This window comes from Pinus tabuliformis, chromosome 8, assembly GCF_031772625.1.
Source record: "Pinus tabuliformis cultivar Carrire ecotype Pingquan chromosome 8, CPIR1, whole genome shotgun sequence".
Lineage (NCBI taxonomy): Eukaryota > Viridiplantae > Streptophyta > Pinopsida > Pinales > Pinaceae > Pinus > Pinus tabuliformis.
This window is the reverse complement of record NC_142294.1, coordinates 388,250,135-388,322,223: the sequence shown is the minus strand read 5'-3', so window position 1 is coordinate 388,322,223 and position 72,089 is coordinate 388,250,135. Positions and strand designations below refer to the sequence as shown.

The 72,089-nt window shown below is 37.6% G+C and overlaps 1 protein-coding gene across 1 annotated transcript; it reads right to left on the bottom strand.

Annotated features, from left to right (window-relative positions):
* Nucleotides 1–42,092: 42,092 nt before the first annotated feature.
* LOC149235719 (uncharacterized) lies at nucleotides 42,093–42,515 on the bottom strand. The gene has a single exon (XM_089368637.1). It carries the CDS (start codon nucleotides 42,513–42,515, stop codon nucleotides 42,093–42,095), a length of 423 nt encoding a protein of 140 aa, XP_089224763.1.
* Nucleotides 42,516–72,089: the final 29,574 nt, after the last annotated feature.

The following is a 72,089-nucleotide window of genomic DNA, read 5'->3' as shown; positions in this document are numbered from 1 at the left end:
GTTACCAGTGAGTTAAGTTATGTAGGGGTAACTTTTGATGATGAAGTTAGGGCTCTGTTATTTCTATGCTCATTGTCAGAAAGTTGGAATGGTTTAGTTATGGCCATCAGTAACCCTGTCTCTAGATCTAGTACTTTAAAGTTTGATGATGTTGTCGGTGCAATCCTTAGTGAGGAAATGCGACAGAAAAGCTCCAGTGAGACATCAGGTAATCATTTGACTGCAGAGACTAGGGGAAGAAAAATGTAAAGAGGAAAGAGCCCAAGATATCGCAGTAAGTCAAGGAATGGCATATCCAAGTCCAGATCAGGGATAATGTGCTGGAAATGTGGGAAGAGAGGATACCTAAGAAAATACTACAAGTCTTGGAAGGAAAAAGAAGGAGATGCACAACAAGAAAACAATCATGAAGCGAATGTCATAGGTGATGTGTTGCAAGATGCTTTGATTCTTTCATTAGAAAAAATTATTGATGCCTGGGTGGTAGATTCAGGGACCTTGTGGTGAAGTAAAATTATAATTGCAGACATGAACGAATTCCTCTAGCCGGATAATGGGTCTAGCCACAACAGATACATTCTATGGAAGATTTCCTTAGGTTAGAATCAATCAAGAGGGCATACCTCTTGGTCGCTTATCCTACTTGATGATGTCCTCGCTTTCGCTAGCAATCTCTCGCTTCCTTCTTCAAGCTCCTGTAACAAGTAAACAACAACAGTATACAAACATAATAATAGAAAAATTGCAATTCAACCTACTTAACAAGTCAAGAAACATTAAGACATGGATATGTAATATTACAAAACATCTAGGAATCAATCAATAATTGCATATATTAATATCAAAGAGAGATTAGAACCATTCATCTTGTCATCATAGCCTTCCTCTAACAAGACCAGGTTCCCACACACTTCTGCTAGCATTCCACAATGGTTTCAAACAACAATAGTTTTAAAGCTCTTCGCTTTAGGCTTCACTCCAAACCAAAACACACTTCTCCCTCACACAACTAGAGTGGATACAACTAGTAATAGCTTGCTTGTCTACTCCAAAATAACATAAACACTTTGCAACTATAACACTCACACTCAGCCAAAAATATCAACTATGACTAGTTTGTGCTTGGGAAGAAGGGAGGTTTATATAGGAAATATGGATGGGAGATGGATCCTCTTCTCATGGGAGAAGGACTTATCCCTTGAGGTATTTCCATCATTATAGGGGAAAAGAGCCCAAACTGTCATCCTCGACCCCATCTGGCCAAACCATTTACTAGACTTTCGTTACGAAGCTTCTAGAGCCGGAAGCTTCGGCTCTAATTTAAAAAACTTTCCATAACAGGACTGACGGACTAGAACACAGCTCAGTTGCTCTAGTCGGCGTGAGGAGTAGTGCTAATCTCTGCACATCGGTGCGGGGGAGATAAAGCCATTAGTGTCGGTCTTGTAAACTGGGAAAAACAGAAGTTTCGGGGGAAATGGTGCAAAAGGGAATTGATTTGCTCATAAAGAGGGACACAATGGGAGTTTCTTCATGAAGGAAAAGCATGCAGGGTTCACTGTAGAGGTCCTCCAGGATCAAGGAACAGGGAATATAGGGATAGTGACAAAATGTTGTGTAACAGGCCTCTTTCCATGCCACACCTAATACGAAACATTTTCATGATTATGTTCAAGGATATTTTGGACAAGTTCGATTGGGTGATGATAAACCCTGTAAAATCATTGGAATGGGTATAGTTTTCATAAAACATTAGAATGGAAATCAATGGATATTGAAGGAGGTAAGGCATGTTCCAGATCTGAAGAAAAATCTGATTTCAATAGGGCAGTTGGGAGGTGAAGGTTTTGTAACGACTTTTACATATAAAACCTGGAAGGTCACTAAAGGAGCCCTGGTAATAGAAAAAGGAGAAAATGTTGGTACGTTGTATTTATGCAATGATATTTCTAATCCTCTTAATTCTTTAACCTCTACAGGAGAATATATGTCATTGTGGAATCATAGGCTCGGGCACATGAGTGAGAAGGGGATGCAGATTCTTGACTCAAGAAATTTGTTGCCAGGTTTAAAGCATGTTGATTTAAAATTATAGCACATGAGTGAGAAGGGGATGCAGATTCTTGCCTCAAGAAATTTGTCGCCAGGTTTGAAGCATGTTGATTTAAAATTATGTAAGAATTGTGTTAATGGAAAACAGAAGAGAGTCATATTCCTAAGAGTTGGGAAAGAAAAGAAGAGCAAAATATTAGAGCTTGTGCATACAGATGTGTGAGGACCTGCTCAGGTATCATCTCTCGATGGCTCTCGTTATTATGTTACTTTATTAATGAGGCAACCAGAAAAAGCTAGATTTATTGTATTCGAAATAAATCTGATGTATTTGATACTTTCAAGAAATGGAAATATTTAGTTGAAAATGAGACAGGAAAAAGATTGAAGTGTCTTAGATCAGACAAAGGAGGTGAATATTTTTGCAAAGAGATTTATAAGTACTGTTTAGAGAATGGAATTTGCAAAGAGAAGACAGTTCCAGGAACACCTCAAGAAAATGGTGTGCCAAAAAAGATGAACAGGACAATCATGGAGCGTGCAAGATGCATGAGATTGCAGCAGGATTGCCTTTACAATTTTGGGCAGATGTTGTAGATACTGATGCTTATCTAATAAACAGAGGGCATTCTAGTTCCTTTGATGGTGGTATTCCAGAGGAGGCATGGATAGGTAAAAAGGTAAACTACTCATTTTTAAAGGCTTTTGGTTGTAAAGCCTTTGTCCACATTAATAAAGAAAATAGAACAAAGCTTGAGGAAAAATCAAATAAATGTACCTTTATTAGATATGGTGTTAATGATTTTGGTTATCACTTTTATGATTTTGAAAAACACAAAATAATTAGAAGTAGAGATGTCATATTCAATGAAAAGGTTTTGTACAAGGATCAGATGCAGGAAAAGAAATAAAAAAGAAAACAGAGAATACATAGTGCTTAATGAGATCACAGAAAAAGTGAAGGTGCCTAGAAATCATAATGATCAACATCTAGAACAACAACAACAACCACAACAGCGACAAGCACCTCAAACACCTGAAAGTGGTGTTAGAAGATCTACCAGGATAAGTAGACCCCTTGAATGATACTCTCCTTAATTATATTATGTATTGTTGACTGATTCTAGTGAACTAGAATGTTATGAAGAAGCAGTGCAGGTAGAAACCAGGAAGAAGTGGGAGCAAGCCATGAAAGAAGAGATGGAATCCTTAGCACATAACCAGACTTGGGACTTAGTCAGGTTTCCTGCATGTAAAACAACATTGCAGAATAAATGGGATTACAGATTGAAGGAAGAAGATGGAGGTAGAAAAAGGTATAAAGCTAGACTTGTGGTGAAGGGGTTTGCACAGAAAAACGGTATAGACTTTTATGAGATATTTTCTCCTCTTGTTAAAATGATTTCAATTAGAACTATTTTAAGTCTAGTAGCAACGGAAGATTTGCATCTTGAGCAGTTAGATGTAAATACAGCCTTTCTCCATGGGGATTTGGAGGAAGAGATATATATGCAACAACCACAAGGATATGAGGTAAAAGGGAAGGAGAAACTACTGTGCAGGTTGAAGAAGAGCTTGTATTGCTTAAAACAGGCTCCAAGGCAGTGGTATCTAAAATTTGACAGGTCTATGTATGAACAAGGTTATACTAGATGTCATTATGATCATTGTGTTTATCTCAAAAGGAAAAATGATGGTAGTTGTTAGTGTCAGTCTCCACCAGTGATCAAATATGCTCTTACAAAGTGATTTTAAGGTGTCAAAGTCAAATTTTGTCATTTCAGTAAGTCTTCAAGTAAAATTTGGTCACTAGGTATTAGGTCTAGGGTTTGTTTTCACTCCTTCCAAAGTTTTCCAAATGTTGGCCCATGTCAACATTCAGCTGAGTGTACCATCATTCAGAGATTATTCATCATCATTTCAAGTTCCAATGGGTCATTTAACACCTTGTTCGTGTTTCAGTTGTGCTTGGGTGAGACTCATTTCCCTCTCCTAGGGTTTTGAAGGTAATTTCTCTTGTATGGTCAAATCATCAACTAAGCTTGCATCCTGATGCTCATACACCTTCCCCTATCCTTAATGTACCTTTTTAAACACTTCCCATCACTGATATCCCTCAAATTCCTCACTTTCCCACAAACCTTAGTTTCTTGCTATAAGTTGACAATTTCTGGGCTAAGCCTGTGTTTTTCCCTTTTGGATCCCCTTTCCCTCACTCAATATTTGAAATTCCACTTTCCCCTGTCTCCTATTATCTCTCCCTACTTCCCAAAATTTTGTCAAAAATTTAGAAGCCCTTTATCCCCTTCATTTCCCTTCATTTCTACAAATCCCATGTTCCACACATCCGGGTAGGTTTTACTCAAACGATGTTTCTGGGAAAGAAAAAATGAATTTGGAAAACATGAGAGAGGTTTTTGTCCACAATATGCCAAGGAAGAAAAACCTCCTTCACTTTTTACACAGGTGTCATGGTTGTAGAGAAATGTCAAAAATAAAGTTGCCTCGAGAGGGTTGCTGCACCTCTAGCGTGGCCTTGGGAAAATCAATATTTCTCCTAGATTGGTTGGCCAAATGACTTTCTTGATGAGTGAAATGATATCTAGACAGAGAGAGCTTTCCAATGAGCTATCATGACATCAATTTGGAGTTGAGGAAGACCTTCAAAAGTTGACTGCAACAACACTTTGCATTTAGGCAGCCTCATTTTGCACATTTTGACCAGTCTTGGGAGATTTGACTTTTTGCAAGGCAAATGACCTCCAAATTGGAAAATTAAAAGTGTTATGGAAAGTAGACTTGATAAGATTTCCAACTCGCTATCACATGCCCAATTTTGACATAGGAAAGGCCTCCAAAAGTGGTCTTCAAAAAGGTGTTACGCACCTGGCAGCCGGCGCTGCGCATAGAAAAGGCACTACGCACCTATGAGAGGTCACTACGCACCTGGATAGTGACCTCCAAACTGATCCAAATCATTTTAATTTGTCTCAAATTGCTAAATTGGTCTCTTGTCAAGTAAGTAAAGCCCTCCATCTGATTAAAAAAGGGTTTTTTCATCAGTTTTTGTGATTTGCATCTCTAAACAAAACTAAACCCTAGTTTTCCTCAATACTGTCTCATAGATTTTGAAAGTTCACTTATTTATTTTTGTTTTATTTCCTTCATTCACTCCTCCCTAAAACCTCACTCCCTTCATCAATTTTCCCAATTCTCAAACCCTACATACATATATCCCTAACCCTATACCCTCAATTCTTAAAACCCTAGTCATCCCCTTCATACACTAATCCCTCAAACCCTACATTACATCAAATCTCACTCATATCCCTGTCTCATCCCACTCATTCCCTTTCTTTTGAAAATATCTTCATACTCATCATTCACCCACACTACCTTTCTTTCCTCACTAGCATTTACAGTCAATCAAGCCAATGGACAGTGATTATGAAGCTTTTGTCCTTGTGGTCCATGAGGTGGCACAAGAGGTGAGTGTCATGGACTTAGATGCTCAAAATCCAAGGAGTATCAAAGATTTGATCATCAAGGAAAAATATTTGTAATGCAAGGACAAAGAGGCTAAAGGCCAAGCTAAGACGAGTTTTGAGGAACAAGAAAGAGCAAGACAAACTCAAGATCTTGGTTGAAGCATCATTGACCCAGAAAAGCACCTAACATGGATCACTCATGCCCAATTTCAAGAAATTTGGAGCAACTTTTGTCATTTTTGAAATTTTTAATGCAAAAAACAGGTTTTTTCAGCAGGTGCACAGCACCATCGGCGCTGCGCTTTTGTTGGGGGCATCCATTTGCAAAAAAGTTTACATTTTTGGAATCAAAATGGAAAAATATGCATGCTCAAAAATGGCTGAGAATTTTGGATAAGTTCTAGGTCTCCAAAAGGGAAAAAAACACCCAAAAAGTGCCCTCTCTGCCACTTTCTTGCCACACAGGAATCAGTCTTGGGAGAATCAATTTTTGGAGGGGCAAATGGACTCCAAATTCAGAAATTCAAGTTGTTCCAAAAATTAGACTCACCAAGCTTTCCAACGAGCTATCCTTAAACTGATTTGGACTCTGGGAAACCTTCCAAAATTGGCCTATAAAAAGCGTTGTGCATAGAATCAATGGCATTGCGCATAGGATGAATTTTGCCAGTTTTGCCTGATTTTCCATATTTCGCCTAGTTTTCTCTACAGTTGACTTTTTCTTGCTCTCTTGGTGAAATTAGCATGGTTAATGATGTAACATGATGTAATTATGGATGTAAAACACTTAATAGGGTAGATACATCAATTCAAAGGTGGTTTTGAACTGAATGAATTGGTTTTCTTGGTTTTAGAGGCAAGCTATTCCACTGCCTATATTCCTATTATTAGTTTAGATATGGTTGAAACCACCCCTCTTCTCATGGATTAGACCCTGATAGCTAGCATGAGTGGTTTCCTTGCCTATATTATGTAATTTCTTAGTCATTTGTAAAGGTTGGACTTTGGCAGAAGTGTTGGACTCACTGAACATTTTGTATCAGCAGTTGGCAAGGAATAAAACTAGGTTTCACAGCTATTTTTGTGGGATTCTTGTGACAGTGAGTTTTGTGTATTATTTCTTCTTTGTAATGAGTTTTTTCTAATGTTTATATGTATTCACATCTATCTCTTTCTTCTAAACTAAGTGAATCAAGGTGAATAGACAGAATACACTAGATTTACAGTGCTTTGTCTTGGGATTTCATTTAGTTTTCAATGTTTTCACTATTTGAAAAGGATTCATAGCTTCTTATGCCCTGCTCAACTCCTCAGCAGTATTACTCTACCATCTCAATCCTTTGCTAGTACATAAATCCTTGTCTACCTTGCCCCACAGGACATGATTGTATCCCTAAGTTGATTTCCCAGACCCAATCTGCCTTCTCCAATTAATCCAGCAACCAAAACATAAAATCAAACAAACTTCTTTGATCCACTATACCTAGCCTAAAATTAGCATTCATTTTAGTCATCTCAAGCCCTAGTTGCTAATATCCTAATTGAGATTGACAAGGAGAGAGCCCTCTCCCGACCTGGTAGGGCTAGCTACCAGGTTAAGCGTGGTTTGATGTTACCCTAGACCTGCCTTCCTTCAACCTGAGGTAGATTTAAGCACTAACAGCAGCTATATTATATTGTTATTGTATGTATATGACATTCTTGTTTCAAGTTCTAACATGTAGGAAATAAATGTTCTCAAAAGAAAATTAGAAAACTCATTTGTAATGAAGGATTTGGGTGTTGCAAAACAAATCCTTGGTATGAGAATAACTAGAGACAGGAAGAATTGAAAATTAACATTGTCTCGGAGTGAGTACATAGAAAAGGAGTTGAAAAGATTCAATATGCAGAATGAAAAACCAGTTAGTATGCCTTTGGCTAGCCATTTCAAACTAAGTAAGGAGGTGTGTCCCAAGACTCAGGAAGAAATGGCTTATATGTCTAAAGTTCCATATGCATCAGCAGTTGGAAGCTTAATGTATGCAATGGTCTGCGCAAGGCCTGATATTGCACATGTAGTGGGAGTTGTAAGCAGGTACATGAGAAATCCAAGAAAAGAACATTGGATGGTTGTGAAGTGGATTCTTAGGTATTTGAGAGGTACCACAAATCAAGCATTATGCTTTAGTGGTTCAAACATTTCTCTTCATGGTATGTTGATGTAGATATGGTGGGTGATAGAGATAACAAGAGCAGCACAACAGGGTATGTTTTTACTGTAGGTGGAACAACTTTCAGTTGGGTTTCAAAATTGCAAAGTGTTGTTGCACTCTCAACGACGGAAGCAGAGTATGTTGCTACTACAAAGGCTAGTAAAGAAATGCTTCAGTTACAAAGGTTTCTGGATGAATTGGGTAAGAAGGAGGAGTTAGGCAGGTTATGCAGTGACAGCCAGAGTGCCATACATCTTGCAAAGAAATTTTCATTTCATTCCAAGACTAAACATATACAGCTCAAGTACTATTTCATACGACCAGTGTTGGACGATGGACAGTTGAAGCTGGAAAAGATACACACTAGCCAGAATCTTGTAGATATGTCAACAAAAGTTGTAAGCAGGGAAAAACTGAGATTCTGCTCAGTTTCAATTGGTCTTCAAGTATGATGAAGAATATGAGAAATATTCAGGTCCAAAGTGGAGTCATTGTCCAGCAAATGAAGCAATAGTGGAGTTGCTATAATCAGTCTCCAAGTCAGAGATTGTTGGGTGTGGAGCCTGATTATCTTTTGTGTTCAGAGGTATCGCCGCATTGGACCCCAGTTCATAATGGGGCGGCAATATCGCCCATAAATGTGTGCCGCCAGGGGGGGCGACGACGATTATTTGGAGCCCCCCTAGCGATGGATCGGGGGCAACACCCCTGAAGCTAAAAATAGATGTAAATTTTCCTTCTAAAATGTTGTAATTTCGCAGTCAATCTGGGTCGTTCATTAGGTAGAAATCTGACGGTAAAAGTTATGTTTAATTTAGGGATTTTTTTCCCTAGAAGGAAACCCCTCGCTATATATGAGGGTATTGCATCTATGTAGATCTGTATTTTGAGCGAGAAAGAGAGAGGATATTGTGTGAGTGTGAAGAGGAAATTACAGCAGATCTGTTGTAGGTTGTATCTCTTCATTTTACTGGATAATATAAAAGTAAGGACTAGTTGTTTCTCCATGGACGTAGCCCAAATTGGCTGAACCACGTATATATGTGTCTCTCTTGTTTTATGTGTTTTCCGTGTTTATAATTCTGCAATATTTTATGTGTTCCATTGCTCTATAATATATAATTTTCTAGCATGGTGATGTTATTTTTAACATTTCTTGTTGTTATTTTCAACGCTCCCTCTCAACAAGAAAGGAATTCAACTCTATCCCGATATGGTACCTTTGGAATGTTTTTCATGCAACACTTGTCATTATTGTTGTTGTTCTACTGCAACATCTGTAACCCAAAAAAGCATCCAAACTAAATCAATTGTGTCTGCAACTGTCTACTGGGAAAATGGTGCTACTACTGACTCTGCTACTGAGCCTCCTGCTCTGTTGTCAACACTTCTCTGCACTCCTCATTATTTGACTGACATTGATCCTCTTGCTACTAAATACTATGGGTCCCCGTAGCAGGTAATGATCCATGAGACAAAAAACACCACAATGGATCTTGCCCAATTTTTGAAACTCTTGGACTAAGGTTTCATATCGCCCCACCTCACACATGGAGGTATGGCTGCGTGTTTTCCCTCTTCCCACTTGGCTCGAAATTTCCCACTACTGGAGGTATCTACTTGAGTGGATGTCTCCACTCGGTATCCTCTCTACTTCTCCAATTATGGCTGCTCCACAAATTGTTGAGGTTGTTTCTGAGGTTTCAAATTGAGAGGTAATTCATGCTCCCTCTCAACCACCAAGTCTCTAACCTTTGCCTTGTTCCTCAATTCTTTGCATGCATGAGCTAAATCTAATCTACTCATACCATTGTTGCTATTGCTCTGACGTTGTAGCTTCCGCATTGCTGCTACAACCACTAGAATAATGAATATGATCTCCCCAAATCCTAAAATAATAGCTTCCACAGGGATGCTCCCTCTGAAACTAGACTCCCACTAAGTCTCGATCTCCCTGTGGGAAATCTCTCTGCTCCTCATTATACCAATATAAATTATCACACCCCCTTTTTGTGTCACTAAACATTGGCTCATTGATTTGCCCACTAGCAGTCTTCTAGCTCCATTAAGAACTCTGCACATAGGGTCTTCTTGATTTGCCCTGAACCAAAGCTCCATCAATATACAAGAACAACTTTGAATTCTTCTCTTTTAGTGTGATTTCAACTCCGATACCAAGTAGAAATTTCTACAAATCTAGCTTTGATACCATGTAGAAATTCTTGTAGCTTCAAACTGCAGATTGTAATATGCTAAAATAATTGACTTGAATCTACTATACTCATCAGCGGAAACAATAAACAATCGATGTAATCACGAAGCATATAAGAGAAAGAATTCAATCACACATAACACAATAATTTTCTAGGGAAAACCACTGCTAAAAACCCCTGCTATGTATGTATTGCATTAGTCAAATAATTTGGTTGAATACAATATGCTCAAATCAACTTTGAGCTCAACCTGCACAAGTATTTTCTATCCTCTATCTGACTAACTTCCTTTGGCCAATACTTAGCCAAATTTCCAACCCTCCAAGCTCCTTATTCCTTGCTCTCACAAGCTCCACACACAAACTTGTGCTTCCTATTGCTTGGTCTCACCAACTCATGCTCACCAAAATAATATTTAAACTTGTGCCTTCATTCCTCCTTTTAAAGGCAATTTGAATGGTTAAAATTAGTGAGTTTTATAATTAAGAAATTATTTATTTTAGGCCTTCCTCTTACTTCATGCACCATATTTTTAATTTAGATGATTTTACAACTGATAGTAACTTGTCCCTAAACTCTAATCTCAACTGGGTCTTTCTCTTATCTGACATGCATGAGTTAATTATGAGTGAATCTTCAGTTTACTAGTTGAACAGTGATGGTTACACCCCACTATTGCAGGTTACACCCCACTGCTGGATCTCCCACTAAACTTAGTTAAACTGAATTAAATATTTACAACTCAAAAGAACTCAACCCGAGCCCCTAAAGTTTAGAAACCACTCGACATGACTCTAGAGACACTCCCAACTAGAATTAATTGAGCCAACTAAGTCAAATTAACTTAGTTAACTATTACAATTTGTTGTGAGAATTAGAATTATAATTTAATTCCCAATTTAATTCAAGGACAAATTAAATTAGCATTTTGTTTTGCTTGATGTTATTTTTAACATTTCTTGTTGCTATTTTCAACGCATCATGACAAATCTGATAAAGTTACGCTTAAACTATGAAATCTACACTATGAGGGCTTATTTCTCCTTAGATTTTTGGATTTGTAGATTACTTTTTTGTGTATGCATGAAAATTTTAATTATGTAGAAAATAGAGAATAGTGAAATAAAACTCAGAAAACACAAAATAACATAAGAAATAACCTAGGAAACTCTTTTAGGAGAAAAAATCGCTGGAAGGTAAGGTTGTTCTTCTCTCTTTCTCTAAATGGAAAATGGATGCAAGTATTAAAAGTGAGGCCTATGGCCCATGGGCTGTTATACTTTGAAAATTATCTCTATTTCTCTCTCTCTCTATCCACTCTTAGCTACTATTCTCATCTATGGAACAACATGCACTCCAATATAATAGAACCCCTTTTCCTTCTAGTAGCTCAATTATAACACAAGTCGATAGCCTAATAGTGGTTAAGTTTGACTCCTTCAACTCTTAGTTAGAGTTCATATATGGACTCTTTTAGAGTATTATTTATCATGATCACGTGGCTAGCCCATTTTCCATAATGGGGGCTAATGTGGCATATCTCAAATTATGGTGGTCAAAATAGGAAGGCCAACTTTTGAGTGGAATAGATTTTGCATATGGACTCCTATTGAGGCAATTATTACACCATTGGAAAGGTGTTTGTGTGTAGAATATATGGAAGAGATATCATGCATAAGCATGAAATTTTTACTCCCAAAAAATACCATTTAATGCCTCAAATTGCTCTTGAAAAAACCCCAATTTTCCAAATTGGGTCCTGTCAGAAAAATGGTCATGTGAGCTAATTCCTCCACTTTTTCCTCTCTAAATGCATCAAGATGGACAAAAAAATAATATAATAACCCAATCCAGATTATTTTTTGGAGTAATAATCCTATACAATGCATGACAAGATACCATTGGTGTAGTCCCTTCTAGCTCTAGGCCTTGTGATGGTTCCAACTCTTGATCTTTTCCCTCTTCACAATATATGTAAAATAATTTCTCCTCATAGCATTTATTCCCCCATAATATACTTCCTATAACAATAGAAACATAATTTCTTTTATCTTCTTTCATCTTATTAATAAGGTATTAACTTTGTTGGTTGAGTGAGCTTAGGAAAGGGAGCATGATGTTCTTTATATTTGTTAGTCACCACTCTTATATTATCCATATTTTTTACTTTGGACATTCCTTTCTAGGCTAAAAGCATACTCTATATATTTAGATTCAAATAAACACACTTCATATTGGATGTTTTCTTTCAAATTTACCATAAATAGATCTAATAGTTTATCCTCTACAATGTCCTTTACCCTAAGACTTAGTTTTTGGAATTGTTGAATGTACTCTACAATTGGAGCTCTTTGTAAAATATTTATCAACTTACTAAATAATGTATTACTCTTAATATTCCACAATGTGATATCAATTCATCCACAAAAATGGACCAAGATACAATTTGATCACTTTTTCATTTATGAATCCATTGACACCATGCAAATTGATCATTTTCTAGATACAAGGATGCAATGTTTACTTTTTGAAAGGTTGGCACTGGATTTGAATAGAAGAAGTGCTCCATCTAGAATATATTCATGTTATAGGATCTTTACCATCAAACTTCCCCATATCAATATTTTGAATGAAATATCTCCTTGGTGCCATATTGAAGCCCTGTTGATGTGGATCTTCAAACAATGGATAATCGTGATTCTAGGATTCAATCTTTTTTTCCTCTACATTTTCATGATTTCCTTTCATCTTGATATCTCCTTTGGGGAGTCTCTCATCTACGGTATGTAATAAATTTTGCAATCCTTCCAATTTCTTGTCCATATGTTCCCGATTTTCATCCATATTCTTTTCCATGTATCTTATATTTTCAATCCATATTATTTTCCATGTTTTCACTTATCTTCCTTTCCACCTCTTCAATCTAGTGAAAAAATTATTCTATTTCTTTTGAGTCATGGTTTAGCTCTTTGGAGGTGTAGTTGGTGAAGTATATTTTGAAGCATCCTTTAGATCCATGTGAAGAAATAGTAATTATCCTCTTTTTTCTCTTTATTACAAATTTTTAATCACCAAAAATAGATCTTCCAATCAAAAGTTACACCAATTGTAAGTTACATGCTTTTCAAACCCTAATGACTATTTAGATGGTTGACCTTTGTCCTGATATATATCTAAAATTTTAATCCTTATAAGTTTGAAATTTTGGCCTATATTACTATGATACAACTTCTTAAACACCTCAATATTTCATAGCATAAAACTTCACTAAAAAAATTATATTAAAAATGCCAAAGTAACTTGTTTAAGACTAATTTTAGGACTAGTCAAAAACACTAAATTCCACAAGCTATCTATAAACTATAAAGAGTCAAAATATAAAAATATTTTCACTTGTAATTCACTATGCCTTCTTGGGATTTTGAAATTTTTAGAGTCTAAAACTTCACTAAAAATGTCATAGAAAAAAATCCAATATGACTCGTTTAAAATTTATTTCAAGATTAGTCACAAAACCTATCTTTGAAATTATAGAGAACCAAAGCTGAAATTTTTACTACTTGTATCATGATATTTATCCTTAGTATCAACCAAATTTAACTATCTGAGACTTCCCAAAAAAATATTTATGGTGAAAATTCCAAGATGGATCGTTTAAAATTGATGTAGGGATCAGCCACAAACCTTGTTTTCCATAGGCTATATCTCCAAAAGTATAATGAAAAATAACTTGACTTTTTTACATGTCCATTATTATTTCACCTCAATCTCCTCAATATTTTGAGAATTGAAATGTCGCATAAAAATGGTTATATAAAAAATCCTAAGATGTCTTATTTGGAGGAAAAAAATTGTAGGATCATAATCGTTGATACCAAATGTTTTGAAGCAATCACCTTGAAAATGATAAAAATTCAATTGATAACTATCGACTTCAATGGGGAAACACCCTTTTACAATGAATCAATGTGCAAGACAATATCATGAGATAATTCTAAAGCTATGTCTCATTAGTATGTATATCAAAGATAAAGGGCACCACTACGATTAAAGGTTCTAGCCAACCACACTAATACAACAATAAAAATATAACTCACTACATATGTATTTAAATGGGACTTTATCTAGGGCTTAATAATATATAAGAAAATAGAAAAAAAAAAATTAATAAAAGATGTCATTCCATAAAATAATATCAAAGTGACAAGAAAAAGTCATCAAGGATTATGGTAAAAATGTAAGGATAAGTGCTAGTTTGATGAGAAATTTGAGGAAACTTTTACTATTCTCCTTTAGTGGAATATTACAAGGACCAAAATCCTACTAAAATGGGGAGTTATGATCTTATATGGATCACAATGTAATTTTTCATTCTTTTTGGTACTTTTTGGGTGAATAATTAGAGATGCGAACTTGTAGGGGTTGATTTTTATATTAATCTTGAAATCCACATAGTAGGAAAAATGATATCAAAAAATTGTTTGAGGACCAAAATGCACATTTTAGGGGAAAAAATACTTGCATTAGCATAGAAGATGGCTCAAATAGATAGTACATGTTGATAACTTGTAAATGAGTTATTAGAGATTGAACACATTTTGTATGAGAAATAGTGGCCTTTGAAAGTTGACTTGCTACTCTGATGATCACAAAACAAAGTGGATCCTGCAACAATGCCTATTTCTCACATATGTAGATCTTGTCACATGTATGCTTTCATGAAGATTATGGAAGGTCAAAAACCCTAGCCCCAATAGTTGTGAAATGCAAAATTCCTAACCCTAATCCTCACAACTATCATGACATGTTAAAAATTGAGTTACAAGGAAAGAAGAAGGTTTCATTCCTCTTGTAATGGTTTTGCGTTCCATAACTTATTGTTGAACACAAAGAACCATGTATTGGAGTATCATAGAGTTTAAAGAAAACATAACAATGATAGAATTACAAATAATGTAAAAGAGCAATATGACCTTCAATGAGATCGAATCAAAAAGGATCCAAGCATGCTAGAAAGCCATCCAAGGAATTTTTTAGGGACAAAATTTCACCAATTGGCTATTTTTTGGACATTTTTTGAAAAAATTATTCACCCATTTGGTTAAAAATTCACCTTTTTTTACATATAAAGGATTAAATGGGTAAATATTCGCCAAAAAATAACCATGTTTTAATAGTAAATTACTTGTTTTTTTTTAATATTCACCTACTTTCTATATGTATGATTTTTCAAAGCGAAATAGTCACATATAATACTATACATAGGCATAATATTTAAATCCAAAAAAAATACCCTGAAAACATCTGATATATAATAACATCATCAACAAAGTATAATTGAGGTGGGCGGAGAATGACATACCCTCTTATACATAAGATTTTTCAAACCCTTGCACGTTGTTATCTTTTGTATTGTTTAAAGAGATTGGCATGTTCTCTTTACATAATATTAGTGAATGTTCGTATACACAAATAACAAGTTAACCTATAATTTATGTATACAAGTCACCCTTCATATAAACCATAAGGATGACACCATGCTATAGTAATGGCCCTCCTTTAAGAGTAAAAGGCCTTAGTTCAATGTGATCTAGCATTTTTATAATCATTAAATGCATGTGGAAATTAAGAAGAAAAACTGGATGTCCCATAATGTGACCTTATACATGCAACCTATTATGAGAAATCATTAGCAATCAAATTAAGTGAACAAAAGGATTAAATCCCTCTCATGCTTTGAGCACAAGGTTCTTTACCATCTCTAATTGAATTCAAACACATAAAAAAAGGTAAGATAGCACACAATTGAAAACTATTGTTATAGGGTTTAAAACTCTTCACCAATAATTTTATTCTTTAAAGGAAAAATCCATGAGATCTCTCTCTCTCTCTCTCTCTCTTTTTCTAAATGTTTAGATGAAGGTTAGTTCCATCGCTATCAAAAATAAATATAGGTAACATAGTTGGCCTCAATGAGACTCAAAGATCAACTAAACTAGGACTATAGACCTTAAGACAAACACTATATTGAAATAGTGCAACACAATTGGTTGAGCTAACCCATTAAGCTTTCATAAACAATTCATTTTTCTCCAAGTAAAACTCATAATATTCACATGAGATCATCATATATATAGTGTATAACTCCAATAACCACCTCAAATATCCCTTATAACTAATCTTAAGTAACTTGGGATAATTAAGATGTCCTAAGATATGAATGAGGAGGTCATAGGACTTAATTATTAGATATAAATTTCTAACAACCCACCCCCCGGGGCCAATCATAAGTCTATACAGGTGTATCAACTAAGAAATAGATACTTGTGAAAAAGTTTATAGCATATCCAATTATTCATTCTAATACTCATGGTCTGAAACTCGTGATTATTAATGAATATTTTTCTATAAAACTGCCAAAAGGTGGATGCCAAGAAACCAAATTTAGAAAACTCACTATGCTACAAATGAGCTAGAAAGCCTTTAATTGTTCATTAATGTGAACCCAAATTTGATGAAAGAAAACCTTGATTAGAAGTGAATTTGCCACAAATATATCACATTCCAAATCCTCAAAATGTTTGACAATCCAATATCCCAAGCAAAAGTGTAGAAGAATCATCTATCCTCTACAAGATCAAAAGACCATCCCTATAAAATTTGAAGACTATCAAGTGAACAAATGTGTTCATAAAATTGATCTTAAATATCGACACATAAGGAAACTACCAATAATCTAGGTAACCAAAAAGTATTGATTTTTAAACTACTATGGACATTCCACTAAAATTATTCAGCAAAGCAAATTTGATAAAATTCTAAAATATTTATTGTGAATGTTAATTCCCTTTAGACCATAGATTCTTTATTTACTATTTTTATGATTAAATGAATTAATTATTTTAAATATAGGAAAAGTGAATAAAAAGAAACACAAACACACACACACACACACAATTTACAATTGACACAAGTTTTTTCCTAAGAAATCCTTACAAGAGAAAACTCAGCTAAAAGGTGAGGGTGTTATGTTAAGTTTTTCTCTAGTATGGAAACATGCAAGTGCAAAGAAAGAGGTACTCTCTATGGAGTTACTTGAGACCTGTCACCTATAAGGATGTTGTAGAACTTCAACATCCTTTGTTATGCTCTCTAATTTCACACTCTCAATTACTTTACTCAAATGTGGAACAAAATTCAATAGCATAAAATGAAACCCCTACTCCAACTAGTAGCATGGTATTTAACATATCTCGATAGCCAACTAAGGATAAGATTTGACTACCTCAACCCTCAACTATAGTTATTGGTTTGGACCTTCTAGAGTCTTCTTGAAATTCCACACGTGGCTATCCCTGTAATGGGGATTGATGTGACATTCTATTGTACCATGGTGGTCAACATGGTAGGTGAAATTGAGGGAGGCATAACTTTTTCATACAAACTTTAATTGACTCAATTATTTCACTTTCGGAAAAGTCTCTAAGTGTAGAAAAACTCTATATGTTTTGAAACAAGTAAGATTTTTTTCACCCCCAAAAAAACATTTAATGCCTCAAAATGGATCCATGAGGTCTTAGACCCTAATTATCCAACTAGGATCCACCATTAAAATGACCTTGCAAGTTGATTCCTCCAAATTTTTCCACTCTAAAAGCATAAAGATAGATGAAAAATATATAATGATCTGATCTACATCATACCTCCTCATTTAGAGAGGATTTTGGTCCCTAAAATCTTTACTAAAAGAGGTGAGAAAAATCTCCTCTACCTTCTACTTGGAGATCCACTTTGCTTTGCCTAGAGGTTGTCCTTTCAATCCAATCTTCCAAAGGACATGCTACCCCTATCTTGTAGTTTTGGACCTACTTTTCAAAATTGTTTCCTCTTTCAACTTTACCTAAACATCTAGCGCTAAGCCCTCTGTGGAAGGCAAAATATGCTCCTCCTCCTAATCCAACATTGAAGGCTCATAGAGTTTGAGATTATTTGCATATAATGCTGCGTAAATGTTCATCTATGGGGGTATATTGAGTCTATAGATAGTATTCTCCACCTTTTCCAATATCTTAAAGAAACCATGCCTCAAAGCCTCAATCTTCTTACCAAGACTCGATATTCTTTCCTTGTTCTATTATAATTGTTTGGCCTTATATTTTTCTTGTGAATTATTTAATGTCTCCTGTACTTGAAAATGGATCTACCTAATATTTTCAATATTTTGTGTGCTCTTAATGCATCTACTTTGAGGTCCTCCCTCACTCCTCCTTATTTCCCATATATGGGTGAAGGTGGAAAATATCCAAACCAAGTTTCAAAAGGGGATTTACTAGTAGAAGTGTGGACTTCTATGTCATGATAGTGTTGTATATATATTAAGTTTTCGTCCCATTTCTTTGGATGATTCTACTTGTAATTGATAAAAGGTTGTACCAAACTCCTCCAATTTATTACTTGTATATGCCCATATGTTTGTGGATGGAGTGTTGTAGGCCTATTCAACTTCATGCATGTATTCTCCCACAATGTATTCCAAAATGAACTGACAAATTCAGTGTCCCTGTATGAAATTATTTTCCTTGGTATCCCTAAGTGCACCCAAACATATTCAAAGAATAAGTTTGATGCGTCTTTCCCTTTAATCATCATTTTATAGGGAATGAGATGAACATATCTTTGAACCTATCAACTACCACAAACAAAGTAACCATGTGCCTTCTTGGTTGTCATAAACCTCCCATAAAATCCATGGAAATTATTTCCCTAAGATGAGTGGGTATAGGTAAGGGATTGTATAGACCTTACTTCATGTTACTAGGCTTGTTGATACAACAAAGTCTACATACTCGAATGTATCACAGTACATATTCTTACATTATGGGTCAATACGCATACCACTATAAGTCGGAACCTATCTTCCAAACAATAAAATTTCCTGCAATCTTGGAGGTGTGAGCTTCTCTAGTAAGTTGTAGTCACTCACCTTTAGGAACAAAAATCTTGTCCATCTTATAGAGTAACCTATTCTGGAGATGATACTCAACTTTGTTGTCACCATATTCTGCATGTCTCTAGCCTTATGGTTGTTGAAACGCCTCCTTGGAGTCCTCATCTTCTATGTATGCCTCTCTGCATGAACCATGGGTGAAAGGATCCTTATGCATCAAAGTTCCCAAAGCTATAATTTTTTGTCTGGGTGGCCTTAAAAGCATGTCTACCAACCTATTCTTGTTTCTATTCTTTTTCTTGATGGATACATGAAACTATTGTAATAACCCCATCCATTTGTAGTGTCTAGTGTTTTGTAGAATACTATAGGCCTATAAACATTGTAGCCATTGTTTATCTATGTAGATAATGGTCTCCTTTCTCATCAGATATATTTCCACTTTTTGATAGCTTGTACAAAGGCATAGAGCTCCTTTCATAGGTAGGGTATTTGATAAATTCCCCATAAAATACTTCAAAATGATAGAGTACAAGCCTTTCTCCTTACATCCAGATTGCTCCCATGGCATACCCACTTGCATATGTCTCCACTTCATAGAGATTCTACAAGTTTGGTAACTTGAGAACCAATACTTGACGATTTTTCTTTTTAACTCGTTGTAATCCTTATGTTGACTCTCCCCCCGTTGGAAACCCTTGCCACTCACTATTATGGCATGGAGTTGTGAAACTACTACTAAAAACGAAACTATGGACTTCCATAGGTATTGTGTTTCCCCAACAAAACTCCTAACTTCAGATTCATTTTATCTGATTTGGACACTTCATCATGGCCTCCATCTTTGTAGGATCTATCTTAAGCTCTCCTCCATTAATCACATAACCCAAATATACCAAAGGCTACTGGGAAAAATCACATTTCTTAAGTTTTGCTAATATTTGGTGCTTCTTCAAAGTCTCTAGCAACAACATCGAGTGTGAGATGCGCTCTTCCCAAGTATCATTATAAACTAGTATACAATCCAAATAATATACAATGAATGAATCTAGATATGGGTGTCATACATCATTCATTAGTCTCATAAACATGGTGCATTGCATAAACCAAATTGCATGACCAACCAGTCACACAAACCTTGTTTGGTTTTGATGGTGGTCTTCTAGGTGTCTTCTTATTTGACTCAAATAAGGTGGTTCCTTGATTTTAAATCCATCTTGGTGAAGTATTTTGCATGTTACAATTGATCTAACAAATCATTGATCATGGGTAAAGGAATTGATTCTTGAGAATAATCTTGTTATATACTCTTAAATTAATGCACATTTGTTATCAGCTTATTTTACCCCCTAGGGTTTGTGTTCCTTGGTCCTCATGGTTGTTTGACATTTTCCAAGCCTTAGACCTCCTTTTTTCCAGTCTTACCCCCAGACGCATGGATGCAGGCCTATGAGAGCGACTAGAGCCTCCCATTCACTCCCATCCCTTCCTTATGCGTGTGACTATGGCCTTTTTCACTCTTTTCTATGCATGCATCTCGAGATGTCTTCTAGAGTGCCATCGACCCAAATTTCCACTACAGGGACCTCAGTCCCACTTGTGGGAGATAACCCTAGTTAGTATTAGAGTTTTGGTGCAGACTTGTTTAAAAGCTCATCTCTTATGGGTGTTTTTCCTCAATTACCACCACTCAACATTCCTTCATCCTCTTCTAAAGCTCCTATGAATATGATCACTTTTGGAACCTGTGACCCCATAGACCTCTTGATCCTTGGGTGGTGTCACATGTTATTATGGAAGTTGATCTAGCCAGTGAGCACCCTTTTCCACCTATTGTGGAAGATATTTCCTCTCTGGTAGTCCCGTTAGTACCTCCTGACATTGGTCAAAAACTCCATCCCAATTTGGAATATTACCAAGTTCCTTTACCCACATGGGTCACCCCTCCGCTTCTTCCACATGACTCCCTTGATGATGAGCCTCCCCGGTTAGTGAACTTGTAGGTCATGGATCTATCCATTGATAATCATAGGGAGGTTATGCCTCTTCCTGCTTCTAGTCTCCCTGATTTGGAACACGTGGAGCTCGACAAATTAAATCTTGAATCAACCTAGGGGGCATCTCCTCGACCTTCCTTGGAAGTTCCACCCCTGGACCAAGTCAAGTCTTGGGAATCTACTACCGAACTTGCCCATGAATTTTCCAATTCCTTTCCACCCGTTGACGAACATCTTGTACCCCCTTTATGTCTTAACCCTCCATTATGTACTCAGGTTAATTCGAGAGCACAACTATGTTAGAATGTCCCTTGCATGGTCAACCTTTCTGGATTAGGCAGTTTGATTTCTGGCTAGCCCCAAATTGGTGATCCATATGCTCCCCTTATGCTCCATGAGTCAGTTTATAGAAACCCTTGGCTTGTGCCCAACTGTGGGCACACATTAGCATGACCTACTGGATTGTGTTGTGCTTGTATATACTATACATAGTAGTGTGATGATTTATCTCTTTTTTGATTTGGTGTGCAATGTGAATATTTGTCATACCATATTTATGCCAAAAATCCAAAAAAATTATAAAACTCAAGAAATCAAAAAAAATATATGGTCAAGTTTTTACCTCATCCATGTTTATGTGATTTAACCATGGGCCTAGTCTTTCTATATGGTTTTTACAGGATAAGGTGGTGTTTTTATTTTGACATCCATTAGACCTTAGCTATGTTTCTCTTTAACTTGTAATATAGGGGTAGGTCATCTATCATTATCCTCAATGCATTATTGATCGTTAGTGGCATATTTTTTCCTTAGGTCCAACCTTGTCAATTTGTGACTTTAGCCACTTTCCATTATGCATGTCATTGCTTGGCGGTAGATATTACCTGCTCATGGATACCCTAGTTAGCACCTCTTTGTCATCTTGGTATCCATGCATTCATTTTTAATCCCTTTCAGAATCCTTCCTTCAGACCCACCATGACCTAGAATTTGAGTCTCATGTCCTCTTCTTCATCATATTGTTTGCCATACCTCAGAAGGATTCCATACTTTATCCCTCGTGATTTCCACTTTTGTCAGCCTATTTTTGTATATTGAGCCTTGGTTTCTCTCTTCCATAGTCCTCATTTGCTTGGCCTACCATCTGCTTTCACTTGATGTTTTACCCTTTCTTGGAGGAACCATTGCAATGAGTGGTACTATTAGCCATCCTCTTGTCCTTTTTATGTCATGAGCAGCTCCATCACTACCGGAATCAATTTCTATCCTTTATACCACTCGTTCCTCTAGGAGGAGTTTCCTTTAAGCTCTTTCCAGACTCCTTAATTTAGAAAAGATAATTGATTCAACTTGTCTCCTTCACACTCATTAAAGTACCTGAAAATTCGTCTACCCGGTATAAGTTTACCCTTTTCCAGACTAGGATAGACTAGTTACAAAAAAGGAATACCCTAGTCTACTTGGCTGGGAGGTTCTCCCTTGTATACTTTTATCTCTTTTTCGGGCCTGGGGGAAAACTTTACGAAAAAGGAACTTATAAAAAAGAGAAGGGAGGGAAAATTTATTTCCAATAGTGATCAAATGGTAGCATTCTTTATATAGCCCTTAAACATGACCTGTATATTTCATTATCTCACAGTTGGGTTTTAGCTTGCTTAGGAGTCATACCATCCATATGAGTCTCTTTACTCCTTCGGCTGGTTACTCTTCCAGTCATATGGAGTTTGCTTCGATGCATCCCGCATCGTTGCATGATATCACATGGTGCTCATTAGTCATGCTGCCAAGTCACTTTCGTGTCATGCCACTATGTGTTCAAGGGAAGTCTCAGCATGTGTCGACCATCTACAGTAGCCTGTTGACCTTTTTGGGTCAGCCATACCTGTGTCAGTTGTTCTTAATCACTTCAAGACTTCATCCATACATCACATCATCCTAGTCTATTCCATGTCGATTGATGGGGGATACATCAACGCCCTCCTTTGATGGATTTTCTCTTGTCAACTTCAGCTCATTATCCAAGAGTTTGATCTAGGAACGAGTATTACCTTGGATCTTATAGACCTCAGTGGCAGGCTTCCTCATGGTCGACAGTGGGTTTACATCATTGGCTCCTGATTGGTTGACTTCACTGGTGTTCAACGTCAATTCATCTATTCACACTTAGTGGACTATACTAGGTACTTTGGGGTAAATTTTCCTTAATGGTGGATCCCTCGCATTTGTTACTGGTTTACCTCATTAGCTGGTAATAATTTGGTTTCTACCATGCTCGATATTAGCTCACATATTCACATGATGTAGATTTGTAACATCGGGATTATGTCGGAGACCCTGGGTTAGGTACATCTCACTCTTTTATGGCATCCTTCCTAGGATGCATTGGAGTTGTGTATCTGTCGGCCGATAAATTGTTCTTGCGGACAAGACCGATCTCCCTAGTATCTAAAGATATCTAGCGACAAGAAAAACAAGCAAATTCTACCTTTCTCTAAATATTGTGATTTATAAATAAAAGCCAAGAGGTGTTTTAGACCCTACCTTAAGTCCAATGCTAGTTTGTGGTAGCCACGCTTCGACTATCCAAATGAGTTTCCTTTTGAGAACCTGTAAAAACAAACAAGCACACATAAATAACACCTGCATAGCCAATATAATAAATCATATTCATCATGGTGATCAAGGAATCCATGAAATAAACCATAAGAGACAGCTTATTGAGAAAAATAAACTTGATTGTATTAACTTTAAACAAAGAAGAACTTTACAACCTTGGTGCCTTGATGTTGTACAAGCTCCTCCCAGGGTCCAAGCAAGAATCTCCTCTACTTTGACAAGCTTCACACTCTTCCCAATGAGGTCAAAAGGTATGTAATCTCTCCTTTAAAGCTCAATTAGGAAGTCTAAATTCCAACAGCATTTACCTTCAAAAATATTCAGCTTTCAACCTCTCTAGTAACTAGCCCAATGCCTCATTTTATAGTGCAGAGGAAGGAAGTTACCAGGTCCACCTATGAAGGGATAGAGTCCTCCTTCAAAGGGATAAGCTCCTCACATCAAGGGGTTAGCTCCTTTAATTATGGGATGCATGAACAACCAAGGAGCGAACTTGCCACCTAAAGATTCCCTCTAGAAGCTTCCAGAAATAACCCAAAGTGAGTTTTTAAGAATGTACTTGCACCTTTTTGACTTTTACAGGGGTTCGCACCCATTACACAGAAACAGAGCGGGCAGGTCCGCAGGGAACATGACCAGGGGGTGCGGGACTGCAGGTAATGCTAAGAGAAAGTGCGAAACCAGAGTTTTAGAGATTTTCAAGGACTTTCTCTCATTTTTCAAGGCTTGACATGAAGAGCTGAGGTTTAAGACTTGCATAGGAGGAAAGTATGAGTGGTGATAGACTCACATGATTGCAGAATGTCATGGTGACAATATTTTATGCAACAATATCATTTATGTACTTTGAGGATTATCCTAGGACACTTATCTTCTTTTCATGTGTCCATGGTCCTACTGATGCATACTGTGACATAGATCCACGATTGTATTTGTTAGTGGCTATGCTCATTCTCTTTAGTCATATGCATCCACTATATATTTTGTCTATATATTTTGTCTCATGGCCATGTTGTAGCACTTTATGTTATGGATCCGTAGTGTATGTTTTGGTGGCCATGTTCAATATTTTCTTATGACCGAGCATGGGTATGCCCGCCTCGGGGATGTTATCAACACAAATGAGACTTCAGCTCCAAAGTCTTTTGATCCACATTCTTTGCTTTGTCTCCTCACTCCTGTTTTGAACTTTGAGCTTTATCATAATGTATTTCGGCCATATCCTTCTCTTTTGACCTCATACATTAGAAGGCATATGTTATCAACTTATTTTACCCCTTAGGTTCAGTGTTCCTTGGTCCTCATGGATGTTTGAATTTTCCAGGCCTTAGACCTCGTTTTTTCTAGTCTTATCCCCCAGTTGCATGGATGCGAACCTATGAGAGCGACTGGAACCTCCCAGTTGATCCCAAACCCTTCCTTATGTATGCGACTATGGATTCTTTCACTCTTTTCTATACCTGCAATTGGGGATGTCTTCTAAAGTGCCTTGGTCCCTAGGAGATCAGTTTGAGTTATCACCTATTCGATTTGGCCATGACTTATCATTTATAGATTTCTATGACTTCTTGTCATCCTGAGCGTCTACATACATCCACTTGGGACCTCTCTTCTACATATTTATATTGGACCATTTGAGAGGGTCAAGGTATTTTGGAGAGCCAAAGTTTTGGAGAGCTAGAGATCTTGAGTCTATGTTGTTATCTTGCGTCTAGAGAGAGAGCTTGTGAGGTCCTTGTTACTTGAGTGTTTCTCTTCATGCTCATTTCCTTCTTATAGAGGGGAGACTTTGCCGGATCATGGAGAGGAAGCTTTGAGGTGAAGGTATATGCTTGTAATCTGATTTTTCTTGATTAATAGAAACGTATGTTCCTTCCCCATTTCAATTTGTATTCAGCATGCTTTATGGTGATTTCTATGATATTTTGATCTAACGGTCTTCTGAGGAAGGTCCCTTGTTGTCTCTATTTGTTTTTGGTTGTGTGCAGGGATTGAGATCAAGTGTAGATGAGCTATATCACTCGAGTGGAGTGCGGGAATCTGCATCGGACCCAAAATCCTTCCCCAACCTACGAGGAGGCTAGGTGCACACATATTTCCTTGTAGTACATAGAATTGACTGCCTGATGCATGTTTGATCATTTGGGTTGGGACGTTATTGTATTTCTATTAGTCTTTCCTTTTTCTATCTGGTGATATGATTTGGGCACAAGATCACGGAGAAATATCTCCTTGCAAATTTAGATGCAACAACATTCACTAAGTGTCATCTTTCTTTGGTATAATTATTATGGGTGACCTGCAAGATGAGATGCTTGGTCAAACCACACCCTGCTCCAACAACTCCTAGAATTACTTCTTCACTTCATTTGTTTCTAGAAAATATTCTCTATACATCCTAATATTAGACAATGGAGAATTTGACAATAATTGAGTTTCTTGATCCACTTCCCTCTTGGGTGGTATCTGTAGAAATTTCACCGTAGATTAAAACTGATTATGCAATGTACTAAAGCAAAATACTTAATCTACTTCTACCATCAAACTTGCAGAAGCTTAATCGATTTTGAACAAGATCAAATAGAACACATATAATAGAGAAGAAGATTCAGTCACACATGAAACACAGAAGAATACTCTGGCAAAATCCTCAACTAAAAACCTCACTATCTGTATTATCATACAAGTGGAAATATCTCAGGATTACATAAAGCTTTAGCTCACAAGCTATCCAGCTCTCAGTACAATCCCTCACTGCTGCGCATAGATAGAATAGACAACACATATGTCTTCCTTCAGTCCTCCAAGCCTCCTCTTTTCTTGTGCAGTTTCTCCTAGGTCCTCTAGCTACAACCTGTGTGATTCTCACCTCACACACAACACTGACCTCTGAAATAACTGCACAATCCTGAAGGAGATCATTCCTTCTGCATGGATGAGTTTCCTTTATAGGAAAATTCCTCCAACTGATAGTACACTATCCCTTCCTTTAATCTCAACTGGGTCTTTCTCTGAACTGACATGCATGAGTTATTTATGAGAGAATATTCAGTTATCTGGAGAACACTAGTTGCATGCATGCATGCATTAACTGACTGAACTCACAATTAGTTCCACAAACTGTTTGGAACTAATTGAATTGGAATTAACTCAGTTAACTGGGCTAACTAATTACAACTCATCCTTATCTCCTTAATTAAGGGATAACTTCCTCAATCAAAGGGATAACTGTTGCATGTCTTCACAAAGACTTCATGTTTGATTTTCTCCAACTAATTAACTCAAGATGAATTAATTAATTATTTTTCAAACAGCTGTTGAGACTAAATTCGAATTTTAATTTAGGGACTAATTAAAATTGGAATATATCCTGAAATGCTATTTATAGCAATGCTATTTTTAGCATTTCTATTTTTTGAAATTTCCAACAGAGTTGGAGAATATCTTGAAATGCTATTTTTAGCATTTCTATTTTTAGCATTTCTTGTTGCCATTTTCAACAATATCCCTTTGGCTCCTGAAACACTCCTCCATATGCTTGTAGCAACCCTTCTAACTAATGTTTATTTTTTGTATTACACCCCTCCAAGGATTCCTTTTCTCTTATTAACTCATCATCATTTAAATTTTCTGTTAATAAAAGTAAAACATATTTCTTATTGGAACTAATTAGCTTCTTGGCATGGTTGGCACTTACCAGTGAAATATCTGACTTGATTTTGTGCTTGTTGATGATGAAGGATTTTCCATCCTTGATGAGGCAATACTAATTGGCTCACCACATGAATATTGAATCTATCATATACATTTAAGGACCCCTAAACATGAATCTTCATACATCAAGTGGTACTATGTCTAATTCCACTTCATCAACATAATCAACACTCACAATTTTTTTTATCTTACATTATTTTATCACTTTAATCTATGTGTCTACGTAAACACATCCCAATGGATATGGGCTAGGATGATCACAAACCTCCAATCCATTTTTTAACGCATCCACTTCTATGAGATTAGTGTATTAACCTAAGTCGAACAAAACATCAATCTTCATTTTCTTGACCTAGATCATAGTGTGGAAGAGTTTAGTTATCTCCTTATATTCCTAGTGATGAAGGCCACTTAGATTCACCTCCTTCTACACCAATGTGCAACCAATATTTTTATCCACATCAAAGCTACTTTTGACTTGATTGCGTAAATATTTGGCTGGAATATTCTTTTTCTTTGCATCCTTCTTGCAATTCTTTTGGTTCATTTCTGGATGTAGTTTTCAGCATTTTTTCACAGTGTGACCATCAATCTTCAAATGGTTACAAGGATCCAGAATTATGCAGGAACCAAACAGAATACAGATATAAACATAAACACAGAGATGCAACAGAAATAAATCTTCATTTCATTAATATCAAAGAACTGAAAGATGCTTACATACATAATGGAAATAGACTAGCTTAGGCAATGGTAGCTTATCTCTGAGAAGAGATGTGGCAGCTACATGCTTCTAAATTGTGTTACAATGAGGCTTGAAGGACTATTTATTATTGAGAAACAATGGAAAACCCTAAACATCCAAAAATCTAACCCTAGGAGATGAAGCACCAAAACTATGGGCCTCGTTGGGTAAATTGGTAGATCAACTTCCTGGGGTCGTAACTTGGGTATATGATCTATGTTTGACGCGCATGATACCTCATTAGAAAGATTTATATTAGTAATACAACTTTCGGATGCAAACATTGTTTGCTCATTTTCCAAAAAAATGTCGCTTAGGACCTCAAAACAGATCCAAAAGTTCAGGACCCAAAAAACTGCCAAATATAATAAATTGTGCTACAATTATGGAAACTGAAAGAAATAATAGTACAATGATGGGGGTCCAAGTGGAATAGGAGGGTGGCCACCAATAACCACCTAGATATGTCTTCCCCCCTTAGGAAGCAATGGACCCCATTGTGTTGAGTGCCTCCATGAGATGGGGAAACTTTTGTTGAACTTGGTCCTTGGTGATCCACTTGCCTTGGTGCAGGAGCTAGCCAGCTTTGACAACTCGATATAGTTGTATCTTCTTTTGGCGAGTGTTCATGATCTATGTGTCCATGAATCGATCAATTATGGCTTATTCCATGCAATCTGGGTTTAGCTCTATTGGTGTGAGTTGTTATGCAATGTCTGATGTGTCAAGTAATGGTGGAAATTATGGTCGAAGACGATCCGCATTGAACACTGGGTGCAGGCCAAGGAATGGAGGAATGTTGAGCTCAAAAGTATTGTCTCCCATAGCCTTGGAAATGGTGTAATTCCCATATCAGAGTGGTCTGAGCTTCCAATGGGATCTGGTAAGGCATTCTTTCTGCAAATTCAACCAACTTTGTCGCCCACCTGAAACTTGTGTGGCACCCTGATGTCGTGAACCTGCTAGTGGATGTGCTGGATGCATTCAATAAATTTGGTTACTTTATTAGCCTCAAACTATACATGTGTGGATTTTGTCTTTGTATTTGCATGAGGCATGGTAACATTAATCGGACACAATGGTTGAAATCCTAGACCCACTTGAAAGGGACTGCGACTAGTCGAGCTATGGAGAGCTTTGTTATAATTGTGCTACACATGGGGAATCTCTCATCTCAGGTTCGTGGATGCTTGGAGTTGTACATGTAGAGTATTTTCACTATCATCATGTTGACAACCTCTATCTGGCCATCAGTCTAGGGATGGAATGCAATTGACTTGGTGAGCTTGGTGTCCAATAGTGTCCGGAGGCTTGACCAGAATGTGCTCAGGAACCTACTATCCTCATCTGATATAATGCTCTACGGGATCCCAAAATGTACCCACACTTGTTCAAAGAAGAGTTTGGTAGTGTCCTCTACTGTGAAACTCTTCTTGCAGATTGCCAATATATCCATCTTAGAAAATTTGTCCACGTGCACAAATACACAGACATTACCATGCTTGGTAGAAGGGAAGCCAGACAGATATTCCATGGAGATGGATTCCCAAGGCTGGTTAGCAGTAGGAAGAGGAGTGTACAAGCCTTTCTTCTTGATAGTTGGATTAGCGATGGCACAGGCCATGTAGGATCTGATATATTTTCCAACATCCTATCAGATTTTTTGCCAATAAAATTACTTTTGTAGTATGACCATGTCAATTTTCTCCACACCAAAGTATCATGTGACCCGACTGTAGTGTGCCTCCCAAATCAACTTAGCACACTTGCTTGAAGGAACACAAAGGTGGCCTAGGTAGCATAATAATGTGTCCTAGAGGTGGAAATCAGGAACTTTCTTTCCATCCACTAGCATATGGTATGTGGAGGCGAAGTCTGGATCATTTTGGTATATTTGCGGCCATCCAAAGGTTTTGTGGCCATAAGATTTGACAACAGTAGTAAGTGCTGCAACTGGGGGTCAGTTGAGGCAATATGAAACATGATTGGTGTTTCCCTTTATGTATTTAATGTTCAAGTGGAATTTTTGCAGATATGTAGACCACTTCTGATGGCGATTGTTCTTCAACTTCCCTTATGTTTGTATAAACTAAAGAGGTCGATGATCAGTGTGGATGACCATCTCCCTCCCCAGAATGTAATGCTTCCATTGCCAGCAAGCATGCCTGATGGAATACATATCTTTATCATAGGTGGGGTACTTCTGAATTGTATCAGAAAGTGTCTCACTATGATAGGCCATTGGATACCCATGCTAGGTGAGGTTTTCACCAATAGCATAGTTGAAGGCGCCTGACTCAATTTCAAATGGTTGATGTAGGTCTGGCAATGTGAGTACTAGTGCAGAGTAAAGGTGGTGTTTCAACTCAACGAATGCCTTCTGTTGGGACTTAGACTAGGAAAATTTTGCTTTTGCTCCACCCTTAGTAATCTGACTCAAAGGCCAAGTGATATGGGAGAATCCCAACACGAACCTTCGATAAAAATTTGCAAGGCCCAAAAATATGTGAAGCTCTGTTAGAGTGGTCGGGGCTAGCCAATCTCGAATGACTTGGATCTTATATGGATCAATATGCATGCCTCACTCATTTATGATGTAACCTAGATATTGGACCTGGCTCATACCAAAGGTGCATTTCTCCATGTTGGCACACAGTTTTTGTTGTCGCAGGGTTTGAATGACCGATCGAATGTGTTGCAAGTGTTCGTTCCAAATCTTGCTGAAGATGAGGATGTCGTCTAGATAAACAACCATGAATTATTTGGTAAAGGGCCACAAGATTTCATCCATTAGCCTCATAAAAGTATGAGGTGAATTTGTCAACCTGAAGGGCATAACCAACCATTCAAAAAGTCCTTCCTTTGATTTGAAGGTGGTCTTCCATACATCTATGGGCTCTATTGTAATTTGGTGATAGATGGACTTCAAATAGATCTTGCTAAAATACTTGGCCCCCATGAGTTGGTCTAGAAGGTCATCAATTCGTGGGATTGGATACCTGTTCCTGGCAATGATTTTGTTTAGTGCTCAATAATCAATGCAGAGCCTCCAGGTCCCATCCTTCTTCTGTACAAGTACAATCAGGCTCCCACAAGGCTAGGAACTTGGTTGGATGTGCCCTTTTTTCAACAACTCCTGAATTTGTCGCTTGATCTCTTCATTTTCTAGAATGGAGTGATGATATATTGGCTCATTGGGTATAGGTGCATCGGGATTCAGATCAATCGAATGCTTGAACTCACAGTGCAAGGGTACCCCTGTGGGTGAGGAAAATATGTCTAGGTATTCTTCTACAACCTTATACACTTGCTTCTGCTGTGTGGAGGAGCCCTTCCCGGGGGCCATGGATGTGGCCGCGATTTTCCCCTTAATTTGAGAGTGAATTAGAACAAAAAAAAAATTACCGGTCTGGGTGATGATCTTACTGCATTGCTTAGTAGAGATCAATGAGATGGTAGTAGGTGGAGCTACCTCTACTATCCTGTATAACTTATTTCCCAAAGAAATAATAACAGTGTGAGGCCTGGACTCATACACAACATGAAGCTTCCACAAGTATGGTTGGCCTAATAATACATCACAAACTTCAAGAGGCACAACATCACACAATACCTCATCCATGAAGGGCTTGATGTTGTATGGAAGGCGACATTTTTGGTTGACATGGAGATCTCATCTTCAATGAAGCCACCTGATGGTGTACGACTATAGGTGTGGTGTGGTAAGTAGGCCCAACCACTTCACGACCTCTGCTGAAATGAGATTCTTTTGGCTCCAGCTGTCAATAATGAATTTTCGTGGCAAACCCTTCACCCACATTTGTGAGTGGAAGAGACGCTCCCCCTCCTCTAGATCTTTTGGCTCAATCTTTTGGATCTTGGTGGTGGCAATAGTGGTGTTGGGCTCCACATCAATAATCAACTTCCCTTTTTCATTCCCCTTATTCGGTTCTAACTCAAAGTCAGAACATGCATATGACTCTAAAGCCTCCAGCGCTACCACTAGTGACTGCTTGGTTCGACACTCACTTATGTTGTGAGTGGGGCTCTTATGAAACTCACACCACTTTCTTATGTCCTTCTTTGTATTTGTGTTGTTGTTCTTTACCTGCGGCTTCAACAGGTTGTCGTCAATCACCCCACTTTGGATTTGTCCTTTGTTCTGCAATTTGGGGGCATATTTCCCTTGTTTTAGATTCGCAGATCCAAAGTCTCGCTTATTTTGTTTAAACTTCTACTCGACCTTGACAACATATCCATAGGCAACACCAAGCGAGGAGTAGATTAAAACAATGCAATGAAATGTATCCAACACAATGATAGTGTTGGCATTATTCAAGTGCATCATCTAAATTAGGAACACCGAGTGCATTGTCCTTATCATCATCAACTACATCAACATCATCCTTATCCTCCTCTTCCTTATCATCACCTACATCATTAGCATCAACGTCCTCATCATGATCCACATCATAAAAATCAATTTCCTTCTTACCATCATCCATTTTATCTAGTTAAAAATCATCATAAATGAACCCTACACTCAAAAATGTCACTGGTATGGAATAATTAAAAATTTGAAAGAAGTTAGACTCATTATTTTCGTGTCTTAAACAAGATGTCTTCCTCTTGAATTGTAACTTTCCCAATGTCTATTAAATTTATTGTGATTATCAAGTTTATCCTTATCCATATTTTTATTTATATCCAATTCTTCATCTACCTTCATAGTGTCATCATCAAATTTCATTGCTTAATTCATAGTCGGAGGGTGCTCAATTTCCTTGTGGTCACTTTCAACAACAATTGATCCAAATAATGGATTAAGTTGAAGAAGTATGTGTTATGAATATTGATGGTGAAGAAGGTGCATTTCATCATTTAACAACTTATTATGAGTTTGGAGTAGGCCAATCTTTTGTGCATGATGTGCATACATGTAGCCACATGACTTAGCATTAATTAAAGTGTGTAAAAGATTGAACAAGTATTGAATACTTGTCATCTCAATTCAAAGAAGTTATTCAAGTGCCAAAAACATTGTGTCAAAAACACTGCCAAGTGTGGCAACAATGTTGCAATCAAAGACCAATAATAAAATGACCTTTACCATCATGCTTGATCCCCCTATTTAATTTTAGGCTAGACTAAAATAATTCACACTTGTTTTCAAAGTTTTGACATGCATGAAAAAATTATTAGACCTTAATACTACATAAAGGGTTTCTTCCAACTCCACCATTTTGCTTCTAAATCATCTTAGATTAGGAACAATTCTCATACAAATTGAAATGAACTCAATTATTTCAAGTCAAACTATAAAATAAACTTTAAACTCAAAATATTAGACAAAAGAGCTATTCCAAATTATTGTCCATATTATGTAAAATATTGCAAAGTTTTGGTCCAAATTGTCATCAATTGCTTCAACACTTTGCTTGTGCCAAATTTTCATCAATTTCTTTATTCCTTTGATTACCTCTATAAGTTTATATCATTTCATCCATTGTATTCATGTGTTTGCCTTTTTTATATTATTTCCATGCTATTATGTCAATGTTTTTTCTAAAACAATAAGCATAATTTACCAACACTACAAAGCAAAAATTTCCGAATAGAAATCATGGAGCACATACACAAATCTAGACCCCCTTATTTAATTTCAAGTGAGTCTAGGTGACAATTCAAAATTTTAATTTTATTAATTTTCTAAATCCTCCTAGATCATCAACTCCATATAACTTCAAAACACCTTATAACACCATTTTACAAACTCCTAATAGCCTAAATATAAATTCTATATGAAATATGAACCTTAAAAGGTATTCATGGACACTTTTACGCGGTTCCTTAAAAGCTATAAATAACATGCCATGGCATCGATATTTACTTCAAAAGTGACCATCAATATTGCCTTTGGAAAAACCCAAAACATAACAAAGTGACCATCAATATTTCCTTGGAAAAACCCAAAACATAACAAAGTGGCCATTGATATTTCCTTTGAAAATTTGTAGTAATAACAATCATTAAAAAACCTCAATATAACTCCTTGATAGAAAACCATGCACTTGATCACCCTATACAATTTTTCACTAAACTTTCAATTACAATGCCTAAAATTCCTTTAACACAACTAAACAAAAATTCATCAAGGGTTGGCAAGAACTACGAGAATCCTTATTGATCTTGAAGGAACAATGGAATTTTCCTATGCTTCAGGTTTATGAACACTTTCTAACAATCAAGGAAAAACCTATTTGTTATTCTTGGGAATAAGGTTAGCAAAAAAAAGAACACCCGTAATCTAATTATTGTGGGAGACTCCACCATAATTGTCAAGTATATGATTAAGAAATGCCTAGTAGACCACAAAGTAGACTCAATCTTATTTAGAGAATGACATGAATCCTCAAAGTTCTAGTGAAGCATATATTTTCATGACCTCTAGAGCTATAACAAACAAGTAGATTCTATGGAAAATATGGAAACAAGGTTTAGAATGGGGTTACTATGGGTAAATAAGATCCAAAATACCCAAGCTATTCCTTAGTAACAAGTTTAATGAAAATTACTATTCTCATAATTCAATAAGTGTCCCTCATGCTCAAGCTCACTTGCCAAGATAGAACAATAAACATGAAGAGATACATCATCCACTTGTAGATGTCTTAGGCTATGAAGAGGAGAAATATTGAAGCCATGGATTTATTTCTACTTGAGGCAAATGGGATAATGAGTAACATAATTCAACCAAGAAAGAGGATGTCAAGCTCTTATGCTTGCTTCTCTTCAAGTTATCCCTTAGACTATTTTTTTCCTTATTGTTTTTTATGCAGAGGATTCTCTTTAGAGATTGTTTTGTGAATGCTAGTAGCTTATCTTATGTGGATTTAATGGATCCAAGCTTCACCTTTAATATTTAATTTAAAAAAAATAAATAAATTGAGATTACGTCATTGGCTCTAGGATCCTAGTTTTGGAATCATAACTTCATTTGGTCTAGTTTCGATCTTAGCGTTGGTATTCAAACAATTGTCTTATTTCAACACTACTCATTGTATAACCCACAAATGTTTTGAGCATTTTCTTTTATTATTTAGTATTTTATTTTGGGACAAAGTTATTCTTCCTAATAAATAAGCTAGAGCACTCTATTTATATACAGTAGGTCTTGTTTCAAATCCAGACTACTTGTTGGTTGAGTTTTGTCTATCTAGTGCTTGGACAATCTTCTTGTTTTTACTTCAATGTCATGATTGAAGGTATATCATCTTTCATTCGCATTCCGTTTAGTTTTCTTACAAAATATACAACCTCGTGACTTACTTGAGTGATCTATAAATTTTCATGGATATTCCACTCGACAATTCATCACAATAGAACAAATAAAAATATACCAAAATTCGAAATCTATATTTTGAGGGTTAATTTTCCTTAGATTTTTTTCATTTATTAAATTTTTTTTTTTTTCTTATGAATGCAATATATAAAAATCATAAGTTAGAGAATAGATAAAACAATCACTCACAACCACATTAACACCAAGATATGACTTGGAAAACCCTTTCAAGAGAAAAACTAGTTAGAAGGTGAGGATACTCCACTCTCTCTTTATTTCAATGGAAATGATGCAAACACAAAGGAGTGTGACCTATGAGTAGTGGCCTACCACATAACATAAACCCTTTCTTTTCTACCCTCTCTTCATCCATTCTCGCCTACTTTCCTCTACTATGGAATAAAATGCACTACAATAGAATTGAACCCCCTTTTCCTCCTAGTGGCCTAGTTATAACACAACCAGATAGCCAACTTGGAGTTAAAGTTGACCCATTCAACCCTCAATATGAGTTACAAATCAACATTTCTAGATTCTTCTTCATAGTGCCCATGTGGCTAGCCCCTTTTCCATGCGTCTTGGGGGCTGACATGGCATCATCTCGAATTATGATGGTTAAACATGATAAGTCAACTTCAAAGAGGCATAACTTTTGTGTCTAAACTCCAATTGGCATGATTCTTGCACCATTAGAAAGGCCTTCAAGTGTAAAATAATGCCAATGGGTGTGGTGCTTAAGTGGCAAATTTTTACCCCAAAAAATGTTGTTTAAGGCCTTAAACTGGCTCGGAAGGTTTTTTGACCCCAATTCTCCAAACTAGGTCCTACCACTAGAACTACTCAAGTAAATTGTTTCTTTGATTTTTTCACACTGAAAGCATCGAGATGGATAACAAAAAATTTAATGATCCAATCTAAATCATTGAGTAAAGGATAATTTTAAAGTCCCATGAGGATATGAGAAAAACAAATAGATCCTCCATCCTTTCTCTAAGTACCATATTCAACAAATATAAGCAATAATGTATGGTACTAATGGTAGAAATCATGAACACCCTTTTGCAGGTTAAACAACAATTAGTCATCCTTGATACAATGTGTAATTTCCTCAAATATTTGGTAGAAATCATGAACAAATATGCACACTCAATGGTTTCTAATTAATCTATCTTGAAGTAAGGGGAAATAAAGATGAGAATGTGATCATTGAAATGATATAAGCCACAGGCATTGCAAAACAAATATCAACATGCAACATTGCAAATTGAACGAAAGAACAAGTCACCTACCATTTTTTAGAATATATTTATTATATATCTATTATAAGATTTATAACACTAAATACATCTAAAACTTTTGTCACAAAACATTTTTTTTTACCATGGTGAATCGGTAACTTGTTGTAGTAATATGGGCCAGACCCAAGATCAAACCTAACAATTGCCACTATAACACCAAGATTATATCTAATAGCTCGTAAGCCGGATATACTAGGAATTCATGACTTAGAAAGAGCCACCAAAAGTATATCCAACAATCCATAAGCTAGATATACTGAGAATTTATGACTTCGCAAAAGCCGAGACTCCACAAGGGTGGGGGAGCCTTCTCCTTGAGCCTTATTACAATGGGTCAACTATAATCCTTGAATGTTATAAAAATGGGCCAAAGATGTCCTCCAATGGACTTTGAAACCGAATGGAAGGAATAACTTGTCAAAATAACTTTAATTATAAGGATTTAAACTCAGGAAAAAAAATTAAATTAACATTCCTTTCTTCATTTTTTTCCCCAAAAAAAAAATCGTAATTTCCATTATCAAATTGAAAATTACATGTTGTATCAGCTGCTTAAAGGTTATGCATATATCATAGATGGACCAAGCCATCTATCTAAAGTCAGATCATAGTTCATACATAAAAAGTCCATAAATATAGACATAAAAAACTAGATAATGAAAACATGTAAAGCATAATATCAGTCATATGTATCTATAAAAAAAACTGCCGAAAGATCATGGTAGATCATTCGGCACATCTCCTCCTGCATGCTCGATAAATGGCCTGTGGTAGAACTGGTATAATTCTTGATCCTGTTGTTCTTGTATTATCCACTGACCCCTGGGTTGTTGCATGACTTCCTTGGAAAGGCAATCATAAATCTTGTTCCTTTCCCTGTATATGTGCGAGCAGACAATAAAATCAAAATGTGATTTTAGAGTAGTAACCTCATCTAGTAATCCCCTGAGTGTGTGCACGTGACAATGAGATGCAGAGTTGAACCAATTGATGACAATTTTTGAGTCCCCAAAGATCTAAATCCTGTTGCAATTTTTCTCAAGTGCAAAAATGAGTAGGTGTCTGAGACTGTTTAATTCTGAAAAGTTGTTTGTGCCCTACCCTAATCCCATTTTGAGCTTGTAATAATGTTTGTCTGAGATGTATACGATTGCTCTACCTCCACAACCAGTTTCTTGGGCCGATCCATCAAAATAAGCCCATGGGTATGTTCTATCAATAGCTTCTAGTGTTATAGTATGGGTTTGTTTCGATGGTTGTTCCTTAGGGATTAATTGATATAGTGCTTCAATGTTGTTGCAAATGGATGTCCATTGAATGAGGGAATCCTGGAATATGATCTGATTTCGAGCCAGCCAGATACCCCAGCAGACAAGAAGGGGGAGGTTATGGATTTTTTGTGATGATGTTGAGGTCCACCATGTCTGCCAAGCTGAGGTGAGTTGTACCCCATGCCATCTAATATTGATGTCAAGGGAGATATAAATCTGATTCCACACCTGTTTGGTTGTTGGGAAATGTAGGAGGAGATGGTCTATGTCTTCAACATGTTCCTTGCATAGGAAGCATCGAGATGGGTCGTGTATAGCTCGGTGATTAAGGTTATCATCAATAGGTACTTTATTTGATAATAAGCACCACATGAACATCTGGTATTTAGGAGGTGCCTTGAGTTTCCATAGGGTTCGCCACTACCATACAGCCTCAACCGATTCATGTTCCATAATAAGGAAGGTATATCCATCCTTGGGAGTATAACGACCATGAGGAGATGCAACCCATATAATTTCATCCTCATGGTCAGTTAATCTATCAAGTGAATCATCAAGTGTCGTAATATATCAGATCCAATCATTTCTCCATATATCTGGTATCATGAGGTCCTGGACCGATTTCCAAGCTTGTGAGAGCCATGTAGTGTTTCTCCCATCTGTGATTTTGGAAATGTGTGTGATTCTAGCAAGTTCGAGAGTCTGCCTGAGTTCCAGTGGTAGTACGTATGCGTTCCCACAACCCGGCCATGCATCAATTCCTATGCATACTAGTTCACGAGTACCAATACGCCATGTCAATCCTCTTTTTATGACCGATATGGAGTGAGTTATAGCTCTCCATATGATGGATGAACCATTTCTACCCCTGATCGAGCGTCAAACCCATTCCATAATGATAAGAGGGTATGTATATTTGTAATAAACAACGTATTTCCATAACCTATATGATGTTATTATCTGCCAGCCCAGTTTTGTTGCAAGAGACATTGCAAATTTATGCAAATCCTTGATGCCCCAGCCTCCCCATTTTTTGGGATTTCCAATTCTCTCCCATTTCACCCAGGCAAAGGTCCTGCCATCATGCTTCCCTCTCCATAAGAATCTGCAACATATTTGTTGTATTCTATTGGTGATACCTTTTGGGATCCAGGCTAGAGCCATCCAGTATACTGGTATAGCCTCTAGTACTGATTTGATTAGCACTAATCTGCCAGCTCTAGATAGCCATCTCTGTTGCCAAATGTTGATGCGACCTTCAATTTTTGCAATGAGCCAAGTCTAATCTGCTATATGGTAATCGTTTGGTTTGAGTTTGAAACCAAGGTACTTGAGGCCATCCTCAATGTCTAGTCATGTGAATTGAAATTGTTGTAGAGCAGATATTTGTTCATTTAGTGAACAACATACAGGCATAATGGTAGATTTGATGAAATTAGGCATCATTCCTGTAGCTTTACAAAACAGGGACAAAATATGCTTGAAACAAGTTGTGTCCCGAATGGATCCATCTAAGAATATTAGTACATCATCAACAAATAAAATATGTGTAAGATAGGATACATCTGTCATTTTGACCCCACATAATGACCCGGATGCTTGGGCATTGGATATGAGCCTACTTAATCCTTCCATGATCAGGAGGAATAGAAGGGGTGATAATGGACACCCTTGTCTGAGGCCACGCTCAGCATGGAAAAAATTGGATGCAGCCCCATTGATAAGAATGCTATATGATGCAGAAGTGAAGCAACACATGATCCATTTTATGAAAGAGTGAGGAAAGCCAATGTGGGTAAGAATAAGTTGAAGGTATGTCTAACATGCTCTGTCAAAGGCTTTAGAAAGGTCAATCTTAAGAATGATGCTTTTAAGGTTCTTGAGTTTAATGGAGTGTAGGCCTTCTTGAGTAGTACCAATGGCTTCATGGATCTGTCTATGATTGAGGAATGCAAATTTCTCCTTGGATATATGCTTGGATAAGATGGGCTTGATGCAAATAGCAATGATTTTGGATATGATTTTGTATATGCAATTGCATAAGGATATAGGTTGATAGTCATCAAATGTTTGGGGGTTATCAACCTTGGGGATGAGTGCTATAAATGTAGAATTGAACCCATCGTGCATCTTCCCAGACAATCTGCATTCCTCGATTGCCATTAGGAGGTCTTTGCCAATAAAGTAAAAAAAGGTAAGATAAAATTCAATAGGCCATCCATCTGGTCCAGGGCTTTTGTCTTTTTTGAACCACTTCAGTACAACTTCAATTTCCCCCAGCGAGACCAATTTGTTCAAGTTCTCCACATCCTCCTCATTCACAAATCGAGGCATTGTCCTGGAAATGCGGAGAAATTCTGCTATGGTAGCTTCTCATGGGGCTCTGAACATTTGGGAGAAGTGTCTAGTGCCCATGTCTGCAATTTGACTAAAAGTGTTGGCCTCCCTGCCATTTTGATCCCTTAATTTCCAAATTGTGTTGATTAATTTCCTCCCCCTAGCACATTGCTGGAAGAATTTAGTATTTTCATCCCCGACCTATAGCCAAATGGCTCTACTCTTTAATCTCCAAGTCTCCTCTTTCTGTCTTAAGAGTTTAATCTTTTCTGCTTCCAAACTAATAAGTTGATTCTTCCTTTCAATGGATATATAACCTGAATTGCTTGTGTCCTCCATCTCAACAATTTCAGCTTCAATCTTCAGTAGAGTAGCATCATCTCTTTTCTTTTTTCCTTTTGCCCATAAAATGGTCCTATGCTTGATCTGAGACAAATTGCTAGATATGACTGCATCCGGAGAAGAGTTGGTATCTTGGCAACAGTGGATCCATGATTCCTTTACAATATTATGTAATTCAGTCTCCTCAAGCTAGGCTAAGTTGAATTTAAAAGGAGTATTTGGCTTACAATTTGAGTTCTTGACTTCAAAAAAAATTGGGAAATGATCAAAAATACCCCCAGATCCCACCCACTGTCTTATTCTGTCCAATCGATCCACCAGTTGCACTTTAATGATAAATCAGTCCAATATTCGGGCCAGTGCATCCTCCCCAATTCTCCTATTGCGCCAAGTAGGCTGAATTTTGGCCATGTCTATATTCAGGAGACTATGTGAGTCCAATAGGTGCTCAAAATATTCAGTTAGGGGGCCAGTCTGAGCTCGTGAGCCCCATGATTCAGCATGTCCTAATGAGAAGTTTAGATCTCTGCCAATGATGATATTGTCCTTATTCATAAATGATGAAGTCATCAATTTATCCCAGAAGCCCACACAGTTATGACAGGGCCATATATATTTATCAAGCGGAGTGGGGTGTCAAGTTCAATAGATGTGATGTTTGCTCCCAATACTCCTTCACATCCCCAAATGTTTTCAGTCTTAACAGTTCTATTATTGAAACCAATGGCACATCCGCCCTATTGTCCTCTCACACCAAGGGTATGAAAGGTCTAGCCATGTAGGATGGATTTCATAATGGTGTTGATTGCATCTCCCTCTCCCAATGTCTCTTGTAGGAATAATACATCTACCCTTTCAAATTCAAAAGTCTCCTGAGGGCCAATCTTTTGTCTGGGCTGGCCAAACCCCTACAGTTGTAAGATAGGCACTTCATGGGGTAACGAATTTAGGGTTACCTTGTGCTCCAAGACCCCGGTAAATGGAGGTTTGTATCTTGGTCGCCACCTCAATCCCTGCCTTCTAGATGGCCTTAGATATAAACGATTTCCTTCCCTGGTGATTTTCTGAGGTTTTGGCGGGGGGGGGGAAGTCATCACCCAGGCCGAAGGTAAGTTGAGGCTTGGGATGGGCAAGGGATCAAAGATTATATCTATGTTGGGAGCTATTTCCCGATGATTCAGCCCATTCATATGTGAGGAGGGGTCACCCTCAATAGTGGTAGGATCAGTGGCTAGGTTGGTTTGGGGGGGGGGGGTAGCAACAAGACAAGTGATGGGACTCAAATTGCATGCAGATAGACTAGAACCTAATGCAACAAGTGATAAATTGGCATATACATAATTAAAAACATGACAAGATATGGGAGGAGAGGATGTGAGTGTACCCGGAATCAGACCAGTTCTAGAGGAGTGAGATCTTGTGACCCTTGTAGAAGGAGGCCGAGCATTCGATTGTTGAGGAGTCTTCCCAGTATCCCTCTGTCACCTCAGGGGTTCTGTTGATGCATTATGTGCAGGAGTCGATCTAATATCCAATTATGTTTGCGTGCCCATTTTCGTTTGTCTCTTAGGAGACTCGATATGAACAGATGTGATCAACGGGAAGTTCTTGTACAAATGACTGACTTCATGGCAGTGCCTGCACCGGAATGGTACCCCCTCATAATCCAAGATCTTCCGTCTAATGAACTCCCTAAATTGCAAGCAGAGAATTCCCACGCGTCCTTCTTTGGTATCCAGGTGTACCAGAATTCTGGCAATGGCGATGTTTCCAGATTCAATGTATGATCTATCATGATCTAGGTATATCCCCAGATCGTCCCCAATACACCTAAATACATCCTCCAACCAGAATTGCAGAGGTAGTCCTGGTAGTCGAACCCATATTGGTCCTGCCCCCAATTTTTCTTTATCAGGATCAAAAAGTGGTGACCATCGCTTAAGCAGTATCGGTGCCATTTCTATGTGCTAGAACTTAGACAACACCAAATTTTCCTGGTCAGTGTTTGCGAAAATGAGGCGAACGATCCTCGCATCATGGTAAGAATGGTCGATAGTTGATCCAGGATGTGTCCCCAAATTTCCACAGTCCATCATTTTAGTCTTGTCGTGGTATAGTTCCAGACTCTAACTTTGCCGAAAAACACGTGCTCTCAGTGTCAGTTGTCTGCGCCATTCTTATGCCTTCTCCAAATACTAGCAGTCGTCCACGCTCCCGCACCTTAGTACACTTTGATTTTTTTCGCCCGTCCTCTGGGGGTGATTTATTGGGGAATTTTCAAGCACCTCTGGCTGGTTATCATTTGCATTTGATACCTTAGTTTCTTCTTGAGTCGGTATATGTTGAGTTATGCCCTTGAAACATCCAGAGGTTCGAATTGAGTGTTGTGGGAAAGTAACGCTTGGGACGGCACTTGGGTTGCCAGATATGTTAATCCATAGGTTCTCGAGGCCATACGTAGTTTCTTCATGACTGAGTAAACCCCCAGCTGCTATGGATGTTTCTCTAGGTCTAGATGTTTGATATGCAGTCTATTCGAATTCCCAATATTGTAGCTCGGAGGAGATGATATCTTGAGTACAAGTTGGGTTGGTCATCTCGTAGATTGTATATAAAATTTGAAGCTGCTGTAGGGGTCAGTCAGACAAACCCTAGATCATTGAGGGTGGACACATCATCCTCCATATCAGTTATAAATGCCCAACCTAGTCATCTAGTTCACGTGGTTCTCCGATGATTGCCTGGTTGGACGTTGAGGTGGGTCATTCATCCATATTGGCGTTGAATCCATCGAGTTTGAAGAGTATTCAACTATCTCTTCCTCCATGAAAACATGTTTGATAATGGATGTTGTTGTTCTGATGAAAGTGCTCAGAAACGGTTGCTGCCTCCTACCGACAAATTCCTTACCCAAAGGATATTCTCAACTGCCCTTCGGCCAGTCAGTTAACCCTTCACTGCGTGCTCCCCATTGCACCTATTCCAAAAAATTACTAACCCCATTCAATCTTGTCGAGATCCCTAAGTCGCTAGTTGGTACCAGTGTCGTCACCATTTTTGTCTGTTTTCCTCTATTGTTCTAAGGTTTTTCCGCTGCACCAAAGCTCCTTTCTCCTTCCATCCATTACCGATATCTATCTTCATCATCTATTAGTCAATGTTGCTAGAGAAAAAGAGGGGAAAATGTTGAAGTCCGAGAACTTGATATGAATCCATTAAACTCTTGAAATGTTTGCAGTAGGCTGCAATGGAGAACCTCACTTGTAGAGGTGCCCTCCTCCTCTAAAACTCACAAAGAATCCTCCTTTCTTAATGTAAAGAGACAAGATGCAATAATTAACATTAGTTCAAAGATTGAAGGGCATTTTCATAACATTTATTTCAACCATGATGATGTCTTTGCATTATAAAGCCCAACCCTTCTTTTCCAATGTGGGATAAAAGGCAAAAATATGTTTCAAACAATAAATTTTGACCATTAAAATTAGCTAGGACAACAACAAAACTAAGCACGGCCTTACATGTTGGTCAAGAAGAGTGCATGTTAATTGAGGAGACTTGTTGGCTAAGAACACTAGCCACCCTTTCTCCCTGGTTTCATGCCTTCTCTATGATTTCTAGTTGGTTTTCTCTTGTTTCCATGGCGGGCAAAACGTTTCTATATATGTTCTCTCTCGGTGCAGGGTTTTCGGGCTTCCATCATGTTTCTTGGGGTTCTGAATGTCATTTTTCTTCATCGTTGTTTTATGTCCTTGGTTTACCAAATTGTTAATCAGGTTTTGGAGTCACCATTAGCAGCCTACTGGGATTCATGGCACATCCTTGTCTCTTGGGGATTTGTTAATTTTACTTAGGGCTATATTGTTCTTTGCTTTAGATAATTGCATTACATCTTTTACACATTGAATTCATCCCACAAAATCATAACATCATTAGCAAATATATAGAAAAAAACAATAAAATTAGAAATGCAGTTGAACAAAAAGGACAACAAAAGACAAGCATGCACAAATAGAGACACCGGAATTTGGTCGAAGACCAAGGAAAAAATCTAAAAGGGGGAAAACTCAAAAATCAATTCTTCTTCTTCTATTAGATATTCATTAATTGTTCAACTGAGATACAAAGTAAATCCAAAGAAACATACATCAACCATTCATCAAGGTTATTACTTACTTCTCAGAATTAGGGTTTCTCTTTAGGAGTACTATATGCAAGGTCTCAAAGATAAGAATAGTCCTGAAATATATATATATATATATATATATATATATATATAATGTCATGAATAAATACCATTACTAATTTGTACTGCAACTATGCCATACATATAACTGAGAAGAACTATACATATAATTGCAGGGAAGCCATGCATGTAACTATAGAGGAACTGTGTGAATTGATGCCAACTATATCACACAGATGTAAATATGTAACGCAAAGATACCATATCAGTGATGTGAGATCATTGAGTCGTGCCATAAAGGGAGCAGTCCTATACATATGGAAGAGATAGACATAAATGTGAGAGACTGTAACCAAGAGCGAGACCATGTGCAATCATATCGAGACCATATCCAATCATAGTGAGATAAGAGCAAGATAGTAGCTATTTTATAGAGACCATACCATATGCAAGATTGTATGCCATTATGGTAGGATCATGTCAAAGCGAGATCATTGTTATTAGATATACCATACAATGATGTGATTCCATGGGATCATGCCAATATAGTGATGTCATACCAACAATACGAGATCAATAATGTGAAAGTCCTGTACACATGGTGTGAGAGTCCTAGAGCCATTCGAGAGACTTGTGACATATGCAAGAGACCTAAGGAACTGTGCCATATGTGGGAGATTGTGTGCCATATAGAGCGAGTCATGTAGTCATTACAGTAATGTCAAAAGCAGAATACCAATGCTAGTTCCATACCAAGAGTGAAAGAGAAGACTTATGGAACCTTAGACTCATCCAAAATCTCAAACCAATCTCTATCATCCAAAGTTGCAGACCCACGAAGTTTCAGAGAGATTCGAATTTCATGCCAAAGTGGTTATCAGGATTGGGAATTTATAGTTGTTTCCATGAAGGGTCATGACCCTTGGATGAAGCCGACATGAATCCTTTAGAATTTGACCTTGAACTTTTGGCGGGAGAATTAAATTTTAAATTCAAATAATCACTTGAATATAAGTTCCTTCATAGTTATTTTCAAAATAAAATTTGCGCCAAATAATAATAATTTCTTTATCAATTTGAATTTCACCTTTTGGGTTTAATATATTTCTTAAGGGAAATTCTTCTTGACGTTGCTTCATATTTTAACAGGATTGGCCTATCGCTACCTTGGTTCATGGTTGCGGTCTTTGGCGTTTCCTTGTGTGCAACTCATTTTATTTTTCAAGTAGCTCGTCTTTGGTCTTGGTTATGTGGCTTACGGGGCAACTTGTTCTATGTTTCATTTTCGGAATGTCAACTATCCTCTAGGGTTTGTTTGTGGGACTTAGTGTTGGATTTGGGGTTTTTGTTGGTATTCTCATAACTTTTAGGTGTGTTATCTTGCTGCCCATTTTTGGGCTGGGTTTTTTGGGGGTTTCGACCTTGCTAGAATTTTTTTTGTGCATATGGATGTGATGAGGTATGTTGAAGCATCTATAGGCACATCCAAGCCGGTCAAAGCATATTTTGGATGTATTTTTTGACGATTTTGCGCTTGTGCTTGTGATGAGGCCTGTTGAAGCATCTCCAAGTGCATCCTAGCTAGTTTAGAGCATCTTCTAGCTATTTTTTAGTTTGCGGGTCTTGGGCCCTTTTTTCTTCAGTTTTATGTTGGGGTTTGCTAACCCACATTGTAATGATTGGTTTCCTGTTCATTGGGCCATATCTGGTGCTTCTTACGAGGATATTGGGTGGGTCTGCGTGCCCTACTATCTTGTTTATGATATTCCATGATTTAGACTACATGACATATGGGATATATCTTGGCAATTATACATATGTAAACAAATTTTATATTAATAAAATATTGTTGGTTTTTTCTTTTTGAAAAAAAAAAATGAGAAGCCTTCATTCGGATTGAAAATTATTCAAAATTATAGTGTTTTAATTACATTGTAGATTTTAGAAATATTTTAAAATTTGATAATTCGACATGCTATACTTCCAAAAAGATAATTTGACATGCTATACAAATGGCTTGTTGACTTATTGCTTATTGGCTAAAGTAAAGACCAAAAGAAGTTTGGGAAGAAAGAGCATGTTTTTTTTTTTCGCTGCTGGAAAAGAAAAACATTTCATTTTAGAATGTGAGGTCTTCAAAGACAGCATGCCGGAAAAGGAAAAAAAATCATTTTAGAATGTGAGACCTTCAAAGACAGCAGGGGAAATTATGTAAATGTTCTAACAATTAGCTCTTGGGATAATTTACTCAGCTAGAGGTTTGTTGAGAAGCTACGATCACTCATTTTGAGGTTATATAGGAAAAGGGATGAATACATAAATCATATGGTGAGGCAGTTTGTCCTGTAGGCTATCATTAGCCTCATGAACGTTAAAAACAAATCTTTCGTTCTATCATCTTTTTGGTGAGCCTTAAACCTCCAAATAACTACGAATGTCTCTTCTTAGCTTGTGATGTTGCTTAATGTTTGATGTGCATGCTAGTTATCTTGCAAACATTATGAAATGCATGATCTAGAAATTGTTGTAAGCACACCGACCAAGTGGCATTCATCAAATGACAGTAAAAACAACAATTGCTAGTAATGCGATTTTCTTTCTTTTGTGCAATCCCAATAATCTAATTTGGAATTACTAAATTTTAAATATAAATATTTTTAAAAACAAGAAACAATTAACCTAGCTATCATTTATTTACAAAATATTTCCAAAATCTACAATCAAAATACTCAATATCAAACAAACCATGTGCATTCTTGCAGATTAAACTAATTTAAGCTTCATACCCACAATTAACACCATTTCCTTTAATAAGGCACACACCTGCATACCCACAACTAACTCCATTTCCTTTAATAAGGCATGCTCTTTTTCAGATTACACCAATCACAAAGGGAGGGAAACGGTTATACCAAAAAAATTGGAAATTATAACTGACACTTCGGCAACAATAAACTCCAAATGAATTCAAAAAACAAAAAAAAAAATCCCCACTAAATAGTCAACACTAAAACCAAATATTTATGCATAGAAAAAAACATATTTTCTCCTCGTTGCATGATTACGAGAACCTCTTCGAAGACAAATATCATAACAAGATACTATTATTAGTCCCTGCCATAGGCAGTAGGGACTATTGTAATTGATATGCTTTGGAATATGAGTCATTTTTAAGGACTATAAATACTTTAACCAAAGTCTTGTTGTATATGTCTTAATTCACATTTTGCTGAGTCTATTAAATATCAACATTGAGTTTCGTAATCCAATCACAATATTGAGATCTTATTTGGCCTCTTAATGAGGCTAAAATCAATTATAATGTCTAAAAAAAAATTAGGTTAAAGGAGAATTCTTTGAGTTAAAAATGTTGTCTAGTTAGTAATGCTAGTGTTTACTCTAGCATTACTTTCCAACATCAGTGGCCCATCTTCCCAAGTACAACTACATGCAAATGTACACGTACAACCACATGTAAGTACGTGTTGGTGTTCTCGTTTGCAGGTGGTCTTTCTTCGGGTCTCTCCAGGGTCTTCGTGGCCTTTCTCCTGGTTTTTGTGGCCTTTGTTCTGATCTCTCCATTGTCGGTCCGTCTTTAAAAGCAAGTTACTGTTTGCAAGAATAGTTAGCTAGTTTGGCCCCGAGCCCACCTTCTCGGGCAATATGAAAGAGCAGTATTATACACTGTTTATAGTATAGAGCGATGAACTGGCAGCTCCTTACACAAACAACTCCTTACCCAGTTTGTGTAGCCACTGCATTTTGCATCATTTTTGGATGCAACCTTGATGTTTGATGTTTGCAGCTCCTGCAAACATGCATAATTGCATTATAGATAGGTAAGTAAATTCAATTTGTTAATTGCATGCTTCATAAGTTCGAAGCACCAACAAGAATAATAAAAAAATGTCAGTGAAAATCTTGCATGATCTTCTTATTTTTCTTTTAAATTCATTTACTTTTTCTGTATCTATGTATCTTTTTATTATGTGTGTTTAATAAATAATTCATTCATTCACAGTATCCATTTTTAATAATGCATTCCTGGTATGAAATGCAATGTTGATAAAGAAAAACCCAAGAAATATTACAAATTTAACCATTGATACATCTGGTTATTCAGGATAGCATTCTCTTCCTTCCCCAACTTGAAGTTCAGGATGAAGCCAAGAAAAATAATGATTGGAGGGAAGAGTTCAAGGTTGCCAAGTCCGTTTCAAATTAGTTTTAATCTTTCTCGTTCTTGCTTGAAAAGTACAGGAAATAATGTGAATTAACAAATACCGAAAACAAAAAAGCACTTGCAAAAATGAAAACAAAAGTTTAATTACAAAATTAACACAAGGACAGTCGATCAAAGTGGAGACCTTTCTATATAAATTGAAACTCTGAGTAATTCATACTCTAAATTTGCTTGGTACAAAAGCAAGGAGAAGGAGCCTTTCCTTATATATGGTTTAGTCGAGTAGGGCAGAAAACGAGAAATATTTTCCAGACAATTTAAAATTTGAAAGTGTTGATTTTTTAATTTTTTTAACCATATTTTGTGTTGTGTTCTACAGTAATTTTCTCTTTGAAGATAGATTTGCTGCTACTAAAGAGTTTAAGAGTTTACACAACCCTTAAACTATATCTTTGAAGAGTTTTAGAGGATTTTACAGAAAAACTGAATGATGAGAAAAACAAGAAATAAAATGCTGAGAAAAACAAAGTTGAAATCATGTCGCGTGAATCTGGCAAAGAACTAACTTATACATACCTTATCCATACCTTGATGTAGCCAGATTTTCAACTGCTAGTTGCAAATGGAGACGAACAACATATCTCAACCAATTGTTCTCCCATTTCTGACAAGGAAACTTTGCGGAATCCACGTCGAACCATGTAAAAAATTGCCTACTAAAATCGTTTCCTTGATTGTACATTTAAATGCGGAATCCACGTCGAACCATGTAAAAAATTGCCTACTAAAATCGTTTCCTTGATTGTACATTTAAATAAAAAGCAAGGCTCGCCTTAACTCTATCACACACTATTCGTTATAACGCAACTCTAGTGTTCAAATTAAACTCTGTATCCAATGGAAACAACAACAATTTCAATTAAACAAGAACAATTGCATTTCAATTTGAAAGCAGAAGGAAAATTACAACAAAGACCTGGTAAATAACATATTGACATGGAATTTAAGCAAAACCATTTTCCCTTCCTAAAGGTCGAAACCCTAGCTTGGATTCTACTAACTTTATACTCACTGCGATTATGGAAGAAGTGCGTTGAAATCGAACTTCAGGTCCCGTATCGTGATAATTTTTTTTACATAAACACGCACTTGAAATATAGAAATTAAAATCTACAAGTCTACATTCATCAACATCAAAAAGAAAATCAAGATAAGTATGAGTTCAACAATCTATTAACCTGTTTGTATTACTTTTTCTCAACCAGAAACGGTAGACATTTGAACGAAACCCTCAACTCATTAGCAATAGAAACTTATCAATCTACCTAGAACCCATAAACGATCTTCGAGTCTAGAGCCAAAACCTTACAAAGACAGCTAGCCAAAAGGAACAATATAAGGGTGAATTGTTGTTAAAAAGTGACGTTTGAATTAAAAAAATACCCACTGGTCAGCTTTACGAAAGAGAGTCTGAACCAGGAGATTATGGATCTACAGAACGCTCTTCATTGTCCATGTACATCACACATTATATAGTAATCATAGTTTTAGGAAAGTTAGAACCACACCCTAGAAAATAGAAGCTAATTCCTATCCTGATATATCGTGAACCAATTCAATATTATAGGATATTCTCCATTATCTCTAACACTAATGGGTTCACAAATATGCCTAACATCTCCCTAAACATTTCAAACTTAATTTTGCCAAGAGGCTTAGTGAAAATGTCTACAACATTATCACATGTATTACAATATACAAGATGGATTTCTTTTGATTGCACTTTCTCCCTAACAAAGTAGAATTGTGTATCAATGTGTTTAGTGTTCTTGTGAAACACCAGATTATTAGCAACTTTGATTGTCGCATCTGATTTTTGTTGCATCTTTCTGTTCTTCCCCGACATCTTGGAGAAGTCTCCACAACCAATCTACCTCACATGTTGCTGCACACATAGCTTGATACTCTGCTTTCACTGAAGACAAGGAAACCCATGTAATAACCTCGGATCCAATGCTGAATGCATAGCCTGTTATGGATCTACGGTCGTCTACATTTCCAGCCCAGTCTGAATCTGTAAATCTTGTCAATCTAACATCAGAGGAATCAGTATAAATAATACCATAGTCTATAGTACCTTGTAGATACCTCAAAACACATTTCGTTGCATTCCAATGACTCTCAAGTGGCTTGGACATGTATTGACTTAGCACACTGACTGCATAAGCCAAATCTAGTCTAGTAGTGGTCAGGTAGATTAGGCTCCCAACCAGTTGTCTATAAAGTGTCGCATCTTCCTCTTTAGAGCCATCCTCACTCTGAAGTTTAATGTTCTACTATAATGGTACTGCTACAGCCTTACACTGATCCATCCTGAATCTTTCCAGTAGACCTTTAACATACTTACCCTGGGACAGAAAATTTTGTCCTGAATCTCTCCAAATCTCAAGACCCAAACAGTATCTTAATTCACCAAGGTCTTTCATTTCGAACACATGTGACATTTGTTGCTTGATTTCTTTGATTAGAGCAATAGCATCACCTGTAATAATTAAATCATCTACATACAAAGAAATCAACACTATGCGCCCCTGTTCATATTTCATGGTATACAAATTAGGGTCATTTTTACATCTGTTGTAGCCAAGTTGGAGAAAAAATGAATCAATCTTTTCATACCAGGACTTGGGTGCTTGCTTTAATCCATAAAGAGATTTCTTTAATCTACAGACTAAATTTTCTTTCCCTTTCTAGACAAACCCCTCAGGTTGCTCTAAATAAACCTCCTCTTTCAATTCTCCATTTAAAAATGCAGACTTTACATCTAGTTGGTGAATCATCCAATGTTTCTTAGTAGCTAAAGCAATCAATATTTTGATGGTATTTAGTTTAGGGGGCAAAGGTTTCTTCATAGTCAATGCCTTCTTTTTGTGAATACCCCTTTGCTACCAATCTAGCTTTTAATTTATCTATAGTTCCATCTGCATTAATCTTTGGTTTATACAACCATTTGCAACCTATGGTTTGTTTCCCTTTAGGAAGTTCAACCAGCTCCCAAGTGTTGTTCCTAATTATAGATCCATATTCCTGTTCCATAGCTATTTTCCATTCACTATATTCATTTGCTTCCTTATAATTATAAGGTTCAACTACATTCATCATACTAGTTATAAAAGAATTTTCCTTGTATTTAGTAGGCAATTGAGTTTTCCTACCTGATCTTCTAAGCGTTGGTGTAGCTTCTGACCCATTCTGAGTTCCCTTTGCTGGACTCGGCTTGATTGTTGCATCACCTTCTTTTCCTTCCTGTTGTTACTCATTTCCATCACCTGATTCATCACTTCCTTCTTCCACCAAGAACAGAATATCCCATTCCTCATTACGCTTATCAGATTCTTCATGATCTTGCTCATGGAATATGACATCTCTACTAACAAAAATCTTGTGAGTAGAGGGATTAAATAATATATAAGCTTTATATTGTGAACAATACCCTATAAAGGTACATCTGATGGCTTTTGAATCTAGTTTTCTTTTGTCTTCCTTTGGAATATGAGCAAATGATTTAGACCCAAAAACTCTTAAATGTTTTACTGCGGGCTTAAATCCATATAATGCTTCATAAGGAGTTTTAAACTCAAGACTCTTTGTAGGACTCCTATTTTTCAAATAAACTACAGTATTCAATGCTTCAGCCCAAAAACCATTCGAAAGATCCTTACCTTTCAACATGCTCCTAGCACATTCCACCAATGTTCTATTCTTTCTTTCTGTTACTCCATTCTGCTGAGGAGTATGGGGTACTGTGAATTGTTGTAATATCCCATGGTCTTTACAATACTTGATAAGCTCATCCTTCCTGTATTCTCCCCCTTGATCGGAGCGAAGAATTTTTATATGCTTCCCTGTTTGCTTTTCAATCATGTTTCTGAACTGCTTAAAGTATTCAAATGTGTGACTTTTCTTACTCAAAAAATATACCCAAGAAAACTTTGTGCAGTCATCAATAAACAATAAAAAATACAGTGCACCTCCTAATGACTTTGTTTGCATGGGTCCACAAAGATCTGAGTGCACTAATTCAAGTATGTCTCTTTGTTTCTTTTCTACTCGAACAGGGAATTCTTCTTTATGCATCTTTCCTAATGTACAAGCATCACAATCATTATGCACTTGTTTTAACATAGGAAGATTTCTTACCATTTCCTTTTTCTGAAGTAAAAGCAAATCATTGTAGTTGATATGACCAAACCTCTGATGCCACAACTCTTCTGTAGTCAAAATCACGGCTATCAAATCTCGAACTGGTGCTGGTCTTACATCCAATTTGTACACACCTCCTGTTCGAATTCCTGTAGCAATAGTCTTCATGCCACCTAACAAATTTTTAATATAACAGTTAGATTTAAAAAATTCAACTTTAAGATCTTGATCTGTAATCATGGATACAAAAATCAAGTTCTTTGTTACACCGGGCACATACATGACAAGTATGAATTTGTCTTACAGTACCATTAGGTAAAATGACCAAAATTTTCCCACACACTTTGATCTGATGACTTCTATCATCACCTAGGTATATTTGTGCTCTGTCGTTGATTTCTTTAAAATCTTCGAACCATCGCTTGCTCCCCGTCATATGTGTTGATGCTCTCGAATCTACATACCAGATGTCTGGATCAACATTCTCATCAAAGTCTACCATCAACAATCTGAAGTTCTGCTCATGATTATCATTCGCGACATGACCTGCATGTCTTTTCTGCTTCTAATGTTATTCATGATATTTATTCTTTCTACACTCCTTAGCTATATGACCAAGTTTTTCGCAATAAAAACATTTAATTTCAGAGTTGTTTCTATTCGGATGCATACCTTGAGTCTGATTTGGTCTTTTCTGTGAGTTTCCTCCGTTTTGCTATTGCGGATTTCCTTTTCCTTTGAAGAAGTTCTTCTTCGCCATCAACGCAAGATCTGCACTCTGGGGCTTCAGAGTCGATCTTCTTTCTTCTTCTTGCATTAATATTCGTGGCATTTCTTCAAACTTTTGGATTGTCTCTCTCGCGTTTATCCCAGTGATAAACATTTGATTGTCATCGGTCACACCATTCATGGTAATTGTTACTAGATCTGTATCTACAACTGTATCACCAATGTCTGCCAATTTGTTCTTCAGATCTTTGATCCTCGCTATGAAGGAAGCAATTATTTCATTTTCCTCCATCTTCAGGGATAAGATCTTGCTCTTCAGGAACAGAAGACAATTTGTATTCCTGATCTCATACAAATCCTTCAAAATTCCCCAAATTTCACTTGCTGATTTACATTCTTTGATATGTGGTATGATGCAGTATTTCACTAACATCTTCAGCAGTGTCCTTGCTTTACCTTCTTGCTTCTCCCAATTTGGTATTGATGTTGATCTAGCTGTTGGCTTCTGCTCATCCCCATTTGCAATCATCCAAGCACTTTGCACTTCTAGCAAAGTCTACATCTTGAATTTCCAATTCGCATAATTGGAGCCATCGAGCTTGTTATTCTCATTCAAGTATGCTTCAATCATTTGATTATTCATCTTGGTGATTAAAATATTTGACAGGTAAATATATATATATATATATATAGATTTACCCCAGATCTATGTCAAAGATAGAAATCGTTGATCTTTGCAAGCCCGATTTCTGGTATATTCAACAGCCTCTAGCACTGGCTGATCCCTTGTAATCTGTGCACCCTCTCCACGCATAGGGTCATCGCAGCCTTCTCTCAGCAACCACTGCCAAGAAGCAGCCCCTTTTTTTTGTTTGCACAGTTGGTGCAATTTAGCACCACGGATTCACAACGGTCGGTGCAATTGTATAACATATATTCATGACAGCCGGAAAAATAAAAATACGCGCAAGTTTCACAGTGGGATCGACGCAATTTTTCCCCCAAATCATGCAATGATTCCGCCTAAGGTGCACCTTTCAAATCCTTCACTCAATGAACAGGTTTCTCAGCCTTGACGCTCTGATACCATGTTAAAAAGTGATGTTTGAATTAAAAGAAATACCCACTGGTCAGCTCTACGAAAGAGATCTAAACCAGGAGAGTCTGGCTTTGCAAAACACTCTTCATTGCCCATGTACATCACACATTATATAGTAATCATAGTTTTAGGGAAGTTAGAACCATACCCTAGAAAATAGAAACTAATTCCTATACTGAGGTACCGTGAACCAATTCACTATTCTAGGATATTCTCTCTCCAACAATTGTCGAGCCCATACCCTTTCCCTATGATAATGGAAATGTGACTGCAATTCTGCAATAAAGTAAAAAAAAAATGGGATAGAACATGAGTAAAGCCGAGAATCAAGTGCAGACCTTGCACGTAGCAAGAATGGAACCGGTAGCTTGGAGTCTGAGCCATGGCCACGAGAATCGAAGCGGAAGGGTGAGATGGGTACACTCCAACTATGCATGACACCCACACACAGTAGTAGATTAGAATGCCCTCGTCCTCTCTCTCGCAATGGAAATTCTTGTAAAAAACTCCTTGAGTTGACCCTTTAAGGCCACTGACCTGTGATGAATTATCAACTTTCTTAGTCCTCGAGTTCCGTGCCTCCACCTATGATCAAGGGAGTTGTGGATTGTGCTTTTCTAAAGGTTTTCTGAGGTGACTGCTGTGAGTTGATACCCAACTGCCAATGGCACCCTAAATTGAACTTGAAATCGAACTTGTTGTGAACAACCCAACTCTACCCAGTTTAATTCTCTCTCTCATACATAGCAGTGTTCACTTTCCTTAACCAAAGTAGCAACATCTTTGAGCTTCCTTAACCAATCAAATACAATTCTCCATTAAATTTTGCAGCTTGAGCTTGAGCAACGGAGGACCAGGGTCTCATTCAAAGGTTGGTTGTTCAATTCCAAAGCTTCTACTGCCAGGTGGGTTGATAGTTAGTTGTTTAGTGGTGTGTTTGAAGTCTTTAAGGACCTGCTCCTTATCTATGAAGGACTACCATATGATGCCAAGGCTAGTCTATGCAAGCTTATAAAGGACGAGCGTCATGCCAAAGCTCATCGTTAGTTCCAAGGGCAACGTGAAAGATGAACTTGTCATGCCGACGCTGGTTGTTAGTTTGTAGGACAACCTTTTTCTTGCCACGTGCCGCTAATTTCACGATGTGTATATCTTGATCATTTGTATATTTTGATTGTAATATAAATGGAACAATGTCTTTATAAAATATTTTTGATATTATGATTGTGGTTGACAAAAATAGATAATTTATTAGTTCAATTTTTCAATCAGATTGCTAAGATTAACCTTATTAAAAAATTATACTTATGTTGAATCATTTAGTTATATTTAGAGTTCACTATTTCTTAAATACTTCCCACTGAACACAATAAATTTTTATTACAAACAAAAACCTTATGTGCCAGAGCTAAAACAATTTATTGTGTACAAACCAACCTCCCATTGTCTGTCCAGCATGGAATCATAGATTGTATTTCGGGTATAGTAGACAATAACAGTGACAAATTAAAACATACACGCTAAAAATCAAACATGGACTAGATTCTCAAGTCCACCTTAATACCCAATTCCCTCTCTTGTTTGATTACAAAATGCATTCAATATCTTTTTTTCATTTTTGCCACTTCCACTTCATCTTCATCTGCCACATTACCACCGTAAATTCTACAAAAAACTAATTCTAATTGAAATCATAGTTGCAACTTTGTTGTTATTTTCATCAACTACAGGCATGAGTAGCAACAACAATTTTTCAACGTAATATAGAAAGCATTATAATATCTATTTTTACACGTGCCCACCATAAAAATGAAAGCTCTAGTGTAACAATGTGATATCCATGTACTTCCAATTCAACCTAAAAATAATGCCACTTGTAGTAAGACTAACACCATTTGCAAAGCATACTCATCAATTTCTTCTCACGATCATCACTATCCTAAATTAACTGTCTTTCCATTTCTATATATATGTATATATGGAAAGACAGTTAATTTGATCATGTGATAATATGTAGATATTAATGAAAATATATAATAATAAGGCCACATAGCTAGCGATCTCTACCACTTAGCTTAATTATTGAACTTTAAAAGGTATAAACCAACTCCTACATTTGAACAAGGGCTACAAAGTAGGGTAGATCAATTATGAGTTCCTCATATATGTGTAGCAAAGTTTTGTCCAAAACAAAAAGAGAATCGAAATAAGATACCATGTAATGCAATGTTGAGTTAGTGGGTTGTTTTGAGTGTGTTGCAAGCATTGAGCCATTTGACTTCGGCAAGCATAGATGCCACATTCCCCCACTAACAACTTGCTACTTGTTGTATATGTATTGAAGAATCATGGTAGATGATATTTGTTAGTAAGTCATGTTTTACTTTACTACTTTTTGAACATGCTATAAGTGGAAAATGCATATATTTTGATCAATGTACCAAATTAAGAAAATTGAGACCACATGGCCCCTTGCCACCCTCATTCTCCATAATGTAATATATGTCATTATTGACAGAAAAAAAAAAAAAATCCTCTTCATCACATACTTTCTAGGAGCAAAGGCATCCATCTCTCAGTATCATGTTGTTGTTTCTTTAAGTAGATGATAATGGTAGAGAAAGAAGTTGCACTTTACTAGGCAATTCAAGTCTTAGCTCATTGAAGGCAACTAAGGATGAGATCTTCAATGATAACTAGTCAATTTCTCCAATAACCACAAATGAGACATTTAGTCATTAATTTGCAATCCTATACAAGTGAAAATAACAAAAACTATTTCTCAACTCAGTTTATCTGTGCATCCTCAATTCACCTCAATCTTCTGGTTACCTATTTCAAGATTATACCAATTATATGAATATTGATGACGACAACCATGATGATTATTAGTATTTACTGAGATCAACTTTGGTGTATTAGACTTTAAGAAAATGACAAGGAAATGAATGGTTTGTTTTAGAATTTTATTTCTATTAAAAAAACTAAAGATTTTTTTTAAATTAATAAACTAAAAATGTCAATATTATTACATATATTTTAAAATTTTAATATAGACATATACATAACATTTTAAAAGAAATGTTTTTATTATCTAACTTTTCACTATCACAAAAAAAAAAAATTATTTTATTTCATAATATTGTGTTTTAAAAATTGTTTAATATTATATTACATTGTGAAAGTTATTTGTATATTAACACTATTAATTTTAATAAAAATCAACAAACATTATTAATATGTATCAAGGAAATATGCTTCGTAGTAGGTAACATTTTAGTTATTTTATGTATGTGGTTGCATGGTTATCATTGTTGGAATGGACGCCAAGATAATGGATTTAAAACACAATTAAAAAAATAAGTTGAGATAAGGGAAATTAGGGTATGTTCTCTCACATGGAAACAAAGATAAGATTGTGTGAAATAGTGCCACATATCGGGTTGCATGATTATCGTTGTTGGAAATGGACACCAAGATAATGACTTTAAAACACAATTAAAAAAATAAATTGAGATACAGGAAATTAGGGTTTGTTCTCTCGCATGGAAACAAAGATAAAATTATGTGAAATAGTGCTCCCTCATATGGTCCACTCAATACCCAAAAATGATAATCCAAACACTAAGATACAGACATGATCATGGATTTGTGGAAATGAAACTACAAGTATAATTTAACCCCATAAACTTACTAACCAATACATGTCGTAAAAATCGTAAATAACTTCAGTTAATCACAAAAAAAATGATCATTTTCAAAAGCAAGGCTCTAAAAATTGTATACAATATCATCTAAGCTTTATTAAATATGAGGAAATGCTCTAATAATTATCCTAATTATCCTCTAAATACACAAGTATTTATACACTTTAGCTTTCCTCATCAAATAAAAGTATGTTATTGATGTACATAATTATTTTGTTATTTCTATGTGTCTTAAAAATTATTTTGCAGATAAAAAGTATGGCTTCAAAATAAAAGAATAACACCAATGTAATTGAAGTAAGACGACTGCGATTATTAACATATACAAAATCTAATGAGGAACGATGGCGCTCAGGGCCGACCAGCATAGCTAGGGTTCCTGTGTTTCCTGGTATTCTCCCCCAAGGTGCTCTCTGTCTCCAGACTCTGGCATCTCTGCTGATGACGCCTCCATGAATCCACTCTCCGGAGGGGCGGGCATGACCCCCTCTCCCCCCTCTAATCCCGTTCCTGACAAGTCGATAAGCGCAGGAAAAAAGGCATGTTCCGGTTTTGATCCAATGGCAGAGCGGGTAACTGATCAAGCCGTAAATAATGATGGTGACTTTGCTACCAGCCCATCAAATGCTAAAGATAAAGGTTCTGACCAGAACAACTCGACGTCAAGACCCAAAGCGTCCTCTGCAACATGCATCCCCAAATCTACTGAAAGAATCAAAATAGATCTCCCCAGTCAGCGCATCAACAGCCAGATTCAATATATGAGGGATCATGCCCTCATAGGCAAGTTTCTTGGATTTTGGCCTACTAAAAAAGCCCTGCAAGGTTGGATTGCCTCCAAGTGGAAGCCAAAAGGTCAAGTCACCCTGCAGCTTGGACCTAAAGGCTTCTTCACCACTACCTTTAACTGTCTGGAGGAAAAAATGCGTATCTTCGAGGGTGGCCCGTATTTCTTCAACTCAGCCGGCTTGTACCTGCGTGATTGGGTTGAGAGGTTCAATCCAGATAAGGAAGACTTCAACTGGGCTCCAGTATGGATCCGAATGTACTCTCTTCCCTTGGAATACTGGAACGAGGAAACCCTAAAGGACATAGGTAACAACCTGGGGGTCTTCATCAAGGTCGCTGAGGAAACAAAATGCCGAAGATACACCTCATATGCCCGGATCTGTGTTCACATGCATCTCGCCAAAGCTCTAACTGACTCGGTAAGCTTATTTCATGATGATTATGAATGGGTTCAAACAATAGACTACGAGCATGTTCCCTTTCGCTGTAGGAAGTGCCATGAACATGGCCATCTCTTCAGGGATTTCCCTCTGAATCTGCAGTCCAAAACCCCTGTCACAGAGGCAAGCAAAGATGCTGAGGGGTTCACAAAAGTTCCAAGTAGAAGAAGGCATGCTAAGAAACACTCAGTGGATCCTGAAAATCTCAAGAAACCCATAATTCGGAACAGTTTTGAAATCCTGACTTCCAAGAACAGCATGGAGGACAACCTCTCAATCCCCCCCTCAGATCCATCTCCTTCGTCTCCCCCTCATACGCCCAAGTCTACAGATCCCCTCCAGGCCTCCGAATCCATCATCACCCCCGCCTCCACCTCCAATGCAAATAAAGACAAAGACACAGCTCTACAATCTTCCAACATGGAGACAGATGCAGCTCTGGCACTAAGCATGCAATAGCATTCAAAGGAGGAAGAACAGAATACACCGATACACATGGAGGAGGAACCAGAAAGTGTGGATCTGGCAGGTCTGGATATACTCAAGCTGGAAGTACCATGCAGACAGAAGGAATTCAGCGCTATACACTCTCAAGAAATTGAAAGACTAGAAGAAGTTTTAACTAGAGCACAACACAACAAATATCTTGGTATTCAGGCAGGCAGTCCTTGGGATGGGAAAAAAATCTTGAAGGAGACGAAGAAACGCAGACGCAAAACGGATCTGCAGAGGACTATCATTATTGGAGAAATGTTGGTGGATTCTGGTAGATTCCCCAAGCTGACCAAGTTTTACAAAACTCTTCCCCATTGTTCCCCATGAAGCTCGTCTCATGGAATGTGCGAGGGCTCAATGGCTCTGCAAAACACAGGAAGATTAAAAAAATGATCCAGCAAGACAAGCCTTCAATAATTTACCTTCAAGAAACAAAATGCAATAGTACAGTTCTGGGAAAAATACTAAATAAAGCCTGGCTGGGGTGTCGTTCAGTCTCAGTGGATGCTTTGGAGCTTCTGGAGGGCTCACAATCATATGGAATCCTCAAGAGCTCTACCTTCATGACTTCCATGCCTCTCACTTCTTCATTCAGACTACCTTCCACCTAAGCGGAACCAATATCCACGGTCATCTATCCAATGTGTATTTTCCGCAAGAATTACAAAAAAAACTGGATCTGCTTGATAATATTTCAGAGTTCAACTCTGACAGGTGCTTTCCCCTCTAGATCTGTGGGGGTGATTTCAATATCATCACCTCTTTGGAGGAAAAGTTTGGTGGACGATCGAGGCTAGATGAAGATAATCATGGCTTCAAAGACTTCATCCACAGAAATCAATTAATGGACCTACAGACTTCCAATGGCACTTATACATGGACCAATAAAAGAAGGGGTTCACAGTAGATAGCCTCCAGACTGGATCGATTTCTCATGTCGGACAACGCTATTCACATGGGGGGGGGACTTTCATGCCTCCATCTTGCCTCAAGTAGGTTCTGATCACTGGCCCATAATGTTACAATGGTTGCGTCCAGGTGCCAGGAGCAACAGACCCTTTCACTTCGAATCTTTTTGGTTCTCACATCCTAATTTCAAAGATGTTGTGATCGATGCTTGGAAATCTTTCAATCCCCCAGAAGGAGCCAAAATGTTCCAGTTTCAGCAAAAGTTAAAATATCTCAAACAAGCGCTCAAATCCTGGAATCGCTCTCAGTTTGGAAATATTTTCGACCATCAGAAAATGTTGGAGGAGCAAATGAACACATTGCAACAACGCATCATCTATGAAGGCAGAACTGAAGACTATGTGCAACAGGAGAAGTCACTCTTAACCAAGATTGAAACACGTCGGAAACAAGAAGAAACACTGTGGCGTCAAAAATCCAGGGTCAGATGGCTCAAGGATGGAGAGAAAAATACCAAATTCTTTCACAGAACCACAGTTCAAAGGAGAATGCACAATTACATCGCCTTCATCAACAATAAGCAAGGAGAACGTCTGGAAGCGCATGAAGAAATGGAACAAGAATTCAAAGAGCACTTTCAGGACACTCTTAGAGAGCCTCCAGGTAGCAGAACTCAGGCAATACATTCTATCACGCAGCATATTCCAAAGATCATCATGGAGGACCACAACAATATGTTACTTTAGCCAATATCCATGCAGGAAGTGGAGGATGTGTTGGCCCAACTGACGGATGGCAAAGCGCCGGGACCTGATGGCTTTACAGCCAATTTTTTCCACGCCTTCTAGGAGCACATCAAAACAGAGGTTTGGGAACTTTTGGAAGAAGCAAGATCAATGCACTGGATCCTCCCCTCCCTCAATACTACCTTCATAGCGCTAGTGCCAATGGTGGAAGATTCCAGCACTCCAGACAAATATAGGCCCATCGCTCTTTGTAACGTAATCTACAAACTCATTTCAAAAGTCTTGGAAAATAGGCTCAAACCTCTACTCCCTCTCCTCATCTCTCCAGAGCAGACAGGGTATGTAGAAGGGCGCCAGATTCTGGATGGTATCATACTTTCACATGAAGTGATTCATTCTCTCAAGGTTCTAAAAAAACCAGGTATGATTCTCAAGCTAAATCTTTCTAAAGCATTCGATAAACTCAGTTGGTCCTACATCAATCAAATGCTTTTAGCTTTTGGCTTTAGCGCCACCTGGACGCGTTGGCTCATGAATCTTATTACCTCCCCCTGTTATTCTATCCTTCTGAATGGCTCTCCTTCCTCGCCTTTCCGACCTTCCCGAGGTATTCGCCAAGGTGACCCTCTCTCTCCATTCCTCTTTGTGCTCATGGCCGAAGGTCTCAGTCATCTCCTTCATTCTGCTATCTCTTCTCACTCTCTAAAGGGCATTTCTCTTCATGGACTTTCTCCCCTCTCTCACCAACAGTTTGTTGACGACACTATGCTTTTTGGCCATCCGTCAGTTCAAGAGGCCTTTGCCCTCCTAGCCCTTCTGAATCTCTTCTCTGAAGCTTCAGGCACCTCCATCAATGCTGCCAAATCCCAGCTCTTCTTCTTCAATACCCCCAGTCTAACTCAGAAGAATATAGCCAGGATCTTGGGCTATCCTATAGATGTGCTTCCCTCGAAATACCTTGGGGCTCCCCTGATAGACTCAGCTATCAAACATGCCTCCTGGAGAACCCTCCTTGACAATCTAGAAACCAGGCTCTCCTCCTGGACCTTCCGCTCTCTTAATATCGCCAGCAGGCTCATACTTATCAAATCCATTCTCCAAGCCATGCCTCTGTATTTATTCTCCATATTGGCAGCTCCCAAATGGGTTCTTAAGAGTATTCGCAATCTTCAGAGAAATTTCTTATGGGGCTCCTCAGGACTCAACAGAAAATGGGCGCTCGTCAAATGGACTGAGGTCTGCCTTCCGAAGTCAGCTGGCGGGCTGGGTCTAAGGGATCCCCTTCACAGCAACAACACCATGGGTGCCCGAATTTAGTGGAAATGGGTATCTGGCATGCCAAATATGCTCCAGGAAGCCCCCTAGAGGAGCTCATCCGCATAAGCATCACCAACCCTAGATCGTTAATTTGGAATGCTGCCAGAAAGCACAGTGTCTTCATTCAAGCGCACAGTTTTTGGGAAATACACTCAGGCACCACAGCAAGATTTTGGGAAGACTCCTGGCAGCAGCTCCCCAAACTAGCTGCTCTCTTCCACAGACCCAAATGGCAAGCTACCATGCAACACAGTGATCAAACCCAGGTTTGTCAATTCTGGCAGCAGCAATCCCCTCAAGGCTTTCAACAATGGAGATCAGCAGACACCTGGCAAGCCAACTGGCAAGAGGAAACCTTTGAAGAGATTGCTCAAGAGCTCAAACTTAGGAAAATCAAGTTCTTGGATCAGAAGGGACAAAATTCGGTGGGGATATTCTCCAAAAGGGACATTCACCACCAAGGAGGCATACCAAATTCTCTATCATCCAATGCAGATAATTAAGGATCAGCTATGGGATAAGATCTGGCAACCAAGTAGCTGGCCAAAAGTCTCCATGTTCCTGTGGCTTTTAAGCAAACAGTGGATCCTCACTTGGGATAATCTTCAAAAGCGAGGTTTTATTGGGCCTTCCAGATGTCCCAACTGCAACCTCCACTCAGAGACCATCTTGCATCTTTTGGATACCTGCTCGCTAGCTACAGAAATTTGGGAGAGAATTGCTCAGTGCAACAGGAGAACGGGAAGATGAGAGGGAGACATCACAAGTACAATCAGGAATTGGCCTTAGCGTCCCTTCCAAAGTCCAGTCCTCAACTCCCTCTGGAACCTTCTTCCGGGCTTTGTCTATTGGATCATATGGAAGGAGAGGAACAACAGGATCTTTAAAAATCTCCATTCGCCCCTGGACTCCCTTTGGCTTCTTCTCAAACAGAACCTACAAGAAACTCTTGCTCTGAAACACTGGAAAAATTCGGACCTGCCAGCCTCTCCTCAGGAATGCCTCATTCTAAAAAACTGGAATCTGAATCTCACTTTCTCTGCTCATGTCGCTCTCAATCCCTCCATTCATTCTGATTCCCCCCAATACTAGTCTCCTCCTATCTCCCAGACCATAAAGTTAAATTTCGACGGTGCTGCCAAGGGCAATCCGGGGCCGGCTGGATATGGAGGCATTTTCAGAAATGTTGAGGGCTTGGCTCTGCATATATATCGTGGCTCGCTAGGAAGAGATACCAACAATGCAGCCGAACTTGAAGGTTTATGGAAGGGTATCTGCACAGCGATAACTGAAAATTTCTTCCCTTTAGTGATAGAAGGGGACTCACAAATCTTAATTGAGGCAATTACTCAGATCCAATCAGGCACATCAGCTGGAAAGATCGCTTCTAGCTGGCGGCTCCTAAGTAGATTGGAGCAAATTGAAGAATGGCTCACATCTTCCCACATCGTTACCTTCCAGCATGTTCGGCGATCTAGCAACAAAGTAGCGGATAGATTGGCTAATCAAGGGTCTGATCAGTAGCTCCCTTTCTTCTCTGGTCCTCTCAGTAGTTCTAATGATGAGCAACTTAAACAAGATTGCACTCTTCTGGTGCAATAAGATCTATCCCTCCCAGATGCGGGTGAACGGTACAGGTAGAGGTACGAAGTCGGCGGGAGGGGCAGGCGCGTGGAGCACTTTCAACGACACCTAGCCTCACTTGCTGCCAGACTTCAATCTCCTGGCAAGCTCATTCATGGCTGCGTTAATGCGGCATGACATTCTACACAGGCTCCCTCACTCTAATCCCATGGCGCTCCTCCAATTTTGTTCTGTTCCTCTTTTGCGAATGTCTGGCCTCCTTGCAGTTGTAGTGCTCTGCTCTTGGGATAATCCAGGAATCCATGGCGCTCAAGCACGCGGAGTAGTTTCTCTGCTGGATCTCCTGGTTCTCCAAAGTCCCTTCAGCATTTTCTTCTGTCGTTTGTCCTCCAGCTTTCTCAAATCATCGGCGAGTGGGATAACTCTCCCCCTTCCAGTCTCCCCTGGTCTGCAAAGACTTGCTGCTTGTCCTGCTCTTTTTGCTCTGAGCAGCATGCCTATCCTGCGCCAAAGAATGGGCTGTCGAAGGGGCGGTGCCTGTGGTCATCCCATTCGCCAGGCTTCTTCCTCTTCCTCGGATACCTTCTCTGGCTCTTCAAGAGGCAGCACTGAAAGCCATCCTGCTACCAAGCGAGGTCGTGGTCGTGGCCGGGGGAACCAAGCTGCAATGTCGAACCCACACCATACTCATGCGCATTCAGCCCGCTTTCAAATCCCCTGCACTCTCAGCAATCACTCTTTCATTGCTTCTGTTACGATTCAACTGAGTGAAGGCACGGTTGGCTTGGTTCTGGCAATTCCAAATGCGACTTCGATGTCGAGGGCGGAAGAATTGCGAGGCACCTCTCAGAATCCGAGACAACAGGGCGATGTCCCAAGGAGTTCTGCTTCCCAGGATAAGCAAGCTCTGGCGTGTTCAAATGTTTCGAGTGAAGTTGGTCCGCCAAAATAAGAGGGCCATCCCTCAGACGATGATGACTCCTCTAGTTTCGGTTGTCGAATTGTGGAAGAAGTGCCTTCCACCACTCAAGATGCATAATCAAGTTGTCGTTCTCTTTTGCAGTCTCCGTGTCTGTTCAAGGGGATTTGTTCAGTTGTTTTTGTCTATGTTTACAGTTCGGGTTAATTGTATCAACTCAGTCAAGCAGTTTCGGCACTCCGGTTAGTCTACATTTTTGACAATGTGGTCCCTGTTTCAATGAACCGGTCATAGTCCGAGTTCTAATCGGTCTTCTGCTAGTTTTTTTGGGTCAATTTTCAGATTTGTAATGTGCATAAGCCATCTTCAAAGCTAGACCTCTTGAGGCTGCTACCTCGTTGTAAAAATATTTTGTATAATATAAGAGTAGACTTATTTATAAAAAAAAAAAAAAAAAAAACCACTGCAAATAAAATTGGTTTAAATTATTATTTTTAAAAAATATATCGTAAAAATATAAAAATATATATAAATAAATATGCCATATTATTGACTTTGGTATTTTTCATTTGAGCTCACTTAATTTTATATGTGATTTTGACGTCATCATATGACGTGGACAACCTCAAATTCGCTGGACCACAACCGCCCAACTCACAATTTTACGATTATGACATTGACGGTGTTGGTTTGTTTAGGCCAAATCTCTATCTCATTCCTCAAGGTGTCAACATTCGGTACGTCAACATTTATGCATTGACGAACTAAGAAAATGTACAATGGTGACCAAAGAATCATTACACAATAAGAGCCCAACTTGATTAACCAATCACATTTAAAAAAAATAGAATTAAATAAAAAATTACTTTTTTCTCATAAGGTTAACATTAGAAATTATCATTTAGTTTTTAGTCAATCTGATTTTAATTTGACGTCGACGCATTCATCGAATGCATAATACCGTAATTGCAGCAGGGATAACAAGAAAAATGGTTCATTTAGTTTTGATATAAATGAAAAAATATAACAACAAATAAAAATAGGTAAAAAAGTATGAAGTTAAAATCATTACTCTTAATATTATTTATATGAGAATAAAATATATATTATAAATTTTTATGTCTCGATTAATGTATCATTTAAAAAAAATATAACTTTCATAAATATTTTATTTGCTCAAGATTATATATAATTTTTGTGTGTGGGACATTTTATTATATATGAATAATATATCATAGTATTACATCTTAACATGAGTGTGTAGTGACATCTACTTACAACCTTTATGCATCCTCTATGCATAATCATATGTATGAAGGCTTCAAGGCTTGTGGTTATATTGAGAAGAATGGCTAAAGAAAGAAATGTCATTAATATTGTTTGGATCTGGGCTAGATGCAACATGTAAAGCGTGTGGCATTTTTATTTTTTCATAATAGAGTTTAGAACTTAGAGGGAAGTGGTCTTAGTATCATTAAAACAAATTAAGGAATGAAACCAAATTAGTAGAAAAGGCTTCCATTCATGACATGAATTTGCATTAAGAAGCATGATCTCGATATATTTATGACTATAGAATCAATGTTTAATTTACATAGGAGAATCTGCGTTGATGAGATAGATAAGCCATATGCATATTGTTTATGGGTCATATTGGTGTTAGAGTGGTTGAATCTGTGACCTTGAGAAGTTGCTGGCACTTTTCAGGAGAAGGCAGGCCCAACATAGGTAAAGAACATAAAAGATAAAGGTTGGAAGACCTAAGGGCCTTCAATGTGCAGATCCAAGGCAAGAATTGATACTTGAACAATAGGATGGAAGAGCTTGAAAAGGACCATGAAACTTCTACAAAATTGTTGCCATTATTAAAGGAACACTTTGTTGAATGTTGGGAACCTTCACCACTATTTTGGTAGACTGCACAAGAGAAAAGTTTAGGTCTTTGGGAGAGAAAGTAATTAAGAATGATGAATAGCAAGAATATAGGGTCGCTAAAATTATGGCTCAATTGTAGTAAGACTTTTCAACAAAGGAGGAGGCATGACCAAGCTACACATACTTGTCTAATAGACCAAGGAAACACAAGCACCTTCCATTGCCATTGTAGAAGTCAACATTGTGACTAGGACAAGCAGGATAAGCTCATCCTCCAAGAACCTTCTTCAATTTGTTTTCAAAGATCCCTTTGGTAATTTTGAAAAACATTCTAAGGGAATGGGTTCCAAGTTAATGAAGAAAATGGACAACAATTGCTAAGGGCAAGGCAAGAGAAGCTAAGGGATTGTAAACCTCATTATAATTGAACATAGACTCAATCATGAAGGTATAGATTTCGGTGGACAAGATGAAGTGAGTGAATGCAACTCATCTCTTAAAAGTTTGGCTTAAGCTAGATAACCTTTTTCAAGGAAAGATGGATTGAAGAAAAAACTATTTTTAGGCCGATAGGCTTTCCTATGCATCAGCAATCGTCAACACTTTTACCTTGGTCCGTTGGATCAGGTGAGACACTTTCAACCCTTGATTGGAAGTGTGATTGCTTTTTCCAAATATCGGTTGAGTTGCCTTCTTGGCATGGCAAGATATTTTTACTGCTTTTTCCCATTCTTTTATGTCACTCTTGAAGATATTTTTACTTCTTTTTCCCATTCTTTTATATCGGCCGATAGGATTATTAAATTGGAAAGTTTCACCGGTCACCTGATAAACCCCCGTGCTCTGGGGGCATGTTTCAATGTGGGTGATTGTAATGGACCTGCTTCCGATAATGAAGAAGTAACCACAACCTTTGGTGGTATTTTATGAGACGCCAATTCTGCAACCCGGGAAACAACTACCTTGGGTGCTTGTTCCAATATAGCTTTCTCAGATGCTGGTAATATAACTCCTGTCTTCAAATTTTGTTTCATGTTGCTTGCTTCTTGTACACTGGAATAACCAATTATTGATGTTTTCTTCAAGCTTCTTGCTTCCAGTACTTGAGAGATTCCGCCTTCTGATAAGTTCTTGAGAGAACCAGATTCTGATGCCTGACAAGTGCTCACCCCACATGACTGTTTGATACCTGCCTCTGATGTCCTGGATGTTTCCATTAGTCAAAATGCAGTTTTCTCAAGGGAAGTTGTTTGTCTACTTCCATGAATTGTATACTATGCAGTAGCAATCCTCAATTTGCAATCTCTTACACCACAGTCATCTAATAAGTTTAATCCTAGCAGAAAGTATTGTGTTGGAATAGCTCTTTCTGATGCGGTGCCGACGTAACAATCCCTCGGGCATTCTAAAACACAGAAATGTTGGTTTGAAGCTCTGTAAAGAGCTTTTCGAAATTTGACTTCCATTCTCTAATTTGCCTCGAGAGGTTGTGCTTGCAGAGGATACAATCGAGGCAATGTTGCGGCGTTAGCGAGCGATCAATCAAATCTGTGGCCTTCCCAACTTCATTTTCCATCCTTCGGAAACAATTGTGTAAAGCATGGTTTGAGTTTGACAGGCAGTCAGTTGTGCCCTCCATGCACCTTCAAAATCTCCAAGGTGGAAAGCATTTTGGAGTGATTCTGCATAAGAGAGGTCCTGCTGGTTACTGGGTTGCTCTCGCTCTGCAAGGTATGCTCAATTCAACAGACTAGGAATTAACTGAATGGTCTTAGAACATAACTAGATTCCTTTACTGTATATTAAAATTGTTTGCTATTTATCCATGAACTTGGTAGAAACTCAGCCATGGTGTTGCAGATCTGTAACAGCTCATGTCCAAGTAATTTTGTAACGGGTAAAAACAATAGTCGAAGATGGTGCTTAAAGTAATTCAATAACCAATTTGAGTATAGATAGACTACTAAATTAAGGTTACAGTTCAATCATCACTCTGCTGTTTCAGTATAATTCAACAATAATGCAAGTAGATTTAGCAGCTTTGCTAGTTAATTTTAGTAATAGTACATAAATAAGCATTAGAGCTTTACTGGTAGAGCAGCAGCATGTGATTCATCAATTTATGTAAATGTAAAACTTCCATTCGATCAACGATACTACGCAGTTAATGTTTCATGGCCACGTAAATTACAGCACATGAACTGCATATGACTCTTCTGAATTTTAGTTTATTGTGAAGCTACCCTAATTTCATCTGAGACATGAATGGCTTATCTTTCTGTGTTTTTCTTTGGTGGTTAAAATTTAAATGCCCTTTTAGGCAAGACCCTCACCGGCCAAAAACCTTCGGGTTACAAGCCGCATGATTACTCTGGATTTGCACTTGCATTTGGCTTCGTCTGCCCACCTTGGTGCCTAGGACAAACAGCCTAGGCTCAGATGACAATTAAATATCACAAGATAGTACAAATTGCTGGCATTAACACTGGAACAAGTTCTCGAGGGTACTGAATCCATGTCTATGCAACGAAAGCACATGTGATACAGCCCACTGGACATTCTTATAATTATGTGTTATTCATAATGGCGATATTTGATTTAAGATCTTAGGAAAATATCATTAATCATCCTTTGTTTGCCTGTGAATTTTACAGGGGAGAGAACTTATCCACTCAAGGCAGGAATCAGGGTTGCTTCTATCCAGCAAACGAGATTTCTTCAGAACTAAGGTCAACTCAACTATGGTAGCTGCATTAGTCGAGGGAGCAACCAGTGATATGTTAGGTGATCCAGACTGGGCACTGAATATTGAACTTTGTGACATTGTCAATGGCGACCCACAGTGAGAAACGGATCTTTGCTTCTCACTCTTATTCTCAGGATTCTGATTCAACAATGTATAGAATTTTCAAAGACAATCTATTTCCCTGAAACACAATACACTTTTATGTCAGTCACTCCTGTCAAGGGAATGCCGATCCCATGATTTTGAATAGAAATAAAGACCTGTGAGCAGTGCTTCTATGTGGCCTGACACGTCTTGATGATAAGATAATCTGGTTACATATCAGGTTTGCACAGATGTTTCAGTGTATGGAAATCTTTGTGAGTCAATATCAAAATGAGGGAATACAGGCAACCTGAGGACTGAATCAGATGCTTAACAGCAAAGTATTTTTAGGGACCTGTTTTCTATCCCTGAAACATAACTAGTCAAGATAAAGTGTTATCAAACATGTATTCGAGACTATTCATCATTAAGGGAATGCGATGATTAAGTCCAATATCGTTTCTTTAGTGGGTAGTCCCGCCTTTAGTTTTATCAATGTTTAGTTTTATATAATCATAGTTCACCACTAGAAGATAAAGCGTAGCCGAACAATTCCCACATCATTCTATCTCTTTATCACGTAGTGGGGCACATGATTATATCTAATTTATGCCTCGAAGTGCCTTATCTAAGATGGTTTGCTCAGCAATAGGATTCCTGTATACAAGGTATAGATCCTATCTCCCTTCCTTTTACCTTGACTTATGACAAGTATGGTAATGAAATTTGAAGTAACATAGTCTAATGCCTATATGATCATAATGGAATCAATGAAAAAATATACAACTTTGTGTACTAATTCACAGCTAGGCCCAGCATGACTCACATTGTCCCATTTATTCTTCGACAAAATGCATCACTCTTGGGAATGTTTAATTTATGACGATGAATTTAACTTGTATGCAGTAAAACAACTAACATGTAATGCACAATAAATAACTCTTAGCTGAGCATAATTTTGACATGAAATCTCAGATGATAAATATTCAAAACTAAGGCAAGGAACTTTCAATCCTTGGCTGGAGAGCATTATCAAATGTCTATCTATGGATTCACGTTGACTGAAATGCATCTCACACAGTACCAATCTAGTGTAGGTTGGTCCCTTTTGTAGTTTTGTCACTAGAGTTTGTGAGGTAAAATCTCTAAGAACTCATGGTTTTGACAGCTTGCTAAATTTCCATGTGCGTGGTTGTCTAATTTTGTTCCCCTGCAGGACAACGTTGCAGCTTTTGAAGTCGACATTCTTCTTTATGTGTGCGAGCATGAAGCCTCTCGGGCGAAAGGCGGCCGAAGAAGGCCAGAGAAAGGGTCACTATCATCTCCTTAACTGGTCATCGTCTTTATTTTCTTGATTTTTCGGATGGCAATGATTGGTTTGCGCAGTCAATACTGGAACATTGGCGTTTATATTTGCTATTTCTTTGCTTTCGAATGGGGATAATGCTCTGGCATTGCAGGGTTGGGTTTTGTTTTTTGTGGTTCTTAACTTACTCTAAAATGAAATAAGACATTCAATGT

Bases quoted from the DNA above. Each gene is read 5' to 3' on its own strand.
- LOC149235719 (XM_089368637.1), bottom strand. From the start codon at position 42,515: ATGGCACCGATACTGCTTAAGCGATGGTCACCACTTTTTGATCCTGAT.